This window comes from Dipodomys merriami, unplaced genomic scaffold (genome assembly GCF_024711535.1).
Source record: "Dipodomys merriami isolate MVZ:Mamm:240054 unplaced genomic scaffold, mDipMer1.0.p SCAF_10, whole genome shotgun sequence".
In the NCBI taxonomy this organism is placed as follows: Eukaryota; Metazoa; Chordata; class Mammalia; order Rodentia; family Heteromyidae; genus Dipodomys; species Dipodomys merriami.
The window spans coordinates 34052237-34124325 of record NW_027202271.1 but is presented as its reverse complement, the minus strand read 5'-3'; the positions used below and the strand labels follow the sequence as shown (position 1 = coordinate 34124325).

General features: G+C 40.4%; 1 long non-coding RNA gene across 1 annotated transcript; it reads left to right on the top strand.

Moving 5' to 3' along the window:
* The first annotated feature begins 16891 nt into the window (after nucleotides 1–16891).
* On the top strand, nucleotides 16892–62480 carry LOC138837836 (uncharacterized). The gene is made up of 4 exons (XR_011375466.1): nucleotides 16892–17054; nucleotides 20430–20562; nucleotides 21754–21848; nucleotides 62339–62480. It is a non-coding gene; the product is annotated as an uncharacterized lncRNA (long non-coding RNA).
* The last annotated feature ends 9609 nt before the right edge of the window (nucleotides 62481–72089 follow it).

Genomic DNA, 72089 nt, shown 5'->3' with positions numbered 1-72089 from the left:
GACTAACTTTTGAGGCTTTAGGATGGAGCAAGGAAATCTTAATTGGGAAGCAAGTGCAATCATTGAGACAAGAGGTTGATGAAGCCTTGGACCTGGGTGGGGATGTGTCTGTCTCTCTCTAAAGATAGAAAGAATGATGGGCTGGTGGATTGGCTGTCTGGTTTGAAAGAAAGAGAGGAAGAAAGGATGATATTGCTCATTGTCATGAGGATGTATGGTGGTTTTATGAAGCGAAGTCAAACAGGACTACTGGATACGTTAGAAGAGATGCTGACAGATCAGTATGGACTTCTGAGGAGAGGTAGGGGCTGAAAAATCTTGATTTGGGTTCTGTCACTATGTAGGTGGTATTTAAAGATAAGGACAGTGCTGGCAGGACTAGGGCCCTTGGATAGAGCAAGGGTGTAGCAGGTTGTTATAGGATTAAAGTTCATTATAGATTATGGCTTTTGGCAGCTGCTCTAGGAGCAGCTGATTATCAAGGAGACAGTGATTTTGAGAAGGGAAGGTAACAAGGCCTATTTGGGGGAATGGGGATCTGGTGACCCAACTTGGTGATGACTCAGATACTTTTTGTGGTTTTTATCCCAAAACATATGCCTATTTTGCATACAGAGGTTGCCACAGGTATCTTCATACACTTTGAATTGCAAAGTGACTTGTCTTTTGGACAATTAAGTTCCAAACCTTCCATTTTCTGATGGATTACAAACTTCTTAAGAGAAAGATTCCTTCCCCCCCCCCCACCCCACCACCCCACCCCACCACACCATCTGCCCATTCTACCAGCACCAAGGATCTAACCTCGCCTAGCCTTGTACATGCTAAAGAAAGTACTCTACCATTGATTTACATACTTCATTTTATATTCTGCATGAAGCTTAGAACAGAAAGCTTTGTACATGGTCACAGCTATTTATTGAATGAATCGATGAACACGTTATCACATTTGTCAGAGACAGGACCAACCCCCTGGGGATTGGGATTAGCCCTTCAAGGCTCTTCTGGGTGAATGGGCTGCTCTGCTTGGAAAGTATTTCATGAGCATGGCAAAGTGTAAGGCTTTTTTCAGAAGTAAGTTATGGTGGGGTTGCATTATTAGGTATGATCTTCATTAGACTAAAAAAAAAAAAACAAGTTGTTTAGTAGATGGTGTAAATGTATTTGTCCCAAAGGAAGAGTTTTGTTCTGCCTTATGATAGAATTACTCAAAACACGATCTGCTTAAGTTGGGGCTTCTGTGCAGGCTCTTGTAAAAGCAGGCAATTACTTGCGCAAGGCAGTTAATTGCACACACAGATGGGTCCTTGTGTTACCAGTTCCTCATTTGCACTTGTGATTACCCATTTGCAATAATTTATGAAATCTAGGGGATTTCTTAGGTATGGAGAAAAGTTTTAAGCATTTAGAGAAAACACCATCACTGTGAAATGAGAAGACTAGAGGGACACCACAGCTACATATAAAACCTTATCCCAAATGCTATACCTGGTGAATATTTTCTGAAGTTGCTGAAAGGTTACCAATTTTGCTAAAGTTATTTCCATTAACTGTCAGTTAAAAAAAAAGAGAAAAGCAAACATTTCTTTTTTTCTTCTTTTTTTTCCCTGGTAACTTTCTGTTAGTGTCAGTTTCTGTCAGATTGTTTCTATTTTATTTCTATTTTATCTGGTAAGAAGAACTATCTTATTCCAAAAGAAATCTATTTATTTTAAACCAGATCTAAGGGAAAGGTGGGGGGGGGAGAAACCCCCCTCAATTTCCCCTGGGTTGTACTGAAATGTCAAGGAGGCCTGCTTTTAGAAGTGATTATCGTGACAACCCAGTGTTAGATAAGTGGATGGCCAACATAAACAGAAAAGTGAAAGGGATTCCTCTTCTCATCACAAAATAAAGATAAAAAGAAGAAACCCTGGTTTTAAAAAAAATACATTTTTTTCAAAATAATCATGGGATGATAGTGAGCAACCTGAGTCAAGATGTTCTCCTGTGCTATCAGTCATTACTACCAAAAAGGAAATTCATGCCCTAGGAAGGCTACAAAGTAATATTTACTTTAAAGACCTCCAGGGAAATCGCATGATTTGTCTTTTGGCTTTGGCAGTTGAATCTAGTGTGCAGAACAGTTTTGGGAAAGAAGACAGAGAGTCAGCCTTCCCTTGGAAGCAAGTTAGCTGGTGTGACAATGGGATGAGAGCCCACAGTCTTCTCATGTCTCTTTGCCTTGTTAATATTGCATAGGGATGTAGACTGAAGCTGGGACAGCCAGCATAATCTTTGGCTGGGGTAGGGTGCATAGTGAACATCACTTCTTAGAGTCTGTCATTGTAGTTCTGTCATGCGTGTATTCTCTTGAATTGAGGAGATCCAATTTTCTGGAGCACTGTATGTCAGGCAGGAGATGATAGGTAATGCTGCAAAAAGAACTATCCTTCGGCTTCAGCATCTAGAAACAATCACAAAGGTTGACTTCTCTTATGCTAAATATGCATTGTATGTCTATCCCTGGGGCATGGGTTCTGTTCGTTGAACCCTGGGACATACATAGATGGGACACTATCTGTTATTAACACTTTGAGTCACTGGACCAGAGGAACCAAGAAATATCCTAAAACGTTTACATGATTAATTTGAAAGCTCCATGCTGAAAGTGACTTCTTTCCTTGCTGTTCAGTGACTGGATTAGCCATCACTAGTTACATGGTTCTCCATAACCTTACAGGAGCCAGAAAGTCAATCCTGGCTGTGCCTGGAAATTCCAGGCAGCCGAAATGTTTCCAACTATCACTGGTGAATTTAGCTGTAAGTGGATGTATTGTTTGCTTTTGCATTGGTTCCAGGAGCCACAGAATCACCACCTGGTGTAGGCCAAGTAGTTAATGTGAACTGTCTATTTTGTAGGTGATTTTTAAAAATCACCTACTCTCCTTGTGTGAAGACTGTATCTAAAGTGCTGAATACAATGCAGTACACATAAAAAAATTTGTCAGCCAAATAATAAATTAAAATACCTTTGAGGCTATCTGTTAGGAATTTCTATGGTATTATAAAAGAAACCCAATTGTGTCATTAATGATTGCATATAGGATTACCAGATGAAGCATGCCTGTAATCCCCACACTTGGGAAGTCAATAGGCAGGAGGCCTGTGAGTTTCAGGACAGTCTGGGATATAAAATGAGGCCCCGTCTCTGCACAAAAATAACAAAATGAAAAAGCCCAAAGCCCCCAGAGGAACACACAAACCAGAGATGGTCAGATTTCTAAAGTTGCTCATGATTGGGCTGTTTCTCTTTGGGAATAGGCCTCTTTTCACATTCTATCCTTGTTTTCAAGCAGTTGAGAATTTTGTTTTGGAAAATGTCGACAGATCAAGAGCTAAAGCTAAAGGCTCAAGAGTAGAATTGACATGCTCAATCTGTCAGCCCACCCTGCTCACAATGCAGAAGAATCTTGAAGGTGAAAGTAGGTGGATGGAGGAGGAGGGAGATATTAATAGCTTCTCATTTTTTAAAAACGATGTTCTAGCCTTTGTGATAATGTTTCTTCAGCAAGGCAGATGGTGATGGTAGGAAGGGTTTTAAGCTGACTTCAGTACTGATCTCTAGTTTGTCTTTACAGAGGATTCCATGCTAATACCTACCAGCAGGCCTGAGTTGCAGTCCTTGTTTTAGTGCATCATGGTCCATTTCTTTGTATTCTTGTGCCCTGAAGTTTGGGTCTAAGAAATCCCCTTCTGATATAAGAACTTTATTACTGTTTTCTTTTCGTCTCATACATTTCTTTGAAGTACATTTTCAATACTAGGTTTTCATCAGTTAATTTCTATGGTAGCCTTTGCTCTCTTCCAATGAAACTTTCAAATTCTGCTGTGGAAATACAACACTTCAAAGATCTATTTTCCTGGTCTGAGTTCTATATTTCACCTTCCACATGTTCTTTGGAATTTGTTTTCTGTGTTCTCAGGCATTCATTCCTGCCCCCACCCCCACCAGTAGCAATGGACAGTAGCTATCTAGACCCCTTTCCTAAGGGGATTCTCTTCCTAGTTGGAAGGGATGTTGAAATCTGGCTAACTAGTACTACATTGACCTACCGAATTCCCTGGTGACAGTGGGTCTGGATGAAACTATTTAATAATGTTTATTATTAGTTGTTTAATACGTAGTTGATCATTGATGTTTACAGTTTGTATTACAAAGGTATTTTCAAACACATGATCCATTTCACTTCTAATTCTATTTAACAGTTACACTACATTGGAAGAATTGGAAGAATTTCCATTTCCCAAAACCAGTAAAGCCTTTCAGTCTTTCAAGCATAAAACAAAACTTATAAACCTTGTGTTATTCTTGTAACCCTCATGACACTGTACATGAGTGGATATTTTGATCATGTTTTGGAAGATGGTGATGATTATGTTGTATAACCAATTTCTGATTTTTTATAGTAATTTATGTTCATAAACACATGCACTGCAGGAAATTGAGTAAATTTATGGTTATGGAAGAAGTCACAGAATCATAGAAGGTGAGAATTGAAAAAGATAGAAATATTTCCTTTCTTTCAACATGATCTAATGTGGAAATCTAAACTGTAAACATGAGCATCATGTTTGACTGAGGGGGAGGGTATGTTACTGAAGAGTGGTCATGGAAGTGAAGATCCCAGATTTTTGGCATCTTTAGTCAAAGATTGAATGAAGACACCCAAAAGTAAAGTGGCAAAGAAGTTTACTGGAGAGAGACCACACACTGTTAAGGGAAAAGGTGACCTTGAGTTAGGTGTGGTTAAGAGAATTTCAGTTTTCTAGGGTTTGGAGCAAGGGAGGAGTTCTTGGTAGTGATAGTGGATTGAGCTTAGGGAAATGAGGGACCATGACTTGGCAGATGTGTGGATGGGATCTGCTCATGTACAAGGCTGCCATCCCATAGTTTTAAGTATATGTATGAGATGCAATGTATAGTCATGGATCCATAAATAGGAGTTTGTTGCATGACGGTCAGGCTAAAGGATGCACTATTCAGGTGCCTCCGTTTGCTTAGAATTGGCCTGGAATTTTTCTGTCCTAGGGAGAAGTCCTAACAGCAAACTGACCTCTAATGATCCCCAAGGAGGAGTGACTATGTGAGATACAAGGAAGGGGATGAAGGTCATGGGTGTAGCCTAGATTGTGAGTAGGGAGAGGATTAGTTTCTGCATTTTTTCCGGTAGCGCACCTGCCTCAGGAAGTATGGGGTCCTAGAAATCCTTGACCTCACCATGTTTATACTCTCACTTTCACGGTGCACAGTTTGCAATCAGTGATGCCCAGCCCACTCTTGATAGAGACCCAAACCTGAGTCCAGACAAGAGAGATGATGACTTCCTGGGAGTGTCTACTATCTCCCTTTTCAATGATACAATTCATGTACTCTCTTGGCAGTCAGAGAGTGTTTGGTGCAGAGATAGGAAGAGAATGAATACTTCATGTGATCATTACTACTCAACGTTATTATTATGATTGCTACTCTAAGAAAAATGTGAAGAAAACACAATTTGTGATGATGATTCAATATTTTGTGTTGGGAAGTTCATTTCAGTTGTGGGAAGAGAGAAGGAGGAATGGGGCTTCTGGAAAGTGCTGTAAAAACAAGGTGCTTTAAAAACAAGGAGAGGAAAGAACCTTATGGCTATTAGCGTTGCGACCCTCCTGCCCTGCTGAAGCCTTGGTTATGGCTTCCTTCTGATTGTGTGTGACCCAGTGTGAAATTGAACAGGAATTTGTCCAAACACGTGAAGGGAGCTTTCCTGCTCAGAAAGCTTTCAGTTCTCAGGTCTTCAGAGAAAAGGAAAAGAGAGAAAAGAAAAATACAAAGCCACACAACCATCCCCAAACGTGAAAACCAAGGCTATTAATGCATTTTAACAACTGCCAGACTAGAGGAACGGTATCTCGATTTATACACAAGTCAATAGCTGTCTGTTGTGATGAGACAACACACTGGAGACCTTTACTGTAATTATATTTATGCCAGGCATTAAGGACAGGTCTCTCTCCTGGGTTTTCAATAGGTGTGAAACAGGGAAAAAATTACCAGCCCAGCCATAGAAGATTAAAGAACAGTACCCTCAAAGCCTTTGTTTTGAAATGGTGGGTTTAAATACATAATCTCTGTCTGTCTTACTAACAGTTCTCAAACCCAGTAAAATCATTGTGTTAAAAAAAAAAAAGTGTCCTGGGAAAGGATGCTGTTATGCAGTTTTATTCACAGCTCTGTGGAGTCTCTGCACCCCCCCCCCCCACTTTACCTGTTTCTAGAATGATTAATTTTTTTTCTATTTTGCTTCTTAAAATTCATTTATAGGCAGTACTTTTAATTTTTTGTTTTTCTTATGATAATGTAAAAAGAGCAAAATTGGAGATTCTGAAATTGCAAATCGATGCCCTTAAGTGTGAAATTTCACACTCTTTTCTGATTGGTTTGGGCGTTTTCCTGTGTATCCTGTCATATGATAGAAAAACTGCTCTGCTTTTATTTAATATTTGGGCAGTGTGCCTACTGTGTGTAGGGACACTGATGGCTTCTTACAGTGTATACATGGCTATAGTCCAACTTTGGAAAAGCTCACAGTCGACTGAAGGGCGGTAATTAGCCCCTCACATCTTGAGTTGTGTTTTTTACACCCCCAACAGCCCCTCCCCTGCTTTTGTGGAAGCATAGATTCTTCTTTTCTTCCTTGATCTTAAGCCATTCTTGCTGCTTTCAGCCCTTATCATGGCTGGTCCTAACAAGTGGGGCCCTGCAAAGGGATAATGAACTGCACCTGGAGTGCAGGGCGGGTTTCCCAGGAACTCTGCAAGCAAGGTGAGAAAAGAAACACACTGACGTGGATGCTGGATTTAAGATGTGAGTACCATGTGTGCATGATAACACACATATCCTGAGATGCTCAGGAAAACAATGAAGACTGCGGAGGAAGGATTTCACAGAAGACTGAAGCCAACAGAAGTTGGGTTCTATTGGTTCTCTGGTTCAGATCTAGGTTTCCTTTATACCAGCCAGGTAGAGGTTGAGGCCCAGGTGATTGCCTAGGTGAGACATTGTTTGCTTTGGCCCACAGGTATGTGTGGTGATGGTAGTAGCTTTTCAAAATTTGAGATGTTGGCCAACTTTTTACATATGAGAGATTTCACAGAAATCTAAAGTCTGGTTTTTTGTTGAAACACACAAACAAAAACAGAAGATTCTGTGGTCCTGGCATGGCATCAGTCAGCTGATTGCAATTTCCTGATGTAAGGACTTACATTCTTTCATTGTGCGGCCAGGGCCTTGTTAATTGACATTACTGTGTGACACCTGCCCACTTTTCTGATTCAGGGCTGGAGTGGGTTTTCTAAGTTGATAATCAATGGAGCAATGAAGTTGCTTTTCTTAGAATCAAGCTCCTCTGAGAAGTCACGCTGGCCTAGGGCATTTGTGGTTCAGATTTGAGTGTTTCTATTTTGGAATAAAACAAGGGTGGTTTGTTGAAGCCACCTCAGAGCATCGAGAGTCATGTGGCTGGATTGTGCATGTTCCACAACAGCATCTGCTTTCCCACCCTGCTCTTCTCAGCCCTCTCAACCCAAGGGCTCCTCTGTTCACTGAATCTGAAATGCTAGTGAGAAAAGGGAAACGATGTTTGGCAAGATGGGATTTGAAAGGCAGAAGACATTGTTATTGGTGTTATGGTGAAAGTTACATACGTTTTGTATAGAATATATACATACATGTGTATACATATATGTTATATAATATTTATCATGCATATATAAAATATTGTCTCTACTTGTGTTAAACACAAAGTAGTCAGTAGAAGGGTATTAGTGTTCCCAAACTTCGCATTTTAGAGAGGAGAGAGAGATGGTGAGCAGAATTTTGTTAGATTATCTGGTGTATGTAAAGGGATCATAAACAATGTTGATAGGAATAGGAACAAAAGCAAGAAAGGGAAAGGGTGCATTAGGAACATGGAGTTGTAATTTTAGATGAAACTCCTAGGGAAGGCCATAATTGAAAATAACTGGAAGAAAGTGAGAAAATCTGCTATCTAGGGTTAAAAAATGCAGACAGCCTTAGAGAGTACAGCACAAAGCTTCAAAGAAGGCTCAGGGCTGGTGGTTGAAGGACTAGACTGTTCTTGGAGGCCTTTGTACTCATCTGGGTTTCGGCTCTTGCACTGGTGTTTGGGCAGCATGGTGGTGGTAGGAAGTGGAGGTGAAGTGGAGAAAGACATCCTATACGTTACATTGTTCAGCAGCATCCCTTTGGCTGTGCTGGAATGGACTGAAGGCTGGGAGAAGCAGTTATGCTGCTGCAGTGCTTCACCCAAGGCATGATGGGAAGTAGGGCCAGGGTGGGGATGGGTTTTGCTATATGTATATAGTTATATATACATATGTATGTATTTAGGATGCTAGCCAACAGATCAATTGAATGTGTAGCATGAGAAGGACAAAAAAAGGAATCAAGGATAACCCTGAAACCTTGAGCCAAACACTTAGAAGAATGAGTGGAGGAAGAAATAGACTGCAGCAGAATGGGTTTGGGGAGGGGTGAAAATGAGGGGCTTTTCTTTTCTGTTTTTTTTTGGTTTTGAATTTGAGATTCTCTTAGACATCAAATAGATGTTGAGAAGACAGAATGTCATAGCTGCTTCAATTAAAGTACAACTTCAAGTCTTTGTCTTACAAATGTGCTATAGAAATTCTAAATAATAATTAAGTGTAATTTTATTCTCATGCAATTAAGGAGAGATATGATAAAAAAGAAAAGGAAAAAAAAGTCTTTTCAGAAACCTTGAAAGGAGGCCAATGTTAATAACCTTCAATTTAACATTAGATTCTTTTATTATTAATGCAAATTTTAAAAATTATCATGAAAAACTAAATAGTCATTAGAAATCACCTTGGGCTGAGCGCTAGGGAATAATTTTTTACTTCCATAGACTTTAAATAAATATTTGATGCTGATAATAGAGACACATAGAAAGTCAGTGGAAAATTTCTTTGACTCACAAAGTAGGCAGGAAGGGGTTTTTAATCAAATTGAAACTTTTCATAAGAAAAAGTTCTTTGAATTTTCCTATTAGTTTTGAAGTTGAAACATTTCCTAGAAATAATCTCATTAAGCTGTCGTGAGACTAGCCAGGACACATAATATTATTTCTAATTTATAGATGTGCCTGGGGAGGAGGAATGGATGCACAATAGAGTTACTATGTTCTTGGAGACTACATGACTAAACAAGGTTTAGAGCCTGCAGTTTTCCATTTTTGATGAATAGTTTTCTAGCTTAACTGAATCATATTCTTTGTTGTCTCTTCTATAATAAATAAAGTTATTCTTGCTTTTCTTCCTTTAGTGTCCCTTACCATTTTAGCTCTAAAGGGTTGCATGCAAGATTTTTACATTAAAGATCTGAGCTCTAAATGTACTTTTGTTCCATCTATGCACAGACTTGCATGTTCTCTCGTGGGTGATGCAGAACCGCTCTTTCTTCCAAAGAGTCAAATGGAAAAAATTACATTAGATGAAGTAAGTCAGGACCTGAGAAATATGGGGTGCATGTTTTCCCTTAGATGTGGAAGCTAGATGTAGCTTACAAACTCACAAGTAAATATGTTGGGTGGCATGCAGGCATATACAAATATATTAACTGAAGCATGGTAGAATCAAGGGATATCTCCAGTAGTGTAATTCCTTAGGAAGGTAAACTCAAAGTTCAGCAAAATAAAACACCAGAAGTAGGTACTCAAAAGAGGTAGGATGGGGTCAAGGAGGTAGGTTGGGGTCAAGGGGAAAAGGGTAGATAAATGAAGATGAGGGGAGGGGGAAAATGCAGTCAAGAGTCCAGTGTGTATCCTACAAAATTAAGAAGAGTGAGGGAAGGGGTGGCTAGAGGAGGATGGGTGAGAATGTTGAAAGGGGTGACATTAACTAAGATGTATTCATAAACTGCTTTGTTGAATGGCAACTCCTTGTTGTTGGTTGTGTGTGTGTGTGTGTGTGTGTGTGTGTGTGTGTGTGTGTGTGTGTGTGCGTGCGTGCATGCATGTGCGTACCTGTCCTGGGGCTTAAACTCAGGGCCTGGCACTGCCCCAGGGCTTTTGTGCTCAAGACTAGTGCTCTACCATTTGAGCTATAGCTCCATTTCTAGCTTTTTAGAAGTTATTTAGAGGTAAGGGTCCCCTAAACTTTCCTGTCCAGGCTGGCTTTGAACTGTGTTCCTCAGAACTTAGCCTCTGTAGCTAGGATTACAGTCATGAGCCCCTGATGCTTGGCAATGTGACTCCTTTATACAACTACTTAAGATGAAAAAAATAAAAACAACTTTTCTTTAAATGGCTAAAGTGAACTCAATACTGTTGTCAAATTATGGCAAGAATGTAGCATACCATCTACTGTGGCTGGAGATATGATTTTTCTGTACCCAACTTTCAGAATTCCTTTCAGAGATATATATGTATATCTGAATGCAAGAGATTCACTCCCAAGTATTTGTTTAACACATGCAGAATGGCTAACTCATAGAGGTAAGCCTTGAATCGTTTAAGGAATATATATAGAGAGTCCTTTAGTTCCCATGGTGAAAACTGTGGCTGTCATAAGCACTGTCTTGCATCCTTCTACTTCTTTAATACCAGAGTTGAGAAACTACTTGCTATCCTTGGCTAAGATAATTTAAGACACACATTCTTATTGGCTAAGCTTGGGTCATGTGTTCACCTCCTGAGTCAGTCATTGTCACAGTGCCACCAGGTACTGGATCTAGGTAATAGGATAGCAGAAGGCTGAGATGGAGGACACAAAAGGACACATAGAGTGGGTAATGGGAGAAGAGCCATTTCCCAAAGGAAAGGGTTGAGACTATTATTAAGAGAAGGGATGATGAATCTGGGCACCGGTGGCTCACACCTGTGATCCTAGCTACTCAAGAGCCTGAGAGCTGAGGATCAAAATTCAAAGCCAGCCTGGGCAGGAAAGTCTATGAGACTCTTACCTCCAATAACCATTAGGAAACTGGAAGTGCCTTTGTGGCTCAAGCAGTAGACCGCTCGCCTTGAGCTGAAGAGCTGAGGGACAGCGCCCAGGTCCAGAGTTCAAGTCCCACGGCCGACAAAAGAGAGAGGGGGGGGGAGGAGAGAGAGACAGAGAGAGAGAGAGAGAGAGAGAGAGAGAGAGAGAGAGAGAGAGAGAGAGAGAGAGAGAGAGAAGGGACAATGAAAAAGGCACGGCACTAGTCTTTTGCTGACAAGTGACTGTAGGCAGTCTACCTAGCAGGGAGTCAGGTAGAATGAAAAGTTTCTGGAGGTGTTAAAAAATCAGATTTTAAATATCTGACTAGTTTTAACTACACATAGATAGTATGAAAGATGTAGCTAAGTGCTGAAGGAAGAGTGACATTTTCTAGATTTTTATATATTATATATACAATATATAATATATATTATTAAATATTTCTATATATATATATATATTTTTTTGCCAGTCATGGGGCCTGAGCTCTGGGCCTGGGTGCTGTCCCTCAGCTCTTCAGCTCAAGGCTAGCACTCTACCACTTGAGCCACAGTGCCACTTCTGGCTTTTTCTGCTTATGTGGTGCTGAGGAATTGAACCCAGGGCCTCTTGCATGCAAGGCAAGCACTCTACCACTGAGCCACCTTCCCAGCCCGAAATATTTCTATATTTTATAGAAGAGTTTAAGTGGTCCAGGCACAGTGTCAGCTGAGCATATAAAGGTACAAAGGTAAGGAATAAAAGGAAAGTAACCTGTTCAGGAATTAAGGTTTTTGGTATGTCTGGAGCAGCAGGTAATATGGCCAGGTAGCAAAACTAGAGTTTTGTATTCAGTGATATGGGAAACCCTCTACTGAATGTCAACCCACTAATATTTATTCAGTTGCTCTTGGTGCCAGTGCTCTTCTATGCATTTCACATGTATTAGCTCATTTAATCCTTATGCTAGCCCTATGAGGAAAGCAAAGGTGACTTAAAAATATTTAACTAGTTTAATATGATCTTGATTGGTGAGCATGAAATCGGAATAGATGCCAGCTGCTGGGTGTGGTGGTGTATGCCTATATTCTCAGCTGTCTAAGGTTGAGCTGGGCAAAAGCAAAAGACAATACAAAAAAAAACTAACTGAAACAAAAAAAGTTTGTATTTGCCTAGCAAATAGAAAGTCCAGAGTTCAAGCACCAGTCTTTCATGTGTGTATGTGTGCATATGTGTATGTCTAGCTCCATCCATATTGTATGGGTATTCCAGCTACAAAGGGTCACTATCAATTTTTCGTGTATCAGTCACTACTAGCTCTGCACTTAGGCTCTCTCACTTTGCTGTAGGAAGCTAAAACCTAGGGCTAACTTTCCCAAGTATGCATGACATAGTGGAGAGAATGAGTCTGGCCTCACACCATATGTCTGTAATGGAGAAATACCAAATTCATCCATTCTTTCTTTCTTTCTTTTTTTGTCGGTCATGGGCCTGAACTCTGGGTCTAGGCGCTGTCCCTCAGCTCTTCAGCTCAAGGCCAGCGCTCTACCACTTGAGCCACAGTGCCACTTCCGGCTTTTCCTGTTTCTGTGGTGCTGAGGAATCAAACCCAGGGCCTCATACACGCAAGGCAAGCACTCTACCACTGAGCCACCTTCCCAGCCCTCAAATTCATTCTTTAGAAAGAAGACAACAGAAGAGTTTAAGTCTTACCAAGGCAGCACTATGTCAGTGTTGGTTTCTTATTGTAATTGCAGAACTATTCTCTTTTGTTTTTGGTCAGTTGTGGGGCCTGAACTCTGGGCCTGGGCACTATCTCTCAGCTCTTTAGCTCAAGGTGAGCACTCTACCACTTTGAGCCATAGTGCCATTTCCGACTTTTTCTGCTTATGTGGTACTGAGGAATCAAACCCAGGGCCTCATGCATGCAAGGCAAGCACTCTATCACTGAGCCACCTTCTCAGGCCCAGAACTATTCTTGATACAAGGTAGACACTCAAAACAACAACAACAACAACAAAACCCCCCAAACAACAAAACTTTACTGAATGAATTCCTAGAAAGCTTATGTCAGATCTAAGGAAGGTAAACAGGGCTGAGACATTAATCCAGATGTGGTAAACAACAAAGGCTAAGGAACCTATATTAAGGGCACCAATTAGAATTTATGAAGGAAGTATTGACATGCCAAATGTAGTGACTGGATGTAAGAGTGAGCCAGTCACAGGTACTGACTGTGAATGAGCAGGTGGGCGTTGACCTTTATTGAGATTGGAAACACAGAACAGGTTGTTAGAGGCAGTGAAAGGGAAGGTGGGTAAGAGCTCCTTTTGCCAATGTGGAGCTGGGAGTGTCTATAGCTACCTAGGAGGCAGCTCGATCTAGAAATCAGAGAAGAAGAGAGAGACCAGTGATGAGGGTGCAGATGCTTAGATAATCCTATTAGGTCATTCAGATGGAAGATCCAGGAGAAGAGGCTAGAAGATGAACCCTTGGGATGGGTGAGAGCAAAATAAATCTACATGGAGGAAGAGTGAATAGCCCAGGATAGAGGAAGAGGAGCCAGAAAACCGGTGAAGCTAATCCTTGCAAGTGTATCAATTGTGTAGCACAGATTTTAAAAAATGTGATTATAAAGATGATGTACAGAGGGATTACAGTTACATAAATCAGGTAAAGAGAACATTTCTTTCTGGACAATGCCATCCCTCCCCTGGCATTCTCCCAGTTTTTCCCAGGAATTGTGACTAATTCAGACTTTGGGTTTCGCTGGGAAAAAATGATTGACTACAGGTGAGGGAGGTGCAAGTAGTGATAAGAGCCATTGAGTGTCAGGCCTGGGGCCTTGGTAGGAAGGGTAGGAAGGACAGGAAGGGCAGGAAGGGAGTGTAGGAGGAGCTTAATTAGAAGAGGTTGGTCAAGGATGGGAGGACTCAATGAGTCAAGAAGAGGTTGGGGTATAGTGGTGCCAAGGACTCAGGGAACAGAAGCTGTAAGGAACTGTGGTCAGAATGGGATGATACATTTTAGGTCTAGGTGCTAACAAGATCTTAAGGTGTGGTTCTGCCTGATGGATATGAGATGCTGAAGTGCTTCAGAATCAATGGGAACTTATCAAGAATGCAGATATTTATCATAAGAAATTGTCTCATGCCCTATTTTCTCATGCTTATCAAGAGTGCAGATGTTTATTATAAGAAACTGTCTCATGCCATATTTCCTCTTATATGTGGAAGCTGGATCTAAAGTACAAGCCTGTATAATAACGTAAGAAGAGTTTTATGCATATCTACACAAACTGACTAAAGGATGGTATATCAGGGGAGGAATCCAAAGACATAATTTCTCTGAACAAATAATGAACTGCTTATAAAAATTAATACCAGGAATCAGCAACCTATTTGAAGGGGAAAGGTAACAAGGGGAGGCATTTCATGAAAGGAGGGGGGATAGATGAGCTAATTGTAGTCATATTCATTGTATATTATGTAAAAATTGAACTTTGTGACTTGAGGGTAGAAATGGGAAGGACCCATAACTTGTCATATGGAACTTTAACCTCTTTGTACATCGCATAATAATAATAATATTTTTATAGTTAAAAATAATTTATAATAATAATAATTATTGTCTTGTGCCAGTATGAAAGTGAGAAACTCCTAAGATCTACAGGGTGGTGAACAAGTTAGAGACCCAGGAGAGCCAATGGGGGTAATTCCACTTTGAAAGCTGTCAGGCTTGGGACTCAGGAAGATTTAGCTTGAGTACTAGAAGCAGAGAAAAATAAGCAATTACCACTTAAGGTTCTTTTGAAATTAGTGGAATTTAGTGGCTAGGTAAATCTTTTAGCTCCAAGTGGTTTACAGAGGAAGACACTGTCCCATATCATCTATAGGGATGGACAATCAAACCATCAGAGCAAGATGAGGAGAGAAAAGAGGATGTGAATACTATTATTTGCCTCTCCTAAGGCCTTTTCCTAGAGGAGTTGTTCAAATTTCTCATGAGTCACTTTTATAAAAACTGATCTTTGGAGGTAGACTTCTTAATGCCTTGACAACAGCTGAAAACAAGTGACTTTCTTATTAATCTTGTTATGTATTGGGACAAGAATCATTGGACAGTGACAGATCATTGATTCTTGGTTCATCCACTACCCTGATGCCTTCAGCTTATTAGAATTTCCATTATTTCTATTAGCATTGCTCTGCTCCAGAAAGAAGAGGCCTAATTGTAGGGTTCCCCTCCCCTTTCTTTTTTTCTTCCTTCCTCTTTTCATTTCCTTTTGTTTCCTTTCATTTCCTTTCCTTTTTTTTTCCCCCTGCACAGCCCTCAACAAGTGAGCTGGGTTCCTTCCTTGAGGGCAGCTCAGTGCATACATGCGTGGAGCTGATAGTGTCTGTTATCTGTTCATTACTCTCATACGTAAGGGGTAATACAAGATAATGTACCTGTACATTCTGAGATCCTTAAGCTTTCCAGGTCCAGCTTAGCTGTGATTTTCCCTCTGGGAATGTATAACTCAATACAAATGGAACAATTCTATGAATATTCCTCTTTCTTAAAGACTCTTTCTATCAAGCACTCTTGTTTTTTTTTTTTTTTTTTTTTTTAATCAGTCGTGGGGCCTGAACTCTGGGTCTGGGCAGTGTCCTTCAGCTCTTCAACTCAAGGCTAGCGCTCTACCACTTGAGCCACAGCGTTACTTCTGGCTTTTTCTGCTTAGGTAGGGCTGAGGAATCGAACCCAAGGCCTCATGCATGCAAGGCAAGCATTCTGCCTCTGAGCCACCTTTCCAGCCTCAGCCAAGCACTCTTTGTAATGCTTTGGGATACAACTCAAATCCAGGCCCAGTCAGCACAGAAACAGCCCCTTACAATTCTAACAAACAGGTTCACTTTTGTAACCATTAGACAAAGGCAGAGCTGAGGTAGGAGTTAGGATCCAGAAGGTCAAGGCCATGAGAAGGGCTTTTGCTTTTACCATTTCATTTGTCTGGGATAAAGTTCTGACCTGAGCTGTTTTGGAATGTGTAATCTTGGGAATATTATTTTAACTTCTATTGATGTCAGTTTCCTTGTTTATAAAATGGTAATAATAATAGTAGTAGATTCTGCAGTTGGATTATTGTGGAGATTTAGTGAGATTTTCTGCATTGGTCAGAATTCAGAACTAGTAGGATATGTAAATATAGATAGTTATAAGAGGAGTGTTATGGCAATTAGGTCGTGTGATTACTAAGGCTGAGAAATTCTAAGATACACTACCTAGAAGCTAGATAATCAGAAGTTAATAGTTGAATGGAGGGTAAATTCAAAGGCCTGCTGAGGGCCTGGGAACTGAAGTTCTGCTGTTCCAAGACAGGAGAAGATGGGCGCTCCAGCTCCAGAAGGGCTCAAAGTCTTCTTCCTCCACCTTATGTCATTAATAGAATGGAAGATACCTGCCCATGTTGGGGTGCTGAATCTTTTTACCCAGTCTCCAGATTCAGATGTTATCTCTTCCAGATACACTCTCACAGACACACTCAGAATCTTTTCCCAGTGCCTGGCCCAGCCAAATTGGTACCCCAAATTAGCCATGAAATATTCCATAAATTAGTGCAATGCTTGTCAGACAAGACGTGCCCAAAAGAACAAGTAAGAAAAGTTAGCCCTTTACCTCATTACTCTGGACCTCAACTCTTTCAGGCTGTCTTTATAGGTTCATAGGTGGATCTGCATTTATTGACTCATGAACAATAGAGGATTTACTGAACTGTGAATCATGTTTTGCTTCCTCTGTGATTCTCTCATATTTGAAAGTGGAAACAGGAAAATCTTGTTTGTCCTCATCTGCCTGGGTCTAACTTATTCGATTGAGTGTATTTAAGGGGAGCACATTTGGGAAAGAAATCCTTGGGCTGTAAATCTCAATTCCTGACCCCATTTCTACGCTTTCCACTGTGCAGGAAATCAGTGATTACATTTCTGACCTTGGTGACCTTTTCGGTCTTGACTCATCCCATATGATGTCATAAGAAAATCATGGATCTGGTAAGTGGACATTTGATTTGTTTCTTGGTTTTAATAGTGTATGAGTTGGAATTCACTGAGTATTAATCCCCCTAGAAGGACAATTCCTGGTTACACATTATTTAGTCTGTACACTTGGGGAACTCAGAAATGTTTAGATATTCAGCTATTTCGTAAGCCAGATTTCTCATGTTCAGGGAATGTCTGCTGCTGAATCCTCTAATTTGGATTGGATTACGTACAAGCTTAGGCAACTCTTTTATGGAAGATGTTGAACAACAGAGCAATGAATCACAAGGCCTGGTCAACTTTGCCTTAGGTTATTCAGTCAGTCATCAAACACCTGCTACATAACAACTGTGTGTTGGGCACACAAATGCTTATGATACCATGTCTGCTCTCTGGTGGCTTGTCATAGGTTATATTTTGTGGCAAGAGAAGGAAACAGCCATTTAGCCATATATCTGGTCAATAAATATTATGTGACTCTGATCAAGATGCATTTTATTTATTTATTTTAATTCAACATCTCAAAAATCCCTTTGTACAACTACTTAAAGATAATAAACAAATAATATTTACTTATATGAGTTAGGCTCTAAGTTAGGTGTAGCTGATTTTTCAATGGAAAACTCAGATTTCTCCTGTCTTCTTAGACCTATTATTATGACTTACAGTGGAGAAAAACAGAAATGTAATAAATTTAAATTTGATAAATTTAAGTTTGTGACAAATGAAAGTGAACCAGTTTTACAATACATTGTGCTAACTACAATGTAAGGGAGCCACTTATGATGAATTGTGGTACATGAAATACAATAATTAAGGTTAATCTAGGTGAATCAATAGAGTGATTCATCAATACCCTTCCCTGCACACAGGTTTTTGCAAATGCAATTAAGAATATAGGTGGAAACAGCTATAGTAATATAATTGATGACTTAAGTGGAAGAAAACCTGTACATTAGAATCTGGATTTTGAATAACTGTTGACAGCTTAAAAAAAAAAAAAAAAAGATTGGGCATGGTGGTACACACCTGTAATCCTAGCACTTGGGAGCAGGAGACAGGAGGATCATGAGTTCAAAATAAGGCTGCGCTCCCTATAGAGAGATCCTGTTTTAAGAAATAAAACAATCAATCAAACAGAAAACAATGAGCATGTCAGCACTGACAACACAAAACAGTTAGAAAAGCAAAAAGGAAAGAAAAAGGAAAAAAGAGAAAGAGAAGCTATACAAATGAAAATGAAAGTCTGGAATCTGGTAAGGACTGGATTTCTCTTCCATCAAAAGGCCTTGCCAGTGCCTCGAAGAGGAGGGCATTTAGACCTGCAATTATTTTTATTCTACTGTACATATTCCCACTTACATTAACTGCAAGGAATGCATAGCTGTTTAATTCATTCCAAAGGGTTATATATTCCTTTAAACATTCTCTCATTTCCTTCATCAGATCCTGGGTTTAAAATACCATCCCAAACAAGACAATTTTTTTTTCTGCTTTGGGGAAATATCTGAATAAGTAGAACCAACTTGTGTCCTAGTAGGCAGGCAGCTGGGTAAAAAAAAAATCCCTTTGCCCATTTAGGTCTCGGGCCCATCACCTGGGAGGTGGGACTTCCCCTTTCTCCACGATGAAGACAAGATGGAGCCAGTTAAACCCAATTCTCTATCCACCACATGGCCAGGATGGTGCCTGTTAGACCCAGTATCTCCACTTCAATACTTATTTAATTCAGTCCATTTTCCAAAGTCTTAGTGTAAGGTAACAAAAACTTCATAACTCACTTAGCCTGACAATGAGCTGAGGGGTTACAAAAGGTGTAGGGAAGTTGACAATCTTGTGCTTTTCCAACCTGCCTTCTTGCCTTTGGTATGTGTGTTATGTGTTCCACCCCATCCTGGGATTCTTGATTCAGCTTTTGTGGCCCAGCAACCCTCTCATTGTGGCCCGTTGGCTTGGCATTCGGGTTCTGGTTTTCCTTCCAGGGCAGGGAACTCAGCTGGGCTATGTTCTAACATCTTGATTTTAGGCTGTCAGCCTTTTTTTTCTTTTTGGCTTCCTCATACCTAGGCTACCTCTGTAGGCAAAAGGCCTTTTGAAATCACAATACCTAAACTATTTCTAGTGTTCGATCATCTTGTTAGCCAAATCAGTTCTTCTTTGTCTTGCTGAGAACTCTTTTGTTATAAGCCATTATCTCTCCTTATCTGGTCCTCAGAGAAACATTATTCTCATAGGAGCAATTTTCTATTTTTCAAATCACTTTTCTTTCTAAACTTCCACTTTGCTTTATGAAGTGAATGAATGAATATAAAGCAACTTGAACAGTGGGGACATAAAGATTTGCATGAGACATAGTTATTTTCTTCATTTCCTTAATTTTTTATTGTTATTATAAAGATGATGTACAGAAGGGTGATAGTTACATAAGTCAGGTAATGAGTACATTTCTTTTTGGACTATGTCACCCCTTCCCTTGCTCTCTCCCAGTTTTCCCCCACCATCTTTGCCCACAAATTGTATAATTCATTTTCTTTTTTCCTTTTCTCCCTTCCTTTTCTCCCTTCCTTCCTTCCTTCCTTCCTTCCTTCCTTCCTTCCTTCCTTCCTTCCTTCCTTCCTTCCTTCCTTCCTTCCTTCCTTCCTTCCTTCCTTCCTCTCTCTCTCTCTCTCTCTCTCTCTCTCTTTCTCTCTTTTGTCGGTTGTGGGGCTTGATGCTGGGCCTGGGTGCCTCAGCTCTTTAGCTCAAGGCTAGCACTCTACCACTTGAACCACAGCGCCACTTCTGGTTTTCTGGTGGTTTATTGGAGATAAGAGTTTCACGGACTTTCCTGCCCAGGCTGGCTTTGAACTGCAATCCTAAGATCTAGCCTCCTGAGTACCTAGGATTACAGGCGTGAGCCACCAGCGCCTGGCTGTATAGTTTATTTTCAACATAGTGTTCAGTGATAATCATTGCTGTATTTGTTCACCCTTTGTCTCTCCATTTCTGTGCCTTCCCTTGTACTCCCAAAGACATAAATGAACAAACAGAAAAGCAAAGAAAAGCTGCAAAAAAGAAAAAAAAAGCTTCTTGTTTTCATTTCCTGGAGTTCATTTAGATAAATATTATGATCAAATATGATCAAATGCACATAAGCATTGTGCCTTTCTGTTCCTCTCCTAAGAGTGTCCTCCTTTTGTCTCAGTATGTGTGATGCCTAGGGACCTGTATAATTTATCATGTCCTCACATTTTAGATCTAGCTTCTGCATATGAGAGAAAACATGTGCCATTTGTCTCTCTGAGCTTGGCTTACCTCACTTCACATGATCTGTTCTAGGTCCATCTATTTTCCTGCAAATGACATATTATTCTTTCTAATGGCTGTGTAAAATTCCATTGTGTATAGGTATCGTATTTTTTGGATCCACTCATCTATTGTAGAGCATCTGGGCTGTTTCTACAACTTGGCTATTGTGAATAGTGCAACAATGAACATGGATGTGCAAGTCTTTATAGTATCCTGGCCTGTGCTGTTCTGGGTAGGTACCTAAGAATGGTATGGCTGGTTTGTAGGGAAGATCTACCTTTAGTTTTTTTTTTTTTTTTTGAGGAACCTCCAGGCCACCATCCAGAGTAGTTATACTAGTTTACATTCCCACCAACAGTGCAATAGGGTTCCTTTTCCCCCACATCCCTGGCAACTTTTGTTGTGGTTCAAATTCACAATGTTGGCTAATCCAACTGGGATGAGATAGAATCTCAGAGGCGTTCTGATTTGCATTTCCTTTGTGGCCAGGATGATGAGCATTTCCTCATGTGTTTCTTTGTCATTCTTGCCTCTTTCTGGGAAGTCTTTCCTAAGCATCTTTGCCCATTTAGTAATTGGTTTATTAGCTTTGGAAGGGGTTACTTCCTTGAGCTTGTTTTATATGTCCGATATTAGGCCTTTGTCTGATGTATTCCTGGTAAGATCTTCTCCCAGTCTTTTGGTTGTCTTTCAAATTTAGTAATTATGTCCTTTGCTGTGCAGAAACTTTTTAGTTTAATGTAGTCCCACTTGGCAAGTTTCTCTTCTATCTGCTGTGCCCTGGGGACTTTTCAAAAAGTTTCTGCCTATGTCTATGAGTTCTAGAGTTTTTCCTACTCCCTCTTGCAATAATTTTAAAGTTCAAGTTTGATGTTGAATACCACTAAAAGAGAGAAAGGAAAGAAACATGAGCACAGGTGGACTTATTTCTCTAGCATTAGTGGTTTACACATGATCACCAGGATATAAGGATTAGGTTAAACTTAGTGATATCCTTTTTCCTCTTTTCTTCCCTCACATCCTCCCAACTCAGCCACACATACCTCAGCCAGAAAGGTGACTTTATTTACCTTGAATGGCAATGATCTCATGTTCCTCTTCTTTATTTGTCACAGCCGAATAGTTCTTCTTCTTGTTAAATTATATGGGTTTTGGCAGTAATCTATTTTTTCTTTTCTATAAAAGTTTCTTATTGTGCCATAACTTGTTAACGATAGAAAGTTATGGTTATGCAAACTTGTATATACATTTACATGGCCTAGAAGCATTGTTTGCAAAACAGCAGATGTTCCTAATTTCATTCTCCCTCTGTCTTTTCTTTCAGTCAGGAGAGTAGTAGTATTTCCTTCCCTGAAACCCATCACACAAATAAAGTGTGATGAAAGAGTTTTCTTTGAAATGCTTTTTTGTTTTTTTTTGGCAGCGTGATATGAAACATCTTTTGTTGGCAAGAGACCTCTTCCTGAAAGACCTGGGTATGAGACAAAGGAGAGAGACCAGAAATGGACTGGCTAATTGGTAAAATCTGCTAAAAATTAAGAGCACATATAGAGTTGAAATCTTTTGGGTTATCCTTAGATGCCTGGCTAATCTTTCACTAAGGTCCAACTTTTCCTTTCCATGAGCTCATTGTTTAGAGTTGTGTGTCTGTATACTGACATGAACCACCTTCGCCATGCATCATTTACAACATTCAGTTTCAATTTCTTTAAAGTGGAGCAAGATCCGAAAAATACTTATGGCCTACACTGAGTACAGTATCTGTTGAACCTAGAATTTTAATGTATATTCCTCCCAATCTTTAATGGTTACCTTATCTATATCTCCATGAGTAGCAACTTGTTTTGACACATTCATAAATAATTTTACATAAACCTTACAAGCCATCTTTTTTCTTTGTGCTTATATTTTATCTGTTTGTTTTACATTTCATGCAGAGAGATAGTTCTGATTTCCAGTAAAATGTGCACAATAAGAAATGGCTTGTGTCTTGCTCTGTTTGTGCCCATTTTATCCTGTGACCAGAAGTACAGAGACTCCAGTGAGGAATCCATCCAAGGGTTTTAAAAAGAAACAGAAGAGTGTGCTATGTAATCACATGTCCCATTTGATGCCTACTATACTGCTTGGTTATGAGGAGCATCCTTTCTTACTCTCTGAGGGGTTCTGAGAGAGATATGGTATCATATTCTAGTGTTGATCAACCCAATTAGTTTTGGTACAATGGAAATAAAAGTTGATCAGGGGAATTACTATTGAATTGGTTTAAAGTTTTGTTGTAGCTGACTTGACAAAGGCTGGAAAATATTTTTCCAGCTGACTTGTTGAAACTGTGGGGATTGTTTAGAACTAAGAGTCCTTGGTTGAGAATGGGAAGGAGGCCAGAGCCACTGAATACCCCAGATGGCTACTGAGGGGGCTATGGTAGGGGTCTTCCAGGTCAGCAATGCTATATTGGATATAGGTAATAATTATGGATAGATCACTAAGGCTTTCATTAACCTGGGAATCACAAGTATGCTATCTCTCTGTGAAGTATGTATGTATGTGTGTGTGTTTTAAGTATTGGTAAATGTGGTTAATTGAAGATCATGTTAAAAGGCTTTTTCTTTCCTTATTAGCAATGTTGCTAGGTCTGGGTTTCCTCAACTTTGTTCAGTTTTTCCATCCTTCCTCCCTTAGTTCCACCCCTTCCCACACTTTTTTTTTGCAGTGTGGAGGGGGGAGGTCTGTGCTGATACTACCCCTTTCTTATCTGGATGGAGTAAATTTGCTCAAGATACATGGTATGCGTAATATATGGGCATTTCAAAATGAAATCACCTTGTGCAGATAACTGATGTTAATGAAAAGAAAAAAAAGGAAAGAAACCCTATATACAGCTGTCAAGATTCAGAGTGGTTTATTTTGTTGTTTTGCGTTTCATGGTCACATGGACAGAAAGTTAGATGTTGGATCTGAACCTTATTCCTTTGACTTGCTATCCTTGGCTTCCAAGCTGATCTTCTCATGCCTCTTCACTAAAGGATGGCAGAGAAAGAAGTTCTATGTACAGACTGTAAATAAAGGGATTAGTGCTATGGTTTTCAAGCTTTTGAAAATATCACAAAACCTGTTATTTAAATGAAATCTTGTGAAGAAGCCAAAATGTAAAATGGCTAAGTACAAAGCTGTTTAAAATAGATGGAGGGTGTTTCAATCATGTCTATTACTTTCCTACCTCTCATCCCTGAAGCCCCTCAAGGCCTGCTGACAAGCATGGTTCAGTGGCACAGATTAGTGTAATTACACATAACCATTGACTTCAAATGTCATACAAGGGATGTACATTGAGAGATCACTTTTCTTTCCTAGGCAGCCAGCATTAAGTTCCTTTCCCTGGAGCAATGGGACTATGATTCTCAGTTCATTCTCTGGTAATTTCTGATGTGTTTGTATATGCACACGCACATATACATATGTATTCATATACATAAATATATACGCGTATACCTATATATGTATATATGTGATCTAAGCCTAATCCCAGCATTGATAATGGAACACACACATACTCATTTAACTAATATACACAATGCTTACAGAGTGATGGACTGCTCTCTGTACTGTATACAGTGGTCAGAAATGGCTCCTATTTCTGGTATAAATAAGTTCCATATGTTGTCCTTTGTTTTTCTCTTGCTATTTGCTTTCCAGGGAGTGTCTTCTAATCAAATGTACATCAGCTTGTGTTACTATGACAAACTACTGGCAGTAACAAACTTAAGAGAAATGGCTTATTTGGGCTTCTAGTTTTGGAGGTTCCAGTTCAAGATCAAGTAGACATATTGATCTGAGCCGCTAGCAAGGACAGTCCATCATGGCTAGAGCATGTGTCAGAACAAAACTGCTCATATCTTGATCCAGAAGGCAAAGAAAGAGGACGGGGGGGGGGGGGGAAATTGCACAGTACTCTTTAGGAGGGGATACTTGGACCTCCTGCCAGGACTCTTCTCCTAAAGTTCATACCATCTTCCAGTAGTGTCACCACGGAACCAAAACTTTATTTAGCACATGAGTCTTTGGGGGTACATCCAATACCTAAGCTACAGTACCAGACTTTTGCAACAGTAGAGTTAATATCTAATATTTGAATTTGAAGAAAGGAGCCAAAGTCTGTACTCCATAGAGAAATGGCCTTATCAATGATTTGAGTAAAACAGTTTTAAAAAAGACTTTGGTCATTGGGTCTATACATAACTCACGAATAGACTTTGATGACCTCGGTAGCGCAAAAATTATTTTTAAGAGAAAAATGCTGGCATTTTGAGATGAATTTTATGTTACATTGCTTATTATGATCTGTGTACGTGTGTTTCTGACATCTTGTGCGTAAGGAAATAACGTTATCTATTTCCAGAAGTGCCTCAAATAACTTCTTTTTGGAAACGTTTCCCACTCATTATTGATGTCTCCTCATCATTTCCCATTGACAGGTATACTAGGTGCCTCCTGCTTCCACATACTGTTAACACATGTGAGATCATCTTGAAAGGGTTTGTGGAGGTCATAATATGAAGGGAAACATACTACCCTGTGGCCCAACTAAGGAGAAAACCACCACCATTGGTATTACCACCAGCTGATCCTGGTGTGTGGGGAGGTGAAGACTCAAGAAAGCTTCCTAGGAATCTCTTATGGGATACAGTGTCCAATTCTACAGTTTATGGTGACAGCTGGTCTGAGATTGGTAGATGAACAGGAGACCAGAGAAGAATCAACTTATATTCCTGACTCTAAATGAATCCATATTCCTTACATCAATTGACATCTAAAAACTGGATCTTTTCAATTCAAGTGACTCAAAGATCCCTGTAAGCATATCTTCTTTCCCCCCTATCTTGGGGTTTGAACTCTGGGCCTAGTTACTGTCTCTGGGCTCCTTTTCCTCAAGACTAGCACTCTACCACTTGAGCCACAGCACCACTTCTGGTTTTTTTTTCTGTGATTAATTGGAGATAAAGAGTCTTACAGACTTCCTGCTCTGGCTAGTTTTGAACCCATGGTTCTCAGATCTCAGCCTCCTGAGTATCTAAGATTATAGGTATGAACCATCAGTGCCTGGCTAAGCATATCTTTAACTATATTAAAGTATAATGATTCCACTCAAAATCTTGCAGGCCCAGAATTTTTCTTTGGTAAATAACCATTTCTGTGACTTTTTTCCCCCTACCATGACCAGCTCTCCTGACTCTTTGATCAGAGCCAGAGACTCTGAGCTAACACATTCAGCCTCATATAAGCAATTCCTTTGGAACATCTTAAATTTCTATCAGAAATCCTCCTCACATCTTGAGCATTTTCTACCTTAGCTGAATTCTTGTAGTCAACTGTGTGTTAAAAACTGGCCTTGCATTTCTTTCTTCAGGAGTTAGATTTCTAATAGGTTTAGTCTCAGGGGTCTTGTCTTTTCTGCATGGTCTTTTGCTTGACACTCTGGCACTTCCTTGTGTTTTCTGTTAAATTTTGAGCTGCAGTGTGGACATCTGAGCCTCCCTGGAATCTGGTGGATTTCTTGGACATCTGTAGAATCTTTGGTGTCAACTCCACAGAGAGCATCCTCTCCTTTCTTTGCTCTGTTTAACTTCTGTTTACAGCTTTTACGCCTCTCTTTCTGCATTTTCACTTTGCTTCTCTTCCGTTTATAACTAGGACTTTGGCTCTTGCTCCTGTCTTTTCTTTGCTATGTTTTTTACGGCAGTAGCATTCCTCAGCTTCCCAGCCTCTCATAGGGAGCCTCAACCACTGCTCCAGTATCAAACTTGTCTTCCACTTTCTCCTAACATCTATGTGAAACATTGGACACTGAGGTCATATCCTAGAAGAATCTGGTTCTGTGAATCTTCTTCTTGTTAACTATATAAACACTAGCTAGGGGTTTTATTTTATTTTTTAATTCTTTGATTTTTTTCAACTATGTGATGAGGATAACACCAATTACCTTATTGATTATGGGGAATACATATATATATAATATTTATGTCATGTAATACCTGTGAAAATGTGCAGTGTAAGAATTGCTACTGAGGGCTGGGAAGGTGGCTCAGTGGTAGAGCGCTTGCCTTGCATGCACGAGGTCCTGGGTTTGATTCCTCAGTACCATGTAAGCAAAAAGAAAAAACCTGGAAGTGGCGCTGTGGCTCAAGTGGTAGAGCGCTAGCCTTGAGCTGAAGAGCTGAGGGACAGCGCCCAGGCCCAGAGTTCAGGCCCCACGACCGGACCCCCCCCCCAAAAAAAAAAAAAAAGAATTGCTACTGATACTCCACAAATGAGAGCTTTTGCTATTGTGATTTTTTTTAAATCACATTTTGCTATTGTGACTTTTATGCCATTGTTGCTTCTAGTATAGCTGCCAGCCATTAGGGGAAAACCCTATGGGTAGAGGGTGCTAAACTGAGCAGCTGGCAGAAATGCTCCCTTGTCCTTCCCATAGGCTTTCCTCTCACATCTTTCCTTCTCCCTAATTTACAGCACCATCCCAGCCAAAGGATACCAAGCCCTGTGAGGATATAGGAAGCCAGAAGCCCATCGGGTCAGCTGTAATCTTTGTTTGCATTTGTGTTCTGTTGTTCTTTTGTCTTTCCCACTTTGCTTCTTTGAATAATTTTCTTTTTTCCCCTGTCATTGGTAGAGATTGAACCCAGGGCTTTTGTGCAGTAGGCAAATATTCTTTTTTTTTTTAATTTAATTTTATTTTATTTGAGAACATACTGTACAGAGGGGCTACAATTACATGGGCAGGATAATGCATACATTTCTTACCAAGCATTGCAGCCTCCTCCTTTGTTTACCCTTCACCTCCCTTCCCAGCCTCCCCCCTCCCTCCACCCAATTATACCCCCCTCCCCCCCCCCACACCGACATTGTAAAGTTGGTTTTGACATGACATTTTGTACTTCTCATTGTTGCAACAGGTCCACCTGAATCCTTAAACGACTTGTTTGTCCCCATCTCCTCCACATGTTATACTGACATCAAATATAGTGAAAGCGGGGGTTACACTGTGGGGGAGGGACATACAAAGCAACAAAGAAATAATCTTATAAATGCGTTAGAAACACATGCATGAAAGAAACGAAAACATTAAAATACATATTTAAGGGTTCATTTTCCTAGCATCACATTATCTGACCTTTTCCGCTTGACTCATACCTATACTAGATATTGCAAATAAGGGAAACCATGGGACCTATGCTTCTCTGGGCCTGGCTTAGTAGGCAAATATTCTACTACCAAGCTACAACCCCCCCAAAAGGAATAACCTTTTCTTCAGGCAGTAAACCTGGATGACGTCCTTGATTGTGCTTCTTTGGGATGCTCAACCACTTCTTTCTATTGTCCTGAGGTCTCCACGCTTGGGGCAGATCCATTCTTCTACCTTAGAGACTTTGATGGAACACTTTCTAGGCAGAACTATAGAATTCCTGGCATTTCTTTCTCATACTTTTTTTTTTTTCATTCTCATTATAAAGTGAATCACCAGATGTTCTGGCTGATGAGCCCTGTGGTTTTTGTCCCCCCCTCATTGATTTAAAAAATTGTACCCTTTCTCTGTATGGCTCATGATGAAGCACTTTAAAATATATAATTAATTAAAGTGTTTACTGAAACTGACAAGCAGGCAATATAGATGCAAATGAAGTTGAGAATGTATAGAAATGGCCTGGGAACAGCCATCTCTGCATGGACTGTCTGGCAGCTCCCTGCATGCAAAGGCATGGGGGTTCTGGTGGGTAAAACAGAGAGGTGGCCAGTCCAGAGAGCAAGTCCCCACACTTAGCGTGCAGAGTCTTATGTCCTTGTTGTTTGAACTACAGATTTCTAGCAGAACGTTTTGGCCTCTCTCTGAAAACAAATGGGGAGGAGAAGGAAAAAATGCATTTATAGAGTGACAAAGGGTCATTTCCTTTCTCTATAACTTTTGTTTTTGTCAGTCGTGGGGCTTGAACTCCAGGCCGGGTACTATCCCTAAGGTCTTTTTGCTCAAGACTAGTGCTCTACCACTTTGAGCCATAGCGCCACTTCCTCTATTACATTTCAGTCATTTCTAGCCTTTTCTCCTAGCATGTAGGGGAGAAACCATGTGCCATGAAGGAAAGCATACCAGTCAGGCCTCTTTCCTTCACCAAGAGAAGGATGAGGTCATGTGGAATAATAAACAAGGCCTTTCTTTCCTGGCACCCTGTGACTAAATCCACAAGAAAAAATAACACACATGCCTGCCTAAGGATTACTTTGCTTTAAAAATTCGAAACTCTGAAACACACATACTTAGAAGGCAGAAATGGAGCATAACATTAAACATTAAAAGAATGTTAAAATGTCTCTTTTCCCTATTGTGATAAATGGAATAGAAAAAGTGGGGCAGAGGACAATGACGGGTAGGTAGTGAAGGGTCAAGTTTGTTTACCAATTTCTGATATGGTTTTCAACTCCACAGATCTATGTGACTTGATAAACCCTTCCATGATCAGAATAGGTGTCAGAATAGGAGACTGGTGTGGTACAGATAATTTTTTTGGGGGGGGGTGTTAGGGCAGGAGTTGAGAGTTAGTTATACATTAGTATATTAGTATACTTGTTTTTATAGATGAAGGTTTATTGGAACCTTCATCTACCCATTTGTATACATATTGTCTATGATTGCTTTTGTACACATTGTAACAGGAGTGTTTCTGTCTCAGAAAGCTGAATGTATTTACTATCGTCTCCCCAGTCCCCACTGAACCCAGGACCTCACTCATGCTGGGCAAATGCTCTACCACTTGGATCATACCCAATGCTTTTGGTTGCTTTTAGTTTGTTTTTGAGAAAGGATCTTGAGCTAACTTTGCCAAGTTTGCTGTCCTAAACTGAGATCTTCCTGTCTCTACTTCCCAAGGAACTGGGATTATGGGTAAGGTGTACACGACCATACCTTTTCTGAGGCTTTACAGAAAAATCATGTCCAACTTCTAGTCCATGATCATAGCTAGAGTCACACTGGCTAGTAGGTGAATGTAGCAGACTGGTGAAAATTAGGCCAAGAATTAAACTGCTGTTTGAATGATTTCTCAACACTATTTCATCACTAAAATCTGAGTTGCAAGATGACTGAAGGTTTGTTGGTTTCAAGTAGATAAAATCATTTAGTCATTTGATTATTCATGGTGATTTAAGCAAGGTTTGTACTCCTATCACCCTCTAAGGTAATTAGTGCAGAGAAAGCTCCCACTCTTTGTGGAAGTGAATGAATGCTTTTCATTCCAGGATGAGATGACTAAATTTAGGATGAAATGGTGTGATTTGTGTAAGAGATGAATATTAGAATGTAAGATGATTTATAATTGTTCAAAAATACATTGCAAATGGAAAGTACATGGCAAATGAAAAGTACATTACAAAAATGTACATTGTTAAATAAAATAAATGTACAAAAAGTATATAACAAAAGCATTTCCAGGCCCATGTCCCCCAACTTTTCAGGGCAGTCTGTGTAGAGAAGTACATAGAATAAAGTTGCTGGTGCTCTAGGTCCCTGCATAGCTGGATTCGAATTCTGTCCCTGCTGTTCTTGACTGTTGTAGACTTGGGCAAGTTACTCTCTGTCTTCCTTTCCCCCCCATTTAAAATGTGGTTGATAATATTACCTGGTATTGTTATGAAGTTGAGACCAGTGAATCGACGATTTTACATGTGATGGCGGCCTATTAGTTATTATCATACTTAGGTTTCTTTCTCAGAAAACCCAGCATTTCCACCAGAATCTTTGTTTCCCATACTTGTATCTCAAAATCCTCCTTAATCTGAGTAGCTGTCAAAGACATGGGTTCTTTGGCAGTGTCTTATGAAAACATTCCTCTGACTATGGAGAGATGTGCTTTCTACGGAAGCGAGAGCCCAAATGGCAGAGAACACCCTGCAATTATTTGAGCTAGCTGCTCACATCCTGGCAGCAGTCTTTCTGGAAGAGAATCATGTGAGTCACCAAGGGCAGGGGACTGTGCTGCTGAACCGTGACCCCTGGCTTGCCAATCACAAGAAAGGGTCTCTGTCTTTGTTCAGTGCAAGTTTGTACCTGCTTTATTGTTCTTCTGACTTGAGCCTGTCTTAAGTTCTTTCATCTGGAAAAAAATCTCTGACAAGGGGAGTTATTAAGCTTCTCCTTGAGTTGGCAGGAGGTGAATTCCCTGCGACTTAGACTGCATGCTGTAATTGTCTCTGGGAGAAGCAGTGCTCACTGGTGTTATTATTATTTTTAAATATTTGTGCTTCAGTATTCTCTTTTTAAAATTTTTAAAATTTGATTTTATGGTAAAGGTGATATACAGAGGGGTTACAGTTACATAAGTCAGGTATTAAGTACATTTCTTTTTAGAGAGTTACTGCCTCCTTCATTTTCTCCCATCCTCCCACCCCTGCTTCAGTATTTTCAACTCTTCTTTGGATTACCTTTCTTTTCTTCCCTTCTTCCCTCCCTCCCTCCTTCTTCCTTCCCTTCCCTTCCCCCCTTCCCTCCCTCCCTCCTTCTTTTTTTCCTTCCTTCCTTCCTTCGTTCCTTCCTTCCTTTCTCCCTCCCTCCCTCTCCCTCTCTCTTTCTCTTTTTCTTTCTTTCTTTCTTTCTTTCTTTCTTTCTTTCTTTCTTTCTTTCTTTCTTTCTTTCTTTCTTTCTTTCTTTCTCTCTCTCTCTCTCTCTCTCTCTCTCTCTCTCTTCTCTCTCTCTTTCTTAAAATCAATTATTGTTTTGGGAAAAGGAAATTCTTTTGGCAGGCTTGTATTTAATAGTGGAATTGCCACTCATCTTTCTTTCCATCCATCCCTCTGCTGAGTTGTAAAAGAATATTGGATTTGACTTTTGGTACTATTTAAAACTCTCCTGTTCATTAATCACAAATTCCCTTTCCCCTTCTTTTTTCTACATAGTGTGAATGCTAAACACTGGTCTAATTATCTTTGTCTCTCTGGACTCATGAATTACCACCACCTACCCTCTTCCTGAGCCTCCTGCAAACAATGCACAGATATCTGGATAAATATAAATACTTTGTATTCTGTTGATCATTATGACATTTATTTCTGTGTCTGACATAGCAGAGATATTTTCTGGATCTGTATAACAAAACTTCAAAGCCTGCTACTGGCTATAGAATAAGAGAGTTTAGAAGATTTGCAGGAAGGTCCCAGCTCTGTCACTTCATAGTTGTGATACTTTGAATACTTACATCATTTACTTCCCCTAAACTTTCCCTTCATCAGTAGCATAATAAAAAAATTACCCTAGGTTATTAGATTAAATGAACATGTGTACTGAGAGGCTTGCTAAACTGTCTAACAATTGCTGTGACAATCACAGCAACCTTTCAATCAGAAGTAATGATAAAAAGCTGAATGATATTTCCTAGTGATAGTCTGGCTTTGCTCAGTGGCCCAGGAGACTCATCTGAATGTTAATAAAACAGGAGAGCAATTGACCCTGCTTTACAATCAAAGCAAACACAGCACAAGTCTACACACCGCCATCAAATGCTTCCAGGCTTGCCCTGGGAAGAAGCAGGTGTGACAGCCATATCAGGCAGGAGAATATGAGCCTGGATACCCATGAGTTCCTGGGGCTGAGTTAGTAACAGTGGAAAGCCAAGTAGAGACAAGGAGAGCATTGGTTTTACTCAATGGGGAGAGGCTAGATAAACTTTAGTCCAGGCTGGTCCTCCCCTGTTGTCTTCTTTTAAAGGGATTGATTACTCAGACCACCCAGCTATTTGCTTTGAGCCTCTCATTCACTCTTGGGGAAGTAGGGGGAGAGGTAGGTGGGAGTTTTGCTGCTCCTCTTCCTTTTCATCCTTCAACCCAGGGAAATGGAGGGAGACAGTGGATGGTACCATGTGACATGTAGAAGAAACACTTGCCTTTTCCATGGCTTACTTCTTCCATGCATAGAGGAGACAGCTCCAGTGCCATTCATAAGCACTGAGGAAACAAGTAAATTATCACCCTTATTTCATGCATCACGTTTATTTGGCTTCATTTGTTAGCCTGTGGTTTGGAGTCCTGAGATTAAGATTTCAGAAAAGAGAAAACAAAACAAAACAAAACAACAAAACCCACAGAAAATGTGGTGAGCAAAGAAGCAATATTCTGGACAGTAATATGTGCACAAAGTAGTACAGGCAAAACTACACCTTTAATTGCTATACAATTTTAAATAGTTCCTGTAGCATACCCTGACCTGCCCTGATGATAGAGTCAGGTTATGATGACTTTCTTCCCATTCATGACTTCAGAGGGTGAGCTCCTACATTGGAGAAGAAAGAATGGGGAAAGAGCCTAGTTGGAGTGCAAGGCAATGTAAACACTGAACAAGCCATCACTCATTTGTGTTTTAAACCAGAAAACAAACACTACTATAAGTTAAGTTATGCCTGGTTTTAAGGTAGAACATTTCTAAGGCTAGGGACATCACTGACTATGGTTTTGGTTTGTTGGAGTTGGCATAGCAAAGTGCCACAGAAAGTTGTTGTTTTTCTTTTTCCCCCCGCACAATTGCTGGAAAAATTAAGTCCAAGTCATGATGTGAGCCAGGCTGCTTTTCTCCTTGGTTACAGATGGCATCTTCTCTGTGTGTCTTCAACTCTGAGCATGTCTGTGCATTAGTCTCCTCTTCTTATAAAGACACTGGTGATATTAGATTTGGGCTCAACATAATAACCTCATTCAAATTTGACCACCTCTTTACAGACCCTCTCTCCAAATACTGTCACTTTTTAAGGTTCTGGGAGTTAGGATTTCACATATGGAAATTTTGAGATGGACACATCAGTAGTCCATGACAAGTATGGAATCACATCTATTACATAATATTTACTCTATCTATCTATCTATCTATCTATCTATCTATCTATCTATCTATCTATCTATCTATCTATCTATCTATCTATCTATCTATCTATCTACCTATCTATCTATCTATCCATCTATCATGGTTATGGGGCTTGAACTCTGGTCCTAGGCGCTGTCCCTTAGCTCTTCAGTGCAAGGCAAGCACTCTACCACTTCAGCCACAGTGCCACTTCCAGTTTTCTGTTGGTTAATTGGAGATAAGAGTCTCATGGACTTTCTTGCCTAGTCTGGCTTTGAACCGTGATCCTTAGATCTCAGCCTCCTGAGTAGTAAGGATTACAGGTGTGAGCAACTGGTGCTCAGCTCTAAAGGATATTTTTAATTTCCCTCTAAGATTTTGCTTTAAACCGTCTGCTTTGTCAGGAATGAATGTAAGGCTTGGGTTAAATGGTCTAAAGAGACTCTGCCTGCCAGAGTCTCTGCCTGCAATATTGAACGTTTGTCATCTCCTGACCTGACCCCCCAAAGAACTTGGGTAGTAAGGACCTTTGAAAGGTCCTTTGATTTCAAGTGGGACACCTCTAGTCTGATTTTACTAGTGGAGGAAACTGAAGCTCAGAGATATTAAGTGGCATAGCCTAAGCCACCACCTAATATATGCCAGAGATGAGAATTATGTCTACGGACTCAGCTCATGGAACCGTCTTTCCATGAAGAACCAAATGCAGTTTCCAATCACAGATTGAGCTTTGAATGGAAGGATTCCCAGAGAAGACTTGCAGAATGGATGAGAAGATAAGCCAGATATTCTAGGCAAATGGAGGAGCACGAGTAAAGTTAGAAAGAGTAAAGTGTGTGTGGGGGGAATGTCTTTATTTTGAGCTACTGACTGTACACTAGAGAATATATAACTATTCATGGTGAGGTTGGTTGACAGTGTTTCGCTCAATAATCAGGGAAATATATTGAGTCATCTCCAAAGTGAAATCAATTTGTTTACTGACTCATTGAGAGCGTACAATGGTTATCAGCTACCTTATATTTGCAACGTGGTTTGACTTGACTTCTCACTAGCAAACTAGCTCAGATGATCATTCCAAGTTGTTCAACTCACTGAAGAAGCATTTATTTGAGTCCCAGAGCAGTTAAGAGCTGGGATTAAGCCTTGGAAACTTCAGAGCCCTCCTCTGTTTTGCCTTGGGATAGAGGTGTGGGGGTGGGGAGCTGGCTTTTTCCACAAACAGCCTAGAGTGATGAGGGATCCCATGACAAGCTTGACATTTTCTATACCCACTTATTGCAAATGCAAGTCATCAAATCAGAAGAAAGGCATGACTGGGAAGCAGGGAGACCCACACGCTTTGCCAGAGATTTAGAGCAAAGGGGTGCTGGACTGGGCTCTGTGTACCACATTTGTATTGACATGAAAGGGTTCAGCGTCTTGAATGAGACAGCTGCTTGTACAGAGCCTTTTATTTATTTATTTATTTTATGAGCTGACAACTTAGCTAGGAACAAAGCATGTTTGTAGGAAGTAAATCGTTGCCAGTTTTAATCTGAGCTTTTCATTCAGCTGTAGCGGGAGACAATTGAGTTTTGAATGTTACGTGTGAAGTTCCTCATTTTGGATTTTGGTCAGAATGAGGCCCGGGATTTGGTTTGGCTTAAATGCTCCATTTTGAAAATGTCACCAAAATCAATGAACACAAAAGCCATGCTGGTTGTTTTCATTTCCTGCTGATAACAACTTTTCCAGAGGACGGAGTCTGCACAAACAAAGCTGCCTCCATGAACCATGTTTATGTTTCTGGCTCCAAGACAGAGCTTAAAGACATTAGATAAACAGCTGACATGTTATGATGTGAACATGATTTAAAATCTACACTAGACAAAAATTAAATGGAGATCCTAGGGGGAGTTTCCTGGGGTCTTGAGGAAGACAGAGGAAATTGATTTGAATCACACTGATGAAAATGAGTAATTGCCTATTTGGTCTGGTTTCTTTTGGAGACAAGATATTTCTCCTTAGAAAAAATTTCCAGATAAGGAAATAAAATTTATTTTTAAAACAGTAAAAAATAGTACTTGTGTTGAAAATCACTTTGTGCTTTATTATACTCTTCCTGCCTTATCAACAGGAGGACCATAGTATACCCTGGTTCTGATGGCTGATGGGTACCTGCACCAGCTCCTCCCAGTTAGATACCCACCCACCTGGCTACCAATTCACTGGGATCTTGTACATGAATGGAGGATGATTCGGTGCTCTCAGGGATTTACATTTTTATTCTAGACCATCTGAATCCTTTCATTAGAAATGTATAAAGAATGATAACTTGCAAGAAAGCCCAAATTCTGCTATGGAAAAAAAAGTTAATTTACTAAGTCAATGAAATGGACATTTCAATTACACAGTCTTGCAGGAGAGTAGTTCTGGACCTCATAGTTGTCTGTGGCCAGCCATTCCTCACTGATTCTTCGTATTCCCAGAGCAGGGACCTTATATACTCTCTCTGTGCTTGCATAGTCCAGTTACTATCATGGAACTCAACCTAACTCAAGCTCCCCAAACTAGGACTTTGTTGCTATATTCACCAAATGATTGCTTCCGACTTTTAAAACCTGGCTCAAACTTTGTAATTCTCCTTTAGGGTTCTTCCTTTAGAACCAATCTTCTTTCAGGTCTCATCTAGTCTTCATGAATAGGTAGATGGTAACTTCAGTGGCTGAGTCATTCTTTGGTCATTGGAAGGCCCGTTTATACAGAACAGAGTCTGCCTATGGCTCTAACTGGAGCTAATAGGCTAGCTATTTTGACAAGGGAAAAAGATGTTATTTGTACCCAAAGTTTTATGTGAAATAATAGACTTTTTGTGGCTAAATGTCACTAAAAAGACTCTTCCCTAAGAAAACTCAACCTGAATTTTTGGCTTTTCCAGATATCTTACTTGAAATAATCTTTTAAGATGGGATATTATTTAAAAGGGATAATGCTGATTTTGAATTTTTTTTTTTTGGTCCGGTCGTGGGGCCTGAACTCTGGGCCTGGGCGCTGTCCCTCAGCTCTTCAGCTCAAGGCGAGTGCTCTACCACTTGAGCCACAGCGCCACTTCCGACCTTTTTTTTTTCTGCTTATGTGGTGCTGAGGAATCGAACCCAGGGCCTCAGGCATGCAAGGCAAGCGCTCTGAACCCCCTTCCCCTGATTTTGAATTATTTGCAACTATTACTTTTCCCAATAGTGTTTCCTTTTGACAATGTAAAATTCTATGATGACTTGTTTGTTGGGAGATGCTATGATACATATACTGCATGATTTTCTGATTTGGGGCTGTTTATTGTATATTTGGATATCTGAATTCCTGGGTAAATAATTGTTAGGTAAGAATTCTTTATCTTATGAAGATAAAGAATTTTATCTTAGATAAGAGAGAGAATATTTTTCATGCTTTTTGACTGTTTTTTTTCCCCTACAGTCTCACTAAATCAGAAGGAGTAAGAGGTTGAATAATGGCAAAGATTTCAAGGTCTAATCCCAGGAGCCTTTAAAAAATTCTGTGCATGATAAAATGGCATATGCAAATATGATTAATTTAAGGATTTTGAGATTCAGGAATTATCCTGTATTGTTTGAAAGGATCATAAATGCAATATCTTTATAAGGAAGAGGCAAAGGGATGATTGGGCAAAAGAGAAGGCAATCTGACCAGGGAAGTCAAGATCAGATAATGTGGTCACAAGCCAAGGAATATTGACAGCTAATAGAAGCTGGGAAAGGCAAGAAGTGAATTTTCCCCTTGAATTTCCTGAGGGACCATGTCCCTGTTGACACCGGGGTTTCACCCTAATGTTACTGATTCAGATGTCTGTTATCTACAACTAAAAGAGAATACATTCCTGTTGCTTCAAATCACCAAATTCATGGTCGTTTGGCCTAGCAGCCAGAGGAAATTAACACAAAGGGTGAATACGCTTCTCTTAAGTTTCATTTGAAAAGTAACCAGTCAGCTTCCATCATTCTTAAAATGTACTGAGTTGTGTATTGGACCACACAGATGGGAAGAAGAAGAAAAAGATGCTGTTGCTTAGCTAGAGAGACAGAGTAAGTGATATAATGCAGGACACCACTGAACAGTGTTTCACTTTTACAGGCTTATGGGTTGGAGACGTTCCAAAAAGGTGATAGTAAAAATAGAACAAAACAGGATACATATCATAAGCGCAGAAACCATGATCATGTTGTCCAAAAACATCACTCTGTTGATATTTATCACCCAGTTGGTTGCCTGAGAAGCAATATGTACTCTAAATATTTGATACATAAATAGCGGAGGTCCTTTTTTAAGATAACACCCTTCCAGAGTAGCTGGTCTGTGGAACAAAGGATATTCTTTGGGAATAGTGCAAATGTTGGATAGGACTCTTAAGAGGCAAGAAGGAAGACAGTGTTTTATAGCACTGACACATATAACAGGAATTTTCTCTTTGGATGTGTGTGTGTGTGTGTGTGTGTGTGTGTGTGTGTGTGTGTGTGTTTGTGTGTGTTGGGGGGGTATATGTCAGTACTCAGGTCTGAACTCAAGGTCTAGGTACTATCCTTTAGCTTTTTTCTGCCATTGCTGGCATTCTACTATGAGCCACAACTCCACTTCTGGTTTGTGTGTGTGTGTGTGTGTGTGTGTGTGTGTGTGTGTGTGTGTGTGTGTGTGTGTGTGTGTGTGTGTGTGTGTGTGTGTGTGTGTGTGTGTGTGTGTGTGTGTGTGTGTGTGTGTGTGTGTGTGTGTGTGTGTGCTTAATTGGAGAAAAGAGTCTCACAGTCTTTCCTGCCCAGTCTAGCTTTGAACTGTGATTTCAGCCCCTGAGTAGCTAGGATTATAGGCATAAGCCACCTGTGCCCAGCTTTACAGGGTTTTTGAAAAGACATTTGAGCAACACTGTCTTTCTGACACATACGCCCTCTCCCTTCCCTTCCCTTCCCTTCCTTTCCCCTTTTATTTGTCCCTTAATTTCATTATCTGTCCAATCATCCTTCTGCTTTTCCTCATCCTTGTATTTATTAATTTATTGTCAGTTATGAGGCCTGAAGGCTGTCCCTGAGCTCTATTGCTTAAGGTTAGCACTCTACCACTTTAAGCCACATAACCGCTTCTGGTCATCTGGTGGTTGGTTAATTGGAGATAAGAGTCTCATGTACTTTTCTTGCTTGGGATGGATTTGAATTGTGATCCTCAGATCTCAGCCTCCTAAGTAGCTAGGATTACAGGTGTGAGCCACCAGTGCCGGGCTGTTTTTATTTATTTTTTAAGATAAATTTTCAACTTTATTTGGCTAGGCAAAGGGGTCTGGGTGCTTGTTCAATCCAGCTGGGCTGACAATCCCTGAAGGCATGGAGTCCTAAGAGTATGTCTCAGAAAGGACTTTGTCTGGAGGGCTCTTCTCCAGTTAGCTGGGATTTATCCATGGTGATAAGAACCTCAGTCTCTCAGATGCTCCTCATATGCTGGAAATCACCAAAGCATTTGTGATGTCTGTGAGTCTAGTTGATGAGGAACAAGAGGTAGGGAGTGCTCTCAAGCCTGCAGAGTCCAGTGGTCCAGCAGATCTCAGAATCTCAGATCAGAAAGTCTGACCTTCTGTATGTACCTCCCCAAGGCCCTGGGAAAGAAGTTGCATCCAGGACCTGGGGAGGAAGTTGAGACTGCATTTCTTAGTGTCAAGTTCTCTGAACCATGACAAACCTGAAAGGACTGGTTGAGCAAATGTATTAGGGAACTTTCTTATCAAGTTACCAAATATTAGACAGAAACTGCTTAAAGGAGGATAGGTTTCTTTTTTTTTTTCTTTTTCTTTTTTCTTTTTGTGCCAGACCCAGAGCTTGAACTCAGGGCCTGGGGGCTGTCCTTGAACTTTTGCACTCAAGGCTGGTGCTCTACCACTTGAGCCACAGTTCTACTTCTGGCTATATGAACATTAGAGTCTCACAGACTTTCCTGCCTGGACTGGCTTCAAACTGAGATTTTTCAGATCTCAGCCTCCTGAGCTGCAAAGGTTATAGACATGAGCCACCAGCACCAGGCTGATGGTTTCAAGAAGTTCAGCTCATGGTCATTGGAAAATGTTATGACAGCAGGAACATGAGGCAGAGGAGCTGCTTCTTGAGAGACGGATGGACAGACAGAGGGAGGCAGAGACAGAAACAGAGACAGAGACAGAGACACACAGAGAGGGGGGCTGCTTTTCTTATTCTTTCATTGCCAGACTTAATGAAAACACAATGGATTTGGGAGGTCTCAGACTAGCAGGCAGCAAGCTGGATTATTTCTGCAAGCCTGTTTTGTTGGATGACACCATGATTTTTCTTGACCTTTAAAACTTAGTGGATTTTCATCCACACTTGGAGGAAAGACAGCACCGGGCCTGTATTCCCAGTAATAATGTTCTTTTGGAACTGAAGCAGAGGCATGCATCCTCCAGTTCACCACAGACCGCACCATTCCTTATTGTCTGCATGTTGGAGACGAAATGCATCAGTTGCCGCCTGTCATGTCTTGCACTCTTGTTCTTTTGTTGTTTCTTTTCTTTCTTTCTTTTTTTTTTTGTACCAAAGCTCATGCAAATACAGAAGTAAAAGAGAGGCCCAGAGTCCTACCTGCATGTCTTATATACTCAGCCTTGTTTTATCCCAACATTCTATCTGTCTAGCTCTTTTCCATTTGAGTCTGCAACCACTGCCCTGTATTATTCTTCATTGGTCTTCACCTCCTTGCTCTGGTGCTTTTTCCTTTCCATCCATCATCACCTCCCTAAATAATCACTTCTTAGTTAAAAGATCAAACAGCCTTTTCTCAAAGCCTTGTCTGCCTCCCTTTCCCCCTCAATTTCCATTCATCTTAAAATACCTTTCTTAATCAGGCACTGGTGGTTCATGTCTGTAATCCTAGCTACTCAGGAGGCTGAGATCTGTGGATCATAGTTCGAAGCCAGTCCGGGCAGAAAAGTCTGTGAGATTGTTTTCTTCAATAAACTACTCAGAAAGTCAGAAGTGGCACTGTGGCTTAAGTGGTAGAGGGCTAGCCCTGAGCAGAAAGAGCCTCAGGGACAGCACCCAGGCTCTGAGTTCAAGCCTCAGGACTGGGAAAAAACAAATACAAAACTTTCTTCCAAACTTCATTGACATTAACTGACATTTTCTGATTCCTTATTACATCCTATACTGTTTCTCAGTGTTAGGTCTAACACCCTTTTATCTCTTTTGGACCTTTATCTGTGTATACTTTTATCTTTGTATACTCAGTCTTGCCAATTTTTGTCATGGCTTTGATGACCTCTCCTATGTGAGTGACCCTATCTGACCTCCTTGGTCCTCAGGCTACAGAAAAACCCAGTGGGGGTCCTGCAGCCCCAAACCTTTCCTCCCACATTCATTTGTTGCCTCTTTGGCATACCTTTGACCTTACAGGAACTCAGGATGTTAACATTAGTTCAGGTCTGAGCAGTGTCTATGTTTGTTCCTTTTTTTCTCTCCAGTGATCACTGTCCTACTCAGGATCCTGTTACCTCTTTTGTTTTCTAATATGTTGGTCTCAGTCTCTCAATATGTCTTATCTTCCAATCTATTATGTGTGCTGCTTGATGTTGTTAATCTACTCAAAAATTCATTCATTGATTCATTTAGAAATTCATTCATAGGTACAGAATATCTACTACCCACTTTATCTTATTTCTGTCTCCTGTTAAAAATCTTAGTTGCAAAGTGAGGGAAGGGGAGGGGTGAATGAGAATGCTAAAAGGGGGTGATATTGATAAAGAGACCCTGTTTTCATAAACTGCTCTGTTGAATGGCAACTACTTTGAACAACTACTTAAAAAATAAAAATAATTAAAAATAAAATATATTAAAAATTTTCAGTTACTCTTCATTGCTAATAGATTCAATATCAGAATCCATGGCTTTGAAGCCTTTTACGATCAAGCCCCAGCCTGTCATTCTGGTATCTTTCATTATTTACAGGTTTAAACCTTTGCTCCATGAAAATACTTTGAGTTGGGTATGCTGGTACAACCTATAATTCCAGCAACTTGGCAGGCTGAGGCAAAAGGATTGTGAGCTGGAGGCCAACCTGAGCTACGTAGCAAGAACCTATCTAACAACAACAACAACAACAAAATAGTGTCCATGCAACATAAAAATAAAATAAAATAGTACCCAAAGAAGTTTAAGCATAAAGCCTAGAGTTGGCTGTTTAAATCTCTGAGTGGGTATGACCTTGGACAAATCATTTCACCTTAAGGCTCAGTTTTTTTTCATCTGCTTATCCCTGTACAATTATTTAAAGATGAAAAAATACATGTACTATAATACTTGGTGCATAGTTAGAGTTTAGTCAAAGATAATAGTATCTGGTCAACCCACAGTTTATCTTCCTTTCTCATTATTTGATTGTTGTGGAATGAGTGCCCTGTATAAGTCTAAATATGAACCATCGTTGAAGGTGTAGGTTAGATTGTATGGCCCGTGTGGAGCCTTCCCTGACACTTCCAGGCAGAAATCTTGTCTTCTCACATCCTTTGTGTAGACATTCACACTTGGGCACATTCACAATGGGCAAGATTGTATTTATATAGAGGTCTCATCTACGCCACAACACCTGATTCCTGGCAACTTCACCATGTCGTTCATGTCTATTCATATCTCCAAGGGGACATTTACATCTAGATGTCCAATAATTATTTGTTGAATGACTGAACATTCAGCAGGGTGAATATTTCCTCCTAGTTCTTTATTCTTATCAATTAAAGAGCATGATGAAGTATTAAGCATTCGATTTGAGAACTTTTAATATACTTTTAAGTCATGTTAGCTATCTTGTGAGGGACTGATATATGTATTGAGTTCTCCAGAATTTATACCCCACCTTCTTTCAAAAGGATTTGAAGAGGACCCAAAATTAATGTGGAAGGGGATCACTGTGAAATGGGTCAATTAGGGCTAAAAAGAGAACAGAGACCATCTCAAAGCGCCAGGGAGCAGATGTTAGCAGGCACCTGGAATGAGCTAATTACTATACTTGGTGACTGAAATTGGCTCTGTGTTTCTTGGCAGCTAAAGCTGAAAGGAAACACATTGGGTTATTCATTCAGCAAACATTTGTTGAATATCTTTGATAAATGGGGCACTGTGCTAACACCCGGGATTCTAGAGTGAGTAAGCCTGGGTCCATGGCTTCCACACATCACTTTAGCCATGAGCTAAGATAGAGCTACGCACAAGAGCAGATACAGGGAAAGATTACCAAAGCTCATGGAAGAATATATGCTTTCACCAGGCTGTTCAGAGACTGGGAGGCCCCAGGGGACACCTATGGCTCATTGCTAAATGAATTATAAGGAAGGGAGTGTCAGAAAATGAGGTAGGAGATGTTAGTATCAGCATATGCCATGGAAAAAAAGTTTGGATGCCATTCTTTTGGTTCTAAGCCAAAGTAGGAACTACCGACTCAATCTCCAGAGGTAAAATCTGGGGATCTTTGGTTTTGTTTCCTCTTTTTGCTTATCCTGCGGCTTGAACTGAGAGTCTGGATGCTGTCCCTGAGTGTCTTTTTACATTTTGGGGGGGATAGTTTTAGTGGAGATAGGAGTCTCACAGACTTTCCTGCCCAGGCTAGATTTGAACTATGATCCTCAGATCTTGCCTCTGGAGTAGCTAGGATTATAGGTATAAGCCACAGATTCCTGGTGGGATCTGTATTTTTATACTGTAACTTAATTGATTTCCAAAGTCCTTCCTGTCCCTCACTTCCATTTCTTCTTTCCCTTCCCTATATCCTTCCTCTTCCTCTTCCTTTCCCCCTTCCCTTCTCTTCCTTTTGAATTCTTTTTTGGACAGAGTCTTGATATGTAATTTAGGCTACCCTTGAACTCAGGACCTTCCTGCTTTAGCTTCCTCAGTACTGGAATCACAGGTATATGTCGCCATTTTGGGCTTGTTCAATTATTTTTAATAATATAATAATAATATGCATTAATAATATGCATTGTTATTAAGTATAGCCTTATGTCCAGTAGAGCTCTTGGACTTATTCTTCCTGTCTAACAGCAATGTGATCTCATGTGGTATTTGTCGTTTATACTTGACAGTTAACATAATGGCCTCCAGGATCCACTATGTTGTCCCAAGTGATAAGACTTCTTTCTTTAATGATAAAACAGTGTTTTATTGTACATAAATATATGTGTATATATTTCATATTTTCTGTCTCCACGCATCTATTGATGGATACTTGAGTTGCCTATGATGGATACCTGTACAATACACAAGGTAAAACAGATGTCTCTGACATACTGATTTCATTTCCTTTGGACATACAACTAGTAGTGAGATTGCTAGATCATATAATGGTTCTATTTTCGATGCTTTGAAGAAATTACATGTTGATTTCCACAATGGCCTTGCTAATTTACATTCGTACTTCACCAGCACTTGTCATCTTTCTGTAGGAATCTTCTTGTCTGTTCTTGTTGTTACAATTCCATCTACTCCAAGCTGTTTACCTCCTCCATCTTTGTTTTTCTATGTCTTTCAAGTATACAGAAAGCAAGTTCAATGTTTCTGTTGTACTAGCCAGTATTTGTAAACCTTCGTTCTTAGAATTCTTTACAAGGGGGATGTCATACATGTTTTTAGGAGAATTTAAGCTCATCCAAAGGCAAGAAAACAAAAGAATGGGATCTTTCCTGGTATTTGCTGGGGCTATGGCGGGAAGACTGCTGATTTACTTGGCTTTAGTATATCTAAGCGCTGATGAGAACTAGAGGATTGGAGACAAAACCGGGAGGATCGTTGTTTTTTCTTAGAGCTCATCCCAGAAAAGTGATGCATAATTAATGAACTTTTGACACCCTTATTCTTACAATCGAGTGGGGCCATATGTGCCCTACAGTGACAGATGGTCTCAATCTGCTGTTGCTAGATAATGGGTTATTTAGAGCCTTGGGGTGACTGTGTGACAGGTCTCAGCTGGACCAGCTGTTTCCCTTGTAACTAAGCCTGGTCTGGCTAAATGAATGCAGGCAATGGCCTTTAAAAAAATGACAAAAGAAAAACATGCCTCCAGTATATGGAAATATCTACTATTTCTCTGGTAGGAGAAGTAATATATTTCTTCAAAACATGATACCATTTTCCTCTTTTGATCCCCCTGCCTCACCCCTTGGACAGATCAGGGAACCTGAACTCTTCTTTCATCCTGTTGTGACCTAGCCAAGTAACCATGGATGCATCCAACATTTTTTTTTTTTTGAGCTCTCATTTCCTAAACGGAATCTCAATTAGATCACCTTTGACAATTTCTAGTATTTTGCTTTTATTTTGTTTTGTTTTTGAATTGTTGAATCCAAACTGGGGGCCAGAAAACACTCTAAGAGAAATGATTATCATGTATGAACTTCCCAGTAGTTGAGTTTTTTTTCCCCTAAGTCCCTATTCTTATTGGCCCTCAGTGGCCATTATCATTATCATTCACCATTTTAAAGATGAAAAAATGAAATAACAATCAGGACCAATTCCTAAAGTCAAGTGACAAAGATCAAGCAGAGTGGGGGTGGGGGGTAGGGGGGTGAGGGAGTGTTTGAAATGGCCCAGGCTCTTTATTCTCATGTTTCATGCTGTCCTTGTGTGAACTAGAAAAGTAGACAAGGCAATAAAGAGCCACAGTATAAACAAATGGGTTGATGATGTTGTGGCAGCACTTGGGTTTTCTCTCCCTGCATGCTGCAGCGGGTATTTCTATATCTGTATGAACTAGTGGCACTGCCCTAGTCCATTTCAGGACCTCAACACCCACATCAGGGTCTTGCCTCCTCAAGGACACTAAGGGAACCCTCAGGAGCCAACCAACCCAGATTTCTGGCAAAGCACCATCGTTATTGAGCAGAAGGAGGCATTTTGGCCTGCGATGGGCTTGGTATGGGAGAATGCTTTTTCTTAAAACAGTGAAAGATTCACGGTATGCTGGTAATTTATCTCTGGGGCTTAAATCACATGTACAGATTTGTCAGCTGAAGTCCACTTTATTTAGTTCCCATTTCTGAAACCTCTCATTATGTGGGTCTTGTGTTTCCTGGTCATATGAATTTTGAGACAGTGATCCCTTTCTGTGGGGAATGACCTCATTCTCCTCATGGAAAAATTACTTTGGCATTTGAGCAAATAAGAATTAAATTGAAACCCAAGTCATTTCTCTGATTGTGGTAACCCCCTCCACCCAGCAACTTCTTAAGGGCTTTGCTAAGGACACTGAATGATATATATTTTTCTCTATGTTGAGGTTTAGTTTAAGAATATAATATAATATAAATATTATTGAAATAAACCTCTCCCTGCCAAATGCAGGATAAAAATCTTCACTGGACAAGAAAAAAAAAGACTAGATATTTGGTTGACCTTGAGAAAAGGCTGTTTATTGTAGCTCAATTTTCAGCTGGGATTTGAGTTTTAAAAGGTGTTTTTTTTTTAAAAAAAAAATAAGAGGGAGCTTGTGAGTATTTCAAATGCTGCCATTGTTGGGTTTAGTAAAGAAGAGGGTATTATGGCTCCCATATAATGCTACCAGCCTCTTTGGGGCTTTGTCGATAATTTTACTTTGTTTCCTTGTTCTCGCACCTGTCATTGTTGGGCTGTCCCCTCCGGTGCCAATTGGGGTGGACAAAAGGCTCCTTAAGGACTTCAAGAAAGGAAGGATAGGATATAATTGACATCAAGATTATTATGGGCTGGGAATGTGGCTTAGTGGTAGAGTGCTTGCATAGCATGCATGAAGCCCTGGGTTTGATTCCTCAGCACCATATAAACAGAGAAAGCCAGAAGTGGTGCTGTGGTTCAAGTGGTACAGTGCTAGCCTTGAGCAAGAGAAGCTAATAATAATAATCTTCAAAGAAGATTATTATTTTATGGTCAGTGTTACAGAAAGACTGCTTGAAACTGGATTCAGGTGGCTCATGACTGTAATTCTGGTTACTAGGGAAGCTGAGATTGGGAGGAGTGCAATTTGAGGTTAGCCCAGCTATTCGCATAAGACCCCTTCTCAAATCATAGCGGGGTATGGTAGCACAAGTCTATCATCCTAGCTATATTCAGGAAGCTGAGAGCCACAGGATCATAGTCCTAGGCCAGCCTGGGTATAAAGCTACCTCTCTATAGAAGAAGTTGGGTATAGGGAGCACCTGTCATCCATACTGGGGACAGGAAGCCTAAAATGGGTAGATCAAGGTTCAACTGTACACCTGGACAGAAAGAGAAAATGTATCTCAAAAAATAACTAGCATAAGAAAGGATTAGCAGCCTGGCCCAGTGGTAGAACATCTGCCTAGCATGCAAAGTGCTCTGAGTTCACACTTAGTACAAAAAGAAAGAAAGGAAGAAAGAAATAAAGAAGGAAGGAAGGAGGGAAGGAAGGAAGGAAGGAAGGAAGGAAGGAAGGAAGGAAGGAAGGAAGGAAGGAAGGAAGGAAGGAAGGAAGGAAGGAAGGAAGGGAAGGAAAAGGGGAAACGAGAAAAGGGAGAGGGAGAGGGAGAGGGAAGAGGGGAAAGCAGAGTCTACAGGTGAAGCTGATCCCCCCATATAGTGAGGTTTGAGTGAAGGTAGACTAGAGTGATATATATTAAGTTGACATTTTAAATTTAGAAAATGATTTTCTGTGGTCATCAGCTCACATAGACAGCAGTGTAAATTAGTGAAGTATATCATCTCTGGTGTCTCATAGACACAGTTCAGAGCATTCCTGTGATTACAGTATAGATCACTTAGATCGACAGAGCAGGTCAGGTCAATAGAGTTGCTGTGCCACGTGCACGGGCTGTAGAATATTCAGTTTAGGTTTGTTTTGTGCTCTCTCTCCGCCCTTCAATACAGGTTTCTTTACTCCATCATAGCAAAGTGCTTACTGCAGGAGAGCTGCCCTGTGCTTTATACACAGAAGTTTTGCAGCCTTCTGGCTTAGAACCCTGGGTTTTAAATGCGTAGAGGAAGTGAGAACAGCAAAAAAACCAAAACAACAAACAAACAAACCCAGGAATGTTTATAAAGGACAAATAAAAGAGGAGGTTTTGTAGCTGGATGCATATAATCAAAATCATAGAAGCCTAAGATGGGAAAAGAGTCGAGAAGCTGAATTGCCTGTGTCTGTGCACTTTGCTACAGCACCTCACATCAGGGCTGTGGGACTGCCCAGCGACTGCTTGTTATCCCATGATTCCCCTGCCTTTGGCACTGTTGGTCATCCCTTAGTGGCACCATCTTATACAGACATCCCACTTTACCCTATCACCTTTCCATTGGCCTCTTTTACAGCCTTTTCTTCATAAGGCTAAAGAAAGGGGTCTCCAACTGTTTCTTTCTTTTCTACTTAGTTGGATTCACTAGAACCCAATGTCTCTGAAATGTATACTTCTAGGTCAGAAGTGGTCATTAAGCTAGACTTCTATTCAATTGTCTTTATTAATGTTTATAGGATGTCTGCCAGGCATGACACGTTTAATGGGCATGATACTAAAATGAGGTGATTCTGCTCCTCTCACTAATTCTTCTCTTTTCATCCATCACTTGCCAGTGGCCTCACTGACTACCTTGCCTACATGTGGTCAATGTCTCTGCACAATGTCACGATTGATTCTATGAGCATCATGCCAAGGTCTGGGGTTCCAATGGCCTCCCATTAGGCAAACCTTTTCTTGTTATTCATGAGACTTAGGTACAATTCTACTCTTTCCTGACTCTCCACACAACCTAATGCCCTTGACTGGACATGAAGCTCATATCCATCTCACTTTGTGGTGTTTCTTTCTGCCTGCATGGATTGCCCTGGGTCTTCACACTGCTGCCACTTCCCACACTCAGAATTTACTTACGCCTCTTCTTGTCATAATACCTGGCTTGTCTTCTATCATAGCATGGCTTATTCGCTTACCTACTTCTCTTCATCTCTTTGTCAGAAAACAAAATGTCCCAGAGAAACTCTGTCTTTTCCTGGAAAATAGTGAGTGTTTAATATATACATACATACATACATTACTTATTGTTATTTATTATTAAACATTTCCAAAACTCAGCCACATACCAGTACTCAGCCACATTCCAATCTCAGGCTTGGCTAGCTCAAGTGAAGTAGCTATGGGGAAGTTGCATGGTTGGGGAAAAGTTCATTCATACATCTCATGAATGTACACAGGAAAACAGCTGGTCTAAACTCTTGGGTGACCTTTAAACAGGTGACTTCGACATTTGGGGGAAGGAACAATACTTAAATTGGGTTGATACATTATATAGACTCTTCAGACATTCATGCATCCTGTCCTTCCTTCTTTCCCTCCTTCCTTCCCTCTTTCCTTTCCTCCTTCCTTCCCTTCCTTCCTTTCCCTCCTTCCCTCTCTCCCTCCCTCCCTCCCTCCCCCCCCCCTCTCTCTCTCTCTTTCTTTCTTTCTTTCTTTCTTTCTTTTTTCTTTCTTTCTTTTCTTTCTTGCTTGCTTGCTCTCTTCCTTGCTCTCTTTCTTTCTTTATTTCTTGCTTTCTTTCTTTCTCTCTTGTTTGTTTGCTTGCTTGCTTTTTGCAGGTCCTTGGGATTGAACTCTGGCCTGGGAACTGTCCCTGGGCTCCTTTTGCTCCAGGCTAGCGCTCTACCACTTGAGCCACAGTGCCTCTTCCAGGCTTTTATGTGGTTAATTGGAGAGAAGAGTCTCACAGACTTTCCTGCCTAGGCTGGTTTCATCATAATCCTCAGATCTCAGCCTCTTGAGTAATTACGGTTACAGATATGAGCCACAGGCACCTGACTTCGTGTATTCTGTTCTATGAAGTCTCTTGTAGCTGTTCTTTTCTACCCATTAGTTTAAACAGAAGAATAAATTCTAGATTTCTATCCCTCCCCCATTTTAAAACTAGGAGAACAAGGAAAGCCAAGTGGCTCCATTGCCTCTCATCCTATTTCCATCAAGGTATAGAAAATTCACTTCTGTTTTGGGGAGGATCACTTCCAGGTTCTCCTTGCCTGGCCTTTTCACTCAGGGCTCATTGGGGGCAGGGCCTCACTATTAATGTGTCTGAATGATAAGACTAAATGCTAAGCTTCATCTCTCTCTCTCTCCTTCACTCTCTCTGTTTTTCTCTCTCCTTTTCTATTTCTCTCTCTTACACACACAGTGTGCCTTCTTATCTGCTCTCTGCTCCAAGGCAAGCTGTCTGTTTTAGGCAATGATTGTGAATATCAAATACTGCCAGAGATTGGCAAGCAAGGTCACATAGTAGAGTAGCATATACAAAGTTTATGGAGGCCACAGATCCTGGATACACCTTCAATCTCATGTCTATCAGTAATAATATGGGATGATCTCCATCACATTCAGGTTTGTTACTTTTTTTTGTACATTTTTTATTGTAAAAATGCTGTTCAGAGGGGTTACAGTTACATGAGCAAAGTAATGAGTACATTTCCTATTGAGCATTGTTGCCTCCTCCTGTGTTTGTTACTTCTGATATGGGAAGGGCAGAATGCTGCTATTTGTAATCACCTTGTAAAAGGATGACCCAATTTCATAAACTCCAAGGTGTGTGAGATGACCAAAAGGCTTTTGTTTGCTTATTTTCATTAAAAAGAAAAAGATCTTGTTATGTAGCCTAGGCTAGCTTTGAACTCATGATCCTCTTGTCTCAGCCTTCTAAGTGGTGGCATTATAGACATGTTCCTCCGGATGTCTAGCCATTAAGTTTTAAATAACAAATATTTTCAGAGCTTCTAAATCTTGAAAGAACTTTTAGCCATAGGTTGAAACTGCCTGACAATTTTGTACAATGACATCTGACATCTCATAAAGGTGGTAGAGCACTGGTGAAAAGATTATGATTTTGAAATCAATAAGATATGACACCCTTATAAAAAGCTTTAGATGAGTCTGATCACATAGTTGATGCACATGCGTAGTGTCTGCAACATAGTGGATTCTCAGTAGAAAGTACTTTCTCTTCCCTTTGTCCTATGCCTTTTAGCCAGAGTGATATCCTTCCCGATGTTGAGCTACTGTAGTCATTAGTATTTGCATTGTTCTTCACACATATTAGATGGATTCACACACGCAGTTTGATTTCTCTTAAAGTGGACACGTGTGGCAGGTGAATGAGTAGGGCTGGTCCTATCTTATAGTGGAGCAAAGGCAGTTTAGATGGTTGATTAGCCCAGGGTCAGTAGAATCAGAGTCTAAACTCAAGTTGGACTTGAAATCCAGCACTGTAACACCAAACGTTCCAGGCCATGTCATTCTGTGTGAGAAGAATGATGGCATTTGCTGGCTATTTCAGCAGAAAGGGCAACAGAAAGCTATAGCAGTATCCACATATAAAATCCAAGTCAGTGTTGTGATAACTATTAGATAAGTTTCTCCACCCTTAAGTATTTTGTTCCCACCCAGTTCTTTTCTTAGGTTCTTATCATCCACAGATGTTTCTTGATTTTTTTCCTTACATTTATTAAGCAGTATAGCAGGTGCTAAGAATACAGAAACCTAAGACATGGTCCCTTCTCTTTCAGTGTTGCCTGGGAGACAGAGGAGCAGACAAATAGTGAATGATGGTTTCCAGAGGGGAAGAAGGTACTAGTGCCATGTAGTTGAAAGGCAGAAATTATTGGTTGAGGAAGTCTGGAGGGAGCAAGGTTATAGGGAGGGGCTCCTTCAAGGAGATTCTCTGGGCAAGCATTAATGGGGAGGAATGAGTTGACTGAACCCCGTTTCTCGCCTGTAAATAGCGGTAACATTATTAACTATCTCAGATGATTGTTAATGCATAAAGTGCTGAGACCCATGTCTGGTAAATAGTGACCCTTCAATAAATAGTGGCTTTTATTTTCATTTCATTCAGCAAAGAGCCATTTCACTTTATAAACCAGACTTTACATAGGAGAATTGAATAAAAGAAATAGCCTCACATTCTTCATGCATTGGTTTCCAAAGATGAGTTTTAAAGGACATACATAAACCAGGAGCTCATGACTGGAATCCTGGCTGCTCAGGAGACTGAGATATGCGGACTGAGACTCAAAGCCAGCCTGGATGGACAAATTTATAAGATAGTCCAGTTAACCCACAAACTGTAACTGGAGGTATTACTCAAGTGGTAGAGTGCCAGCCTTGAGCAAAAATGTTAAACAAGAGTGCAAGGCTCTGAGTTTAAGCTCCAGTACTGGCATTAAAAGGAGGAGAGGAGCTGGGTGCTGGTTGTTTACACTTGTAATTCTAGTCACTCAGTTTTGGGGAGGATGGCTTCCAGGTTCTCTGCCTAGCCTTCTCACTGGGGCCACTGTTAATGTGTCTGATAAACATTAATGGTAAGCTTCTCCCTCCCTCTCTCTCCCTCCCTTATTCCCCCCCCCTCTCTCTCTTTCTCTCTCTCTCTCTCTCTCTCTCTCTCTCTCTCTCTCTCTCTCCTCTCTCTCTCTCTCTCTCTCTCTCTCTCTCTCTCTCTCTCTCTCTCTCTCTCTGTCTCTCTCAGTTCAAAGCCAGTCCAGATAGAAAAGTCCCCATGAGACTCTTAACTCCAATTAACCCCTGAAAAACTGGAAGTGGTAAGCTGGGTGCCGGTGGCTCATGCCTGTAATCCTAGCTACTCAGGAGTCTGAGATCTGAGGACTGCAGTTCAAAGCCAACCCAGGCAGGAAAGTCTGTGAGACTCTTATCTTCAATAAACCACTAGAAAACCAGAAGTGGCACTGAGCTCAAGCAGTAGAGCACTTGCCTTGAGCTGAAGAGCTGAGGGACAGTGCCCAGGCCCTAAGTTCAAGCCCCACAACCAACAATAAAAAACAAAAAACCAAAAAAACCAAAAATCTGGAAGTGGTGCTGTGGCTCAAGTGGTAGAGTGTATGAAGAGGCTCAGGGACAGCGCCCTGGACCTGAGTTCAAGCCCCACAACCAACAACAACAACAACAAAAAATGAGGAGGGGACATACATATTTGAACCCAAATTCCAGATAAAACTAAAGACAATAATCTTTAAAAATTATTTACAAAAGCATGTTATCTGACTTCTTTCTCCTCCCTCTCTGTCTGTCTCTCTCTCTCTTTTTGTTTTGTTTCTGGTGCTGGCCCTGAGTTCAAACTCAGGGCCTGGGCACTGTCCTAGAATTTTTTTTGCTGAAGGCCAACACTCTACCACTTGAGCCATAGCTCCACTTCTAGCTTTTTGCCGATTAATTGGAGATAAGAGTCTCACAGATTTTCCTGCCCTGGTTGGCTTTGAACTGCAATCTTCAGTTCTCAGCCTCCTGAGTTGCTAGGATTACAGGCATGAGCCACCCATACTCAGCCATTCTCTCTTTAAAAAAAGTATTTCTGGATGGTTATATCCTAGGCTTTCTAGTTTCCTGCCCAGAAACTCTACTGTTCTGCTTAGAGTGCCTCTAGTTTATCTGATGCAGCTAATATCAGTATGACATGATTCCTGACCTTGGGTTAGGTCAGGTTAACTGTAGTAAATTCTCCTTCATCATGGATGCTTACACATTCAATGGCACTGTGAAAAGTCTTGGAAAGCTTAGAGAATACTGCATAAAGATGGCTTGGTATTTAAAAGCAAGCTGAATGCTTGAATAGCCAAATAGCTTTTCTAGGCAGTTCCCTTCGGAAACTTTTGAAGCCATGCTAGGCCTTTGTAAGTGAAGCTTCCTGCTAGTCATCTTAATATATTTATCACGCCATTTCCTCCCATTCTCTCACGTTGCTGTGGCAAAGCGGAGGTATGGCATTGAAGTATAGGCATATATTGCAGAAAATAGTGTAGGGACTTGTGCTGATTCCTTGTTGCTTAGACAGCATGAAATGGCATTGGCAAGTAGGATTCCATAGAAAAAATAAAGACTACCGTTGCTTTGTTATGTCTTTTCTTGAAATAGGGATTCAGATAAGTCAGTGGCCTAAAATGAACTCAGCCCAGTGTTTTATCTTACTTCCTCTTTGATAACAATTCACAGTGTCAAAGCCCAGCATAGAGAGCATAGCTCAAGTGGAATTTTGAAAATCCAGAGTGAGTTGGTGCCAACGATAGCACATTTCTCCTCTTGAGAGAGAAAAATGCTTCACTGCCAATAGCAATAGTGTTGAATACTAGTGGATCCCAAAGATAGAGCACACGAGGAGCAAAATTCTGTGACCTAATTATGCATTCTATTGTATTAAGTCTCTTCCCCTCCTGTTTGAATATATCATTCTTCATTACATCTTGATCTTTTCTGGAAATACTTTTTGAAATGAAAAGTGAAAAAAAAGTTGATGTGCATGTTTGGATAAGCTTGCCTTAAAAAAGCAATTGTATTTTTTAGTCATTACATATTCTCTTGCTGATAAATGTAATACTTTCATTTCAATGTGTATTTTGCTATTAAGTATGTAGTTTTCAGTTTGTTAAAATAATTAATATTATCCCAGAGGCAATCTAGAAAAGATGAATTGCAAAAGGAATTAAGTTTGTTGGCAGTTATTATGTAAAATGTCAGCAAGTAGAATTAGGAAACGTCTGTTAGATTTTTTTGTTTGCCATATTGCATTGTTTACACTGCTAGTGAACTTGTAAAACCCATAACTCCATTAGATGTGAGACATAAGGACTTTTTAAAATTATTATTACTGTTGTTGTCACTAATACTTAGGAAATTCCAAAGAATAACTATTGTCTTTGCTTATTCAAAGATATTTTACTGTGTTTTCAAAGATGCTGAAACTAAATTATACAAATGTCTAAGAGCAGCACCATTAGAGACGCGTATAACTAGTTTACATATTTACAAAGTGATACACCTTGTATTGGAATAAAATATCTAAATTTGAACTATTGTTTTAGAATTTAGCTCATTTTTTCACATTGAAATGTTAACTTACAAATTCATTGCCTGGTCCAGTAGGAAGACTATTTAATTTCAAATCCCTCTAGGTAGCAAGAGCAAGAAAGTATAGATAAAAAGCTCCATTTACAGTAAGCAATATAAGCATTGCTATCGAAAAGTCAAATTTCAGCTCTGGTATTTGACAGGCTTTGATTCAAGTTCAGCACCTCTGCTTGCTTTGTGAAATTAAGCTATTTTTTATTTCTAAGCTTCAATGTTTTCTACTATAAAAATGGAAAAAGTGAAACCTTCTGATGTACTTGTTAGAAGAATAGTGAAAACTCTTACCAGACTGTATATTAGAGGGAGCATATTGTGAATGATCGCTCTTAACTGATATGCTTTGGATTGGAGGATTAACGTGCCAGTCATCATCCTATTTTAGATCAGGAGTTTTCAGCAAAACCTTGTGAATCAATTCAAAGTTTACTAAATGTTCTAAAGACAGATTTTATCTTTTTATTAAGAAACACTTTGCTGTGAGGATATTGCCTGTGGAATATGTTGGAGCCAGGATTATAACTGAAGGCATTTGTACATATCCCTTGTTATAATACAGGATAAGCTGTCAGATTTTTCTGCACTTTCATTTATGTGAACGAATAAGACTAAAGGGTGAGGGTTTAGAGAGATGTTGACTCCATTTATATATTAGTCCCTTTTACTATAGTATTTAATGATTAAAGAAAACAATCCAGATGCAAGGTGAGCTGAGTAATGGTGAATCTATCCTAAACAAATGAGAAGACAGGCTTCTGGGAGTTCTACATGCATTCATTCAACCAACTAATGACTCAAAAGTATAAAAAATATTACTTCTATATCAAGCATGTTCAGACTTTTTTGTCCTATTTCCTCTGCTTATGCACATTTACATTGTATTAAGTATTATAAGCAATCTAGAGTTGATTTAAATAGATGGGAGAAAGTGCATAGGTGATATGCAAATTCTGTACCATTGTGTATGGATTACCTGGGCACTTGTGATGTTGGTATATGGGTCCCTGTCCTGGAATCAGTCCCCTGTGGATGGCAAGTGATAATCTATCCATCAACTGTCAGTTTTACAGAAAATGTGTATCATCAGTCCAGTTGGAGTAAGAGTGCAAAATGACAATCCAGGTGAATGAAGCATATGCTAAAGAGAACAAAGGCAGTGCTCTAAAAGTGTAGTTTTTGAAGCAGGGCATGGTGATACATATCGGCACTTGGGAGGCTGGGTCAGGAGGATCATGAGTTCAAGGCCAGCTTGGATTGCATAGTAAGTGGGAGGGCACCCTGGACTAACTACCAAAATCCTGTCTCAAAAATCCAAGAAAGGTCCAGTCACAGTGGCTCATACCTGTCCTGTAATCCTAGCTAGTTAGCAGGCAGAGATTTAGAGAACATTGGTTTGAGGCCAGCCTAAGCAAGAAAGTCCACAAGACTCCATTTCATCCAGTAGCTTAGTGCAGTACCATGTGCCTGTCATCCTACCTACAGTGGGAAGGGTAAATAGAAAGAATGGGGCCCACATTAGCCCAGGCAAAACATGAGACTCTATCTCAAATAACCACACTAAAAAGGACTGGTAGAGTGACTCATTAGGTAGAATATCTGCCCAACTATCCCAAAGCCTAGGGTTTAAATTCCAATACTTGCCATAAATAAACCAAGAGGAAAAAAGTACATCTCCTTTTTTAAAAAAGCATTTAGCACCAATTCTCAGCTAGGGGCACAGCTCACATGGTAGAGTACCTGCCTAGCAAGCACTAGATCCTGACTTCAAATACCAGTACTGCTAAAACAGAGCCAACTCTCCATTCTGCAGCTCTGTATTTATTGTCACTCTGTGTCCTATCATGTCCTGCATGTTTTCTGAGCCCCAAGTAACTCAAATGGCTGATAGTTTCTTAGGCTTATGCCATGTAAACCCATGAAGGTAAATCCTGAAGTCCTGGTCCTGATTGTGGATCAAAGTCAAGTCTTCATGATTTGACAGGGGAAAAGCCAACAGAGGGGACTTTATCAATTGCCAGTGGGATGATTCAAGGACTGGGTTAGGTATACTGTCCTGTTAGCTACAGGGATGGAAAAATGGAAGGAGTACTGAAAATAATCAGTTCCTTGTTCTCCCAAAGTCACTTTTGCTGTCATTCTCTATTCTATGAGGTCAGTTATACATCAGTCTCAGAAACACTTGGCAGCAGGGACAACTAGAGGGTAAGAGATCACACCCATGATCACAGGATCACAGATCTCATCTGACTGTTGGAACAGCAAGCATTTCTAGACCTGCCATTATGTGAAACTGTCTTCTTTTGGGAGGGAGCAGTACCGGGACTTGAACTCTGGCCTCCATACTTAGCTCTTTCTTTCAAGGCTTGTACTCTCCCACTTGAACCACGCCTCCACTTCCAATTTTTTTGCTGGCTAACTAGAGATAAAAGCTTTTTGGATTCATCTGCACAGGTTGGCATTGAAACTAAATATTCTGATTATAAACTAGATGTGGGATTATAGGCAGAGCCACCAGTGCCTGGCTTTATGTGAACTATTGTAATCAATGCCAAAAGCAATGTCTACTTCTTCCCAAAGGGGTAGAGTGTTTAATGCATGTGAAGAAATACTTCAACATTACTTTAACTTGAATTTTCTTTAATTTCTTTTATTTTTTGTTTATGTGGTACTAAGGAATCGAGCCCAGGGCTTCATGAGTACTAGGCAAGCACTCTACCACTAAGCCACATTCCCTGCCCTGAACTTTCTTAATAACTAATGCTGTGGAAGCTATTTTCATAGGTTGTTTGCCATCTATATGCCTTTTATGAAGAAATATATATATATATATTCAGCTCTTGCTTACCTTTTGTTGGATTTTCAGAGTTTTTACATATTCTGTATATAAAGCTTCTATCAGGATATGTACAAACATTTTCTCTAGCTGTGACTTGTCTTCTTATTCTCTTAACAGTATCTTTTGAAAAGATATTTTACATTTAATAAAATCTACTTAATCAGATTGTTCTTTTAGGATCATGCATTTCTTGTGTATACTAGAGATCTTTTGCAGCTCTAAGTCAATGATGTTTTTCTCTAGTACTTTCCTTTAAAAGTTTTGTAGTTTTTGCCAGGCATCAGTGGCTCACACCTGTAATCATATCTACTCAGGAGGCTGATATCTGAGAATATCATGGTTTGAAGCCAGCCTGGGCAAGAAAGTCCTTGAAACTTTTATCTCCAATTAAACACCCAAACATCAAAAGTAGAGCTGTGGCTCAAATGGTAGAGTGCTAGATTTGAGCATAAAAGTTCTGGCACAGTGCCTAGGTCCTGAATTCAAGCCCCAGGACACACACACACACAATACCTTGTAGTTGTCTGTTTTGATCCATTTGTCAGTTAATTTTTTATAAGTGGTGTGAGGTATGGATCAAACCTCATCTGCTGAATATTGACATTCACTTGTTTTAGCACCTGTTAAAACAACTGTTCTTTTACCTTTGCCTTTGTGTCTTCATTGAGAAATGAGTAATATGTACAAGGAAGATCTATGTCTGGGCTTCTGTTCCATTGATCTATGTGCCAGTGTGTGTGTGTGTGTGTGTGTGTGTGTGTGTGTGTGTGTGTGTGTGTGTGTGTGTGTGTGTGTGTGTGTGTGTGTGTGCGTGTGTGTGTGTGTGTGTATGTGTGTGTGTGTATGTATATATATATTTAATTTACTTAAAATAAATCAATTGCTCTGTGACTACCTTTATTATACCATTGGCAACTTTAACAACAAAGTAACTTTTGAAACTCAACTGTTGTTTTGGCTAGGGTAGGTTATTTGCACAGCCACATGACTTTTAGAGTCAGTTTGTCAATTTCTGGATATGGGTGTAGATGACTTTAAATCTTTAGATCTAGACTAGAAGTTGCAAGTATTCCTACCTGATCCCAGTGTTTTGTAGTGCAGAATTGACCAAGGGTGAGTAAGTTGAGTATGGTAAGGATTTGAAGTAGCATTTATGGGGAATGATGGTGAGAAAGAACTGCGGACACAAAGAACAATCACAGAGGTAGTATTTAGGGATGTAGCACAGGTGTTTGTAGAAGTATAGTGTGTAATTTTTTTCTCCTACATTGTCTCATTGCCTGGGAAAGTACAGTATCAGAGGGAAAAGAGGGATTTAGAAAAGATTCAAGTTTAGGATTTTGATAGACTCCTTTAGAAGAAGCACAATGGAACAAGGATATGGAAATTACTGATAAGGACTGAAGAGGTAGTTTAAGCTGATTGAGCTCTGGGTCAAAGACTAGCACTTTTTATGAAGTTGAAAAACAGGTTTAGAGGAATGAGAGAGAGAGAGAGAGAGAGAGAGAGAGAGAGAGAGAGAGAGAGAGAGAGAGAGAGAGAGAGAGAGAGAGAGAGAGAGAGAGAGAGAGAGAGAGAGAGAGAGAGAGAGAGAGCTGGAGGCTTAAGTAGGTTGTGTAGTCCGTCTGTAAAATATTGGAGATTAAGTTTACATCAGTGAAGCAATTCTGTGAGATGACCAGATTTAGGGTGTGGTTATTCATGTGGATAACAGAACAGAAGTAAAATTAAAGGTTATTGAGATGAGAGGGCTTGAAACTGTGGCATAAGGCATTTTATGGGTTATACACCCAGACTCTGCAACCAGGTTGATAAAATGACTAGGTGTGGAGAGGAGAGTGTGAATCAGGGGCTGTTTCATGTTTAGGGGTAAGTGTAAGGAAGTTGGTTGATGACAAGGAGCAAAGCATTTAGAACTAACTATATACTTGAGGGCACAAGTTGGGGAATGCAGGGTTTGTAAGTTAAGAGAATAGTAATTCAACAGCCTGCTAGAAATCATGTTGAATTCTATCTTGCCTCCAAATCTCCTGCCAAGTGAGGCTTGGAAGACTTGGAGCTACCACAGAGGGGAAGAGTTCCCAGTGGGAGCAAGAAGGGCCAGAGGAGGTCCAAGAATGAGTTCAGTAAAGAATGGTTGGAGATTTCTTTCTTGGAGTTGAAAAATCTATAAAACTTTGAAGATCTGGAGATGAGATTCCAGAGGAGACAGCAGACAGATTTGTGAATCAGGGGCAGGGGATTAGGGGATGGGGACATTTACTTCTCCCCTGATCCAAACATCAAAGTTAGTGGTTAAAGACAGGATAGACCACAGCAGTAGCTTATCCATGGGACAGTACTTGAAAGTGACATGGAAGTGAGGTATGGTAGAATTCAGAGGCCCTATTCCCAAAAGGAACTTTAAGCTGAGATCACTTTGATGCTAAGTCTTCTGTTCCAAATGTTACAAAGGCTAGTAACTCTAGCAGTCTATGAAGTTGGCCTATTGAGTCTTCTTTCAGCTCAGGGGAGTATATGTTGCACATCTCACTACAAATACAATGAGGAAAACATTTCTCCTTCTTGATGACTAAGTTGTCTTCAGAGATTGTCTCATGGGCTACAGCTCCTAGACTTGCCACAAATGTAAGGGCAGTCCTCTACCCTATGCTAAGACCAGTGAAGAATCCATTAGTCCAGGAAAATAGCCATCCACAGGCTTTCCCCAAGTGCTTGTGCCTCTTTTGAATCCCTGTAATGGTTTCTCTATCAAACCATTGACCAAGTAACCCTTAGGTGGGAGTATCTGGTGGGGGGAGGGGGAGTTGGAGGAAGAGAGTTTCACTCCCTCCTTCCCTAGTGTATGACATCAGAAAACTTCTTTTTTCAAGGATAAGATGTTTGTCTCTGAATTGGGTTCACTATTGCCCAGGAGGAAGAAAGATTTCAAATTGAACATTTATGCATTGTGATGCATGCAAAAATAACAAGATATCCTTGTGATCCCAGTGCTTTACCCGCAGGAAGAACCTTAGGTCACTGACTTGGACTCTTTGTGTCTTAGTCTCTTCTTCAGGATGACACAGTTAAAGACTCACCTTGCAGGATTGTCATGACCTTTAAAGCCAATGTGATATTCTTAGCTCAGAGGCTGGCTGGAGGAAGATCATGCTAACTCAAGCTAGGGTTTAACCTAGCAGCAAGTTTGTGAATTGACAACTCATGATGACACTTGTCAGATGAATAAACTGAAATTCAGTACTATGCCATAGATTGCCCAAGGTCAAATCCTAGTAAACTACAGAGATGAAAGTCATTTATTCTCTTTCTGATCCAGTGGGATAATCCTAGGCACATTTAGAATTTAAAACAGAACATTTCCAAAGTTTCCATGGCTTTTCATAACCCCCCTAGTCAGGTAATTTTCTTGCTTCTCATGCAGGATTGTACCCTCTTTTCATCATGTTTAGTGTTCAGGGGTCCAGAGAGAGAGATCTGAAAAGGAAAGGTAATTTCCCAGGTAAGAAAAACTCATACTTAGAGTGTTGAGTTGGTTATTCATACAGAGCTCAGCAATTAGGCTCTAATTAGATAATCAAAGCTAAGCTGAGGGAAACTGCAGTTGATTTGTACTATCAAGAGGAAACACTAAAAATCAGAAATATCATACAATCCCACTTCTCCTGATCCAAGCACATCAGAATTCATTTAGTTAGCCTTGAGCTGAGGCTCCCTGCTGAGTTCCTTAATTACAACGCTGGGGTGCTCTATAAAAACATGAGAGGAATGCCATTTCTGGCAATTCAAAAATCATGTGATTTTATACTTCCTATCTTGGGCAGCTATTCGATTGCAGACCAAGGGTAGGAGTTTGGCTGGACATGCAGATTCCACCCCTCCCTGCCCCCGCCCCCCAGTCATTTAATCATCAAGCGTGGCAAATTCCCAGTGGCCTGGGGATGATTTTTCATCACCCACACTCATCCAGTCATTGACATTCTTTCCCATACCAAGACTGACGTATCCCTGCTTCTATTCACCTGCCAGAGACACAGCTTTAAGCTGGTCACCCTGAGTTTCAGAGGGGAATGTGGAGATGGTAGAATTCTGTGTCTTTCTGGCACAAATGAACACAAAACAGGATTCAGTGGGCTTAATGACTTTTCTGATATGTCATAGGCATAATGAAAAGGTGAATAGGGAGAAGATTAAGACTTGAGGCCATGCTTTGATGAGGAAAACTAATGTTATGGGATCAGGTAGGCTTTGGATATGGAAGTGTGGCAGTTTGGGAGAGTGGGGAGAAAGGGGAGAATTGCTAATGATTTTAATATCTGTCATGTGATTGGATAATTCACAAAAAGTCATGTACTTAGCAGGTCTGGCATGTAAGGTAAATAAATGACAGATTTTACAAATCTGCAAATAGAATAGCATACTTGCTCTTTTTTTTCTTCCTGTGTCCGGCGTGACTCCTTACTAGCTACCTCAACCCAAACCAGGTTCAAAACCCATCTGGATTGTGACCACTATAAGGTCCACTCTTGGATGGCGAGCAGACTCCACCCTCCTCGCACCCAAGACTCTGCCCAGTACCTGCGTTACCTAGGCAACTGGCATACCTGGAAGAGGTCACATCTGCATCTGCTGAGGTTACATCTGGATTCAATGTGGCCACACCTTTTTCCCACCTGGTCCTATCTCCCATCTCCCTTTACCTTTCCCTGCCTCTACCCTAGATAAGGCCTAGCCCAGGGCCAGACACCCTCTTTCCCAGCCTCGTGGAGGGCCAGCATGGCCTGGTGCCAGCCTGAACGATGAGTAAACCTACCCCTTACCTGAATACCACGTGTGTGGTGTTGTTCTTACTCGGCAGCCTCTTTAAAAACCTAACAACCACAATCAATCCTGGCAATGTAAGATTTTGCCACTGTAGGTGTGGGACCGTCCTGCAAGACTTGCCCTCCTTCTGTGTCTTACTCCTTCACTCAGCCTGCTTTTTTGGGGGGAGGCAGTCTGGTCATGGGGCCTGAACTCTGGGCCTTGGTGCTGTCCCTCAGCTGTTCAGCTCAAGGCTAGTGCTCTACCACTTGAGCCACAGCACCACTTCTGCTTATGTGGTGCTGAGGAATTGAACCCAGGGCCTCAAGCATGCAAGGCAAGTGCTCTACCACTGAGCCACCTTCCCATTCAGCCTACTTCTGATTCATGCTTGCTGCTCTAAGTGAAAGATTGGTACATTGTTTTCCTTTTTCTGTCCACAGGCCTGTCAAGGCCTTACTCACCCAGAATCTTTGGCTGCAGTCATAACCTGACCCAACTTGAGCCAGTTGCTGCTGGTGCTGCGTGGGAGGGTTGCCCATCCCAGTAGTCCAGTGTATGTTCAATTTCCACAAGTTTTCTCTTATCTCTCCTAGGCTCAAGTACAACTCTGTGCCTGGAAACACAGAATGCAGAGTGGGATATGGAATTCATGATCACACTTACCCAGAGATGCTCATGGAAAGTTACCCTGGCTTTTGTAAGAAAGTGAACAGGCAAGGTTCCTTTCTGCTTAGATTATCTGTGTACCTGAGGCTTCCAATAAATACAATAAAATCTAAAAAAAAAGTTGATGTCCAGTGGGAATGTAAGATAATTGAAATAGCTAATTCCTATTCTTCCATCCTCCTTAGTCCTAGGTATGAAGATTGAATTGGGGTAAGATTTAACAGAGAGTCTAGACGACTCTGTTTGGTAGTTAATACTCCCTGTATGTTTGTGAATCAGTTATGGGCTGGGCCCTGTCCAATCCCCTCAGTGACACTGCCTCTTTATCTCATATATGGCTTGGACTTGGAGAAATGAATGCCCTCTGTGACCTTTCTTACTTTTTTGGACTTGGTCTTAGACCATTAGCTGTTGATGTTTTTTAAAAAATATTCTGCTGACCTTGAGATTTAACATAAGTGCTTTGCCTATTTTTATTTTTATTTTATTTTTTTGCGAGTCCTGGAGCTTGAACTCAGGGCCTGGGCAATGCCCCTGAGCCTCTTTTGCTCAAAGCTAGCACTCTACCACTTGTGCCACAGTGTTACTTCTGGCTTTTTCTGTTTATGTGGTTCTGAGAAATCGAACCCAGGGCTTCCTGCATGCTAAGCAAGCACTCTACCACTAAGCCACATTCCCAGACTGGCTATTTTTTTTTAAGAAGACCTTTTTTCTTTATAGAGTAACCTTTTCTTTTATTCAAAATGGCAATAGCTTTAATGGATTCCCATAGCAGGAAGTTAGAGGCAGGCAACCGAAAATGTTTACTCTGTAGAATAGAAGAAAGATGGGAAAAACAATTTAATGTTGCTTTTCATCTACTTATGTTGACCTCCAGTAGTTTTCATAAATTTGGTATTTACAAGCCCAGGCTGAGTATTATAAATCTCAGGGTTGCTTATCACTGCTAGAGACATGTCTTTCTCCATCTTGGATTATGGGAAGATCAGCAATGTTTTGTCGAAGTTCTCATAAGCCAATATATACATATATATATATATATATATATATATATATATATATATATATATATTTAAAAGCTGGGTCAGATACATCATGGCATTCAAAACTTTAGGGAAAGGGGAGAGTTCTAGGATATTTTTAAAGCACTGAAACTCATAGTCCTTCTTTAGCACTGAATCTTCCCTGGCCTCCTCTTTTCCTTCTCGTGCCTCCCCTTCATCTTCTTCATCCTCCTCTTTGGTCCTTCTTCTCCACCAGTTGGAGGGAGTATTGAAACTTGGGCTTTAATTGTAAACCATAGTTGGCTGGTGATAGTCAAAAGGCAGCACGATGCAGCTGTTTTACAGAATGGCCAAAATGTACAGCCACATCTTTTCCTCTTTGCAATTAGTTTACAGTTATTTCAGATCCACACACACATTGTTTAAACTTGCCTTCCCAAAGCCCCATTAATCTTTGCTCTTGGTTCCTCTCCCATTTCCAAAGATGATCTCACCCCAGGTTCTGCCCAGAGGTTTGCAGCTTTAACGTATTTCCATTTCTCAATCCAAGAGAATCAGTGTGGAAGATCCCAGAGTTGGTGCTTGTTTATGAACTTTTCCGAATGAATCATTGGAGTATGGGGATTTGATGTGGCTTACTGACCAATTAAGAATGTAAACATGTTTAATATTGGAACTGAAGGTTTTGTGTAAAATTCAATCCTGTGCCCCAGCACATGAGCTTGTTATCTGAGAGTGATCCAAATTATGTATCCTATTCCTCATCTTAACCATTTCTGTATGTCTCGCCTCAAAGGTGATTTGGGGGGTAAAATCCAAAGTCTTGAGCAAAGGATTGATTATGGTGCCATATTTTTCATGCAGTCAGAACTAGTCTTGTCTCCATGGGCCTACCTGAATTCTCCTTCCCTCCTGTCAAAGGAAACAGATCTGGTCAGTCCACTAGGGTGTCTCATCAAGATGGCCATACAGATCACTTTCAGGCTATGAATGGTAAGTTAGATGACACCACAAATTTCCAGAGACTGATCATCTCCCAGCATTTTTTCCCTAAGATATAGGAGTATTGCTCTTAGTTTTGTGGTATCTTCTTTTTTTCATTTTTGGGGCTTCTTGACAGTTACATTGTGACATTGTTAGAGGTACATAGTGCTCCATGGTAAATGACTTTTATATCCCAGGCTCCCAGAGATATTAATGCTGGGACTTTTTCATAGTGAAATAAACAAATAAAAGACAAAAAGAAGGAGAAGGAAAAAGAGAAGGTGAAGGAGAAGTCCAAATGACCAACAAATAAATGCTCAATATCATGAGTCAGCAGGAAAATGCTCTTTTTTATTTTTATTTATTTATTTATTTTTTTGTCAGTCATGGTGCCTGAACTCTGGGCCTGGGTGCTGTCGCTCAGCTCTTCAGTCAGGCTAGCGCCCTACCACTTGAGCCACAGCACCACTTCCAGCTTTATCTGCGTATGTGGTACTAAGGCATTGAACCCAGGGCCTCATGCATGCAAGGCAAGCACTTTACCACTGAGCCACCTTCCCAGCCCGAAAATGCTCATTTAAGTTACAGTTAAATACCTTCACCCTAGTGAGAATAAATTGCCCTAGTGAGAATGGCTATGAATTGCAAATATTTACAAGTGTCTATATTAAAAGAATGTCTTATTCAATGTTCGTAGGAACATGAATTAATAAAATCGCTATGGAGAACGATGTGCAAGTTCCTCAAAACTTTAAAAATAGAACTACCTATAAGGAACATACTATACCACTCCTGATAATACACCTGAAGGAAAGACAGCCAGTATACAATACAGTTCCTTGTACTGATGGATTTTTAAAAAAATATTCACAACCTCCAAAGTATGGAATATTAACAGATAAATGAATAAAGAAATTATGAGCTGTATACACAATTGAATATCATTGAGGCATGAAGAAGAATGAAATCATATCTTTTGCCACACATGAATAGAATTAGGGGACAGAATGTTAAATGAAGCAAATCAGGATATAAAACAATTGTCTTCCATATGTGATAGTTAAAAAGTCAACCTAAATATACAAAAATGATTAATAGAGGTTGGGAAGGATGAGAGGTGGATAAAAGGAGATAGGACTTGATTATTATAAATTGAATGCATGTGTGGAAATGTCATACTGAACCACATTCATGTGTACAATTTATACAAGTTAATTAAAAATAAAATAATTAAAAATTCTGCATACCCATAATAAAGTTAAGTCATCTGAAGTTACACTAGCTGAACTTAGAAGTGTATAGAGAGTAATCTAAGAGAAGAAAACTGGAGTATTTCTCGCCAACTCCATACCAATTTACAAAAGAGAGAGAGAAGAGAGGGAAATAATAGAATTTCCCTTAATGTGAAGTTAGTTGAGAAATTAAGAAGAAAAGGGCCAGAGAATTTGCCAAGAAGTACTAGACCCTTGTGATTTGCGTTTTCATTCTTTTTATATGTACCGTTGTTCCTCTGCAGACAGCCCAGTGGGAATACAAAATCAGCAAAAGAAATCCATCTACTTGTAGGAGGAAAATAATAAATACCTCTCTGTTTTCTTCCCCTGCTCAAGCCAGCTGTGTGTAGAGTTGGTGTGGTTACCTACAGGGATAATAAGAAACCCTGCTCCAGGGCTCCCTGGGTGCCCTCCATGCCTCATTTTGTTCTTTCCACATCCAATGAGGTAGGCAGATAAGTATGACCATTTAAGACACCAAAGCTAAGCTGAGCACTGGTGGCTCACACCTGTAATCTAAGCTACTTGGGAAGCTGAGGATCAAGGTTCACGACCATCAGGGACAGAAAAGTCCTTCAGACTCGTATCACAATTAACAAGCAAAAACAAAAAGCTGGATGTACAACTGTGGCTCTGGTGGTAGAGTGCCAGCCTTGAGCAAAAAAGCCAAGTGAGAACTAGGGGCCTTGAGTTCAAGCTCCAGTACACACACACACACACACACACACACACACACACACACACACACACACACACACACACACTCCTCCAAAGCTAAGATTTAAAGAAGTTTCAATACCTGAGATCCCATGGTTAGCAAATAGAAGAGCTTTGAACCTATCCTGCCTGATCCCAACCCATACCCTCACAAGCACGTGCAAGACTGTCTATACTCTTCACCCAGCGTGGGTTGCTCTGGCAACTTGTGTCTGTCCATGATTGTAACTCACTAATTAGCTCTGGGTTTAAGCAGCCCTGTCATTCAGCACTCACCAGGCCTCCTTCTGTCACTAGGTGATCGGAAATATATATTTCCTTAAATGTTGTTTGTAGAGGATTAAAGGGCATTATCAACATAAGCCCAGTTATAGTACATTAGGACCAATCAGTTTAGTTGGCAAATATTTATTAGTATACTACATATATAAGGTTGTGGGGTGGTGTTTAAACAACACATAAAAGCACTTGACAAAAGAACTGACAACTTCTGTCACACAACAGGAAACTATTGAGTTCTAGGGGCCTATGGACCAAGGCCGGCAGGCCTGTAATTCTGCTCAGGGAAAGGGAGGTTGGCATGAATCTTTGCTATATAATTAGAAGAATGCAAAATTACTGCATCTTAGATGATGGAAGGAAATTAGACAGCAGGAGGAGATGGAGCACTAAAGAAAAAAATATTGTTAATAATATGTGCTGACTGCAAACCTGGGGTGAAGAAGGTTTAGAAAGACAGCACTGCTGGAAACATCCGTGCAGGCAACAGAACTGGGAAGCTTTTACTACACAGATAAACATGCCCCTAATCAGTTCATTGTCTCTGTATCAACTGTAAAATCAGACTATACGCCTGAAATGTGGTTTTATGTGGTATTGGAAAAATGTTTAAAATCCTCAATTGTAATTGCTGGTGTGTTAACTCATTGCATTATTGAGGCATATGATTAAGATGTCTGGAATGAGACACAATTATAAGTCAAAAATAGTTAGAAAGCCTTACTTGGAAGTGTGTCTCTAGTGATGTAAGTCGAAAATAGGTAGATAGAGGGAAGTTGTAGATAGCTTTGGAAGGCTGGGGAGATAATCATGAGACTACTCCAAAGGAAGTGGACCTTTTAAAATGTTCCATATGCAACTTTATTTTTACACCCAATGAATTTCCAGACAACAGAGTAGAAGCCATCCTCCTGTGGTTAATAGCAGTGATATTAGAAGCACAAGTGTAAAACAATTGCGGGATAGAAGAAGGCAGGCTCTCAGAAGGAAGTGGCACACTTGCTGTTCATAGTTTTTAGAATATCGATAGACAAAGAACCTCCTATAGCAATAGTGACTATAATATCTAAACTTAATGAATCCTAAAACTCGGCTGATATTGCAAGCCTCATATGATCTTGAAGACCACATGTGTGGTCTGTTTCAAGGAGTCCACATCTCGTGGTGGGGTCAGCTTCTCTGCCTGCTTTCCATAGAAGTAGAGCATCCTTGCCAGGCCTGGAGCCCTATTGGACGTAGTCTCTTGGATCTTAGAATAGGAGATATAGGAGAGACAGAGGGAACCCTGGCCCTGTACTCACTAATTATACCTTTAACTGACTACTGTATAGCTTGAGGTACTTTCTCTTTTATAGGAACTCAATTTCCATATTTGTGAGAGAAGAGGCTAAATTACCTCTAAGTTTCTTTCCAGCTCTCACGTTCTATGAAACCTTCTTTCTCCAAATCTTTAAAGTGTGAATTAAAGTCGAACATCAAGATAAATTACCAGAGGCTGGATGCATTACAGAATTAAAGTCTTCAGAGCCTCAGCAAGCTTGCTTTTTTGGAGCAGGCTTTCTTTTTACAGCTGTGAAGAGAGGAATCAGCACACAAGCTATAACTTCATATGACTAATGGTAACCATGGCGACCACTAAATATTCCTTCTAGACCTTGCATCTGCACAGCTCACTGAAGCAGAGGAAATAAATGTTGCTGCTTTGAAAAATGATAAAAATAATCTGAACCAGCTACAGGCTGGGAAGGAAAGGAGAGATCTTACATGTGAAGGTCAAGTCATTTCATCTCATTATCTGCTCTGGGCTTTGTGGAACGTCAGGAGAGGTGTTTGGTACCAATGGAATGATTAGGTTGTAGGCCAGGAGGATTGAACATTAAGCTCTTAAAATACTTGACTAATTTTTAAAGAAGCTTCTGGAGTTCCGACACTGTTTTCTAGGTCAGTGTGATGACCCTGATGCTGAGAAGCTGAAAGTGAACATCAGAACAACCCAGAGAACCCCCGGCACCCAGTAGCTATACATGTCAGGTCATATTATTGGATTCAAAGAAGAATAAGTACAAAACTGGTAGAGGGCACCTGGAAACACAGGCCAAGATCAAAGCTGAGGAGGTCTGCAAGTAGAAGAAAGTGGGGCTGGAATGCCATGAGGAGGCAGCCTGTTCTGGGCTTTAGAGAATTCTGAGGTCTGCAGATAAGCCATAAACAATGGGGAGGGATGGGGAACGTGGAAATGGAGAACAAGCGAGCCATCTCTGAGGGAAAAAAGTGAGAAGCCAAGATGTATAAACTTGACCCCACAGGGGACCGACTTGGACATTGCTTAATGAAATCTACTACTTGTTTACCCTCCTGAAATGAAACATGATTGCTTTCCACATGACACAGTAAAGGGAAATCTGAAAACTTGGGGAAAAGAGTGTAACTTTTAGTTATAAGGCAAAATGAAGACAGGAGACATTTCACAGGGCAAGAGCCCAATTTGTTACATGTCTTGAGGGAAAATACTTCAATTCAACTGTCTGAACAAAGAATTTCTCTCTCCCTTTTTGAAGGTTGCAGTCTTTTAAGTCTGCTGGAAAAAAAAAACTGACAATATAGACTGACAAGAAGAAAAAAAAGACAAGTATATGTGCATAGGAAACACAAAATATAAAAAATTCAAAGACAGGCTAGTTAGTTGAGAATCAAGTACTCTTTTTCTACATGAGAGTGATGTGTGTGCTTGTGCACTCATGTGTGTATGCATGCATGTGTGTGCGGGGCAGGGGAGTACTTTTAGGGGAGAAATATATGAATTTCAGAGGAAATGCCTAGGTTATGCTAGAGTTTGGATCTGGACTGTTTCCCAATGGTTCATATGTTAAAGACTTGATTCCTTAGCATGGTGCATTTAGGAAACAGTGGGAAATTAAAGAGGTGGGATCTAGTGAATGTCTTCTGGTAATGTGGGGTATACTCTAAAAAGGAGTTGGATTATACTTGTAATTCTAGTTACCATGTCCTAAGACACAGCTGTAATTCAGGTAAACCAAGGGAGCACTTCTGTAGTTATTTGCAATATCTACATAATGAGTGTCACAACTGTGTGATGATTTAGAGATGGCATAACTTTTAACTTGGAAGTGATTTGTGCCTTATTGGTATGTACAGTTTATGTGTATAGTTTCAAGCTACTGAACATGTGTGTGTGTGTGTGTGTGTGTGTGTGTGTGTGTGTGTGTGTGAGTGTGTGTGTGTGTGTGTGTCTGTCTGTCTGACTGTCTGTCTGTCTGGACTTGCTTATGTTCTGGCAAATTTTGGTGTTCCCTGGCATTTTTCCAGGAGGGATTACAGTGAGAAAGTAAGTAATGGCAGCCTCTATACTGGTCGCTTGAAGACAGATTGGAGCTTTGCATGGAACTGGAAAGGATTCAGGGTTGGCAGGGGTCTAGTATGAGTTCTTCTCCTTAACAACAAAACTTGGACCATTTGTAAGAAGACTTTAGGCCTTAAATGCCCCAGATCTGCAAATGGGAGAATAAAGGTGTGACATAGGTCAAGGTGAGAGGTCAAGGGAGCAACAACATTATGTGACAGGCAGAGCGAGGGGACACAGGAAGGGAGGGGAACAACAGAGAACATGGGGAGACAGGAAGACACCACAGAGAAGCCAAGGCGCTCCCGAAATGAAAGGGGCCACTCCATCAGTCAGGGTGAGAATATCTAAGGGATAGATAGAGGCACTGTGGAAGGAAGGGAGAGGGGGCAAGCTAGGGCTCTTTTGGCCATCCAGGAGGGAAGACATCCCGAAGAGAAGGCTTATTCCCATGGGGAAGAGCGATGTTGTCAAGTAGCCAAGTACCACTGGGGTTCCTGTGTTTGAGATCACTTCCGCTGCAGAGTTGGGTGCATGGCATCCCGCTACCTGCCCCTTCCCTTTCATGCCACGCTTCTCAGAGGTTTGCCTGTGTGCACACTGGTGTTCAGATGTCTAATTCTGACTCAGAAAATTGCTGGTTTCAACTCTTTTGCCAGATGGCTGAGGAAAGAGCAATTGACTGTTAGTGCTGAATGTCTGTGTCAGAGCCCAAAGCAGCCGGATTCCAATTAACATAAAAAGCAGAACAGATCTTCTAACAATGTAAACGATGTCAATGGAAAAGTGACAAGATGGGGATGGGAAAACTGTAAGAGAATGAACCTCATCCTAGCTGAGACAGGCAAGCACTGCATCTCTCCCCCCTCCAGAGACTGCTGGTCTTGCTGCTGGCTTGCTGGAGTCTATGGAGGAAGGAGAATGAGAACTAGAGGGGAATATAGATCAGTCTCCAGGGGCCTTTAATCCCCAGAGCACCACCGGTACCCTTGGTTCCTTTCTGCCTGGCTAAGCTGAAAGACAGTGGTCCTCAACCTCACGTGGCAGACATCTTTTGTTTGTTTGGGGTAGGGGAAACACTACACGGTTGGTTGGTGGCTTCCCCTGTATTTTTAGGCCATCTCAAATGACATTTATTTCCTAGAGTTAAGTCGTGCTAAGTAGATGATATTAAAATGTCTAGTTTTCTTTTACGTTTGATGTTTTAAATTTATTTTTAGTATTTTTGAGGTCAAAATAAAACCGAACTTAAAAAAAAAAAAATCTAGACTCAGAATGGCTGTCCTACCGCTCTCTCTATCTACTGGTTTATTGTTGTTGTTGTTGTTGTAGTCTTTGGTAAGTACCATTTTAATAAGTCTTTTGCGATTTTTCTAGTGCTTCCTAATGCCTATAGAAGCATATGAATATATTCTTATTTCCCATTCTTTTAAATATTTTCTGGAAAGGAGAGCATATTGTAGACTCTATTTTGCTCAAGCTCTTGTCACTAAAGTGTATATCTTGAAAATCCTACCATATCAGTACCCAGATCGTTTTTATTTTATTGGTTTTTATATATTTATTGCATTCTGCTATATGGGTGGTGTGGTTCAAAAAGCCAGAACCCTATTGTTCACTTGGATTATTTCAAGTCTTTGTGATATTGTGTGTGTGTGTGTGTGTGTGTGTGTGTGTGTGTGTGTGTGTGTGTATAAACACAAAACAGTTCCCTGCTTTTTACATAAATATGTGATATTTATACAGGGGAGCTAGGACAGATTGCCAGGAGTGACATTTTGGTTCAAGGGCACCTGTCAAGGGTAGATTTTCTTAGATACCCTTTCCTGGGGCTGACCAGTTTGCATTCCCTTTAGTATGTCAGGGGACAATTTCCTAGCTTTAGTAACAGAAAGATTAAACTTATGGCTTTGTTTTGACTTTTAAGTGTAATATAAAAATGGGTTTTTATTGTTGGCAGTAGTAGGATTTGAATTCAGCTTTACAGTTGTGAAGCACCTGTTTTGCCAACTGAGCCCCTAGCCTTTCTTGTTTTATTTAAATTTTTGTATAAGGTCTC